Source organism: Oxyura jamaicensis, chromosome 1, assembly GCF_011077185.1.
Source record: "Oxyura jamaicensis isolate SHBP4307 breed ruddy duck chromosome 1, BPBGC_Ojam_1.0, whole genome shotgun sequence".
NCBI classification, from domain to species: domain Eukaryota; kingdom Metazoa; phylum Chordata; class Aves; order Anseriformes; family Anatidae; genus Oxyura; species Oxyura jamaicensis.
The window spans coordinates 20964097-21036185 of record NC_048893.1 but is presented as its reverse complement, the minus strand read 5'-3'; the positions used below and the strand labels follow the sequence as shown (position 1 = coordinate 21036185).

The following is a 72089-nucleotide window of genomic DNA, read 5'->3' as shown; positions in this document are numbered from 1 at the left end:
GGCTTGCTGCATTCTCCTTTTATAAAAATAGTCTTATGTTCCTGCTTTCACTGAGTTGTTTACATCAGGATTTTTAGTCACTTCAGAAATGCATCACCTGCAAGGCTAAACACAAGTCCAAGGGCTAAGGGATGGAGAAAGAAGCTTTCCAGAGCACAGCTGTCCCCTTATCTTGTGATCCCAAACTCTTCTCCCCTCCCCACAGCTGAATTTAATTCAGACATTTAAAACTGACATTGGGAGGTCTTTCTCAGCCTTACTAGCCTTTGGCCTTAGCTGACAAACAGAGTTGTGTTCCTGCCATCTTTCTGGTGTAGCATTTCCAGGCTTGGATGCATTACCATCAGGTAAAAAAATACTGCATGCTTTCTTCTGTAATGTACTCGCACAGGTAGTAATTCTTCCTCCTATTATTTATCAGATTTATATATATATATTTGGGATTACAGCTATGGGAAATGCTTAAAAATATTTACATAGAGCAGGAAGTATTAGGGGAAAAGGGGGTAGATGTCAGTTTTTGTCTATCTGGTAAGCTTTTGTCCATGCATTACAATCTCCTGAGCTTCTGCAGACTGCTATATTTTATTTTCTGAATGACAAAATTCACAACAAATATCAGAAAGGAGCTATGATAGCTGCACAAATAAAACAAAATGGAAAGTGAGATACCCTCTGAGCGGATTTTAAACTTTTTCTGCTATACTTTTTAATGTCCCATGTAGTTTGACTTTCCCAATCAATAAAAATCATTCTGCTCTCCATTTTGTTTCTCCAAAACATATCTTGTGTAAGTGTTCACCGTGAGCTCAACAGACAAAAAGTAAAGACATCTCAGGTCGGGTCCTTTGGGGCATGGTTTTGTGACAGGAACGTGAATCAAAGGCTCATCACTGCTGAAGGGTGGAAAGTGTTTCTTTTTTTTTTTTTTTTTTTTTTTTTTTTCCCCCTCTGCTTGCCTTCTGCTTTTTTCCTTCCCCCTCTCCTCTGCCTCCCTTCCTCAGTGGTGCAGCCCTGCTTCCTCCCTTGGTGCAGCTCTGGGGCTCATCGGAGTGCCGGGTTTTTGTGCCTTGTTTCCATGTCTTTAAATTGGGTGATAAGCTACTATCACCAGAAGGATCTTATTCTATGTTGGGCAATACTGTATCACTTACTTTATCTGTCACACCGTGCTCAATGCTGCATGTTAGGTAGGCAAATCAATCTGTCATCTTGAAATGACTCCTGCTTTATTTAATTTTCTTTCTGCTTAAATGTCATGTTGCTCGGGGTGCTTTCAGTGCATGCTTCAGTGCCTGCTTCAGAGCAGGGCTCACTCCACCAGTAGGACCCTAACCACTTTACCAGGGCAGCTAAATCAGGAACAAGGCTTCCTTTGCTAAAAATATAATCAACGGGCAAAACCAGGCGTACTCAAAGGGTGATTCAACCCACGTACTATCTGACTTGTCCTGCAAATATGGCGCTTCCTCTTTTGTCATAGCAGGAACCTGCACCAGCAATACTGTGAGGCATCTACATCAAGCTCCAAAGTTCAGCAGAATGAATCTCAGCATGTACATGAGGTGGGTAAAGGATGTTACTGACTTAGAAGTGAAGAGCTTGCAAGGTTGAAGATGCTTTTCTAACAGTGTGTGTTTGTCATTATTTTATTTCATTTTTAACTTGGAGCAGCACAGCAGAGTTGGTTAAATTCCTACCCGAAGAAGTTTTGTGTGCACTTAGGGACATGGTTTACTGATGGGACTCAGTAGGTCAGGTTGATGATTTCAGAGGTCTTTTCCAACCAAACTGATTCTATGATTTTATAACAGCACCCCAAAGCAGGCAACCTGTGGCAATGTAAGTTTTATCCCTGAAACTTCTATAAGTTTATCCCTGAAGTGTTCATGTTTCAGTTTCTGAGTAACTTTTTGAGCAGGAATATATTTCAAATGTCTGGAGCCTCAAATTGTATTAATAATGGAAGAGGATAAAGGAAGCAATCTTCACAAGATCAGAATGCTGTCTTCCAGGTGTTTTGATGGAGCACTGATTTCAGACCAGTTGACACTGCTCACAAAAACACCACCTAGATCCTCATATTCAAGGATTTTCTTGGGAGAGCAAAAGACCGTACACCTTGCAACATTGTTTAGATGCGTCTGCCAAGTTAGAGATGATAGAGCAGATGCAGAGATACAAGTCACAAAGTCCACAGGGTATGTGGTAGGGTGACGTGCAAAGCTCCGATAGCTGCTTTTGCACTGCAGATGAACTCTGAGTCATGAGCAGGTCAAATGTTGTGTCCCCACACAGCCTATGACATCTCATTGGTGGTTGGGATCGCAGAGCTGTACTTTCAAGTGCAAATTTAAACTTTTTTCCCAAAACAGAAAGGCAACTGCCAACAAGTTGGTTTTTTTTGTTTTTGTTTCATTTTTCAAGCTATGAACGCCAATTTGTGTATCTTTGTTTTTAAAGACCACTGTGAGGACAAGCAGAACTGGAACTGAAAGACATAACATCTCCCATGCTGGCCAGAGTGACCAGAAATTATCCAGGCATGCCAGTACAGAAATAGCTCCTTGTTAATCAAGCACGTGCATTTCATGAAATCTTCTGGGCCTAAAACAGGCCAGAAAGCAGCACTGTGTGTTGCTGCTGAATACCCTGACTACTTCCACGGCAGGAAGAACCATGTGGAAGAGGTACTGGCCAGAGCAAGAGCTGCCTCCCAGTCAGCATCTAATTATGCCTAATGGAAGCCAACAACGCTGCCTCTAATTACATTTACCTGGGAGGTACCACATGTCCCTTTTTTTGTCTTGGATGCAGGAAGGCAACAGGTGAAACGTTTGTTTTCCTTCTTTGTTGTGAGGATCCTCTGTGTCTGTGCTTCCAAAAGGCTGTCGGGAAAGGGCCCAGGGGAGGAAGAAGGATGGGGAGCGCTGAGCACCAACGGCTAGATTTACCACAGAAGCTGTCTGAGAGTTGTTGGGATCAGGAGCTGAAGGACTCCACACACAGCAGAAATTATATCATTAGTTTTCAAGCTGAGCAGAAAGCTTCAAGCTGATAAGCTCTCTGCTGTGTAAGTGTTGTCTAAGAAACTGTCCTTTCTTTGAGCAATTAAAGCACCTTTGCTGGTAGGAATATGTGGGTAGCTGTGCTGAGCTCAGCAGTGCCTCCTTTTCAGCTTCCAAAGAACTTTTTCTGGGTAGTCAAAACAAGGCCAGTGCCACAACTATTCTCCCATAGAAATGCTCTGTTCCTGAACAGCCACTTTTAGCAGGATTTCTGCAGCCGCTGTCTAAGAGGACACAGAACCAGGTAAGTAATTAGCAAGTACACCAGCAGCAATTGCCTTTTTTGGGCCAAGAGGATTGTGAATTCTTATGTTCTGGAGGATGTCAGCCCAAATTTTTCAAGGAAATAAAATGATAGCTATTAAGAGTACTCAACAGTTTGCTTTTATAGCAAAGGAGCAGAGCATGAGCAAGGAACTATTTCCCTTACTGAGTGCAAGAAGCAAATGCATAGAAAGTGCATTTCTATGCACTGAGTGCATAGAAAGTGCTAAGGGGCGGGGGGAACACCAAGCAGCTCGAACAGGAGAGACATAGTCCAGATCAGCCTGTAGCTCAGGCACTGGATCAGTTCCCTTCTCAAAGACAGGCAGATTTGAGTTCAGACTTCATTCTTTTCATGACCTAATGCCATTATGAGAACTGATATATGTATAAGGGACAGCACTATCACTTCTCCCACCTTGTGTCTCAGAACCTTTGATTTTTATCAAGCCTCTTCAGAAACAAATCAGGATAAGGTTATAATCTCCTTTCATGTTTTGTTTCAACAAAAATCTCTACTTGCTGGACAAACCTTTGCATGCAGTCTGGTTCTTTCACCTCACTGAAGGTAGAAGCTGAAAAACAGAGATGAAGGCAGCAAGGATGGACCAAGGTAGGGAACAGTTTCTGTAAGGGAATAATGAACAGATGAGAACACTTCAACCTAGAAAAAGGCAAATGAAGAAGGCTACAAACAATGAATGGTGTTGAAAAGGTGATGAGGTAATGATTATTCACTGCATCGCACCATACAAAAACTACAGGGCACCCATTGAAATTACCAGGTGCCAAATTAATGGGAGAGAGCAGGTATTTCTTTGCATAGTGCATAATTATGTTGTCACAGGCTGCTGTGCAGACCAAAAGTGTAGATAAACTCAAAGAGTCATTACTGAAATTCAGGGAGGGCTAGTCCTCTGGATAAAAAAAATATAAAATAGAAGAAAAGGCAGTCTCAATGCAACCTCTGGCTCAGGAAAGCAGTGATGGATATATCACTGTTGACATACTCTCCCTTGTGTTTTCTCTGAGCACTACTACTGAAGTGCCATTGTCACTGCAACAGACAAGCTACAGGGCTAACCCCTGTACGGCAACGTTAAGGTTCTTAGCCTGATGCTAATTGTCTTTTATGTTTTGGCTGAGAAAATAAGGTATTCACACAACTCACAACACAGGTATAGGATAGAAAGACACACAGGCACCCTGCCCACTCTCTCGTGTCACTGCTGGATAAACACTTTAATTTGGGTATTTTGAATATACATGCCCTACAACTATACCTATACATGCAAAAGTACTACATTATAGTCTATAAAGCTACCATGATACAATATTTATATTTGAAAAATGAATATACTAAGGCAATTGCCTTATCTAAAACAGAGCAATAATACTTCACACTTCCTCCTGCTAGGCTATATTTAGCTTTCCATCATTGTGCTACTTTTTCTCTGCCATTTTCTATAACTTTATATTGCCCCCAATATGTCCTTGTTTGAGAATTCCGCCTCACAGAGAGGCACAGCAGCTGTTTCTGACACATTAAGGAGCAAACTAAAACGTTTGTTTATTCAAGGATAAACACTGCAGTTCCTTTGCATAACATCCTTGTCTATCTTTGCATGAAATTTGATCACTTGCCTAGTACTGCCCAATATCATACAACCCATCGAGGGCTTCCACCAGAAAGCTAATGTTTAAAATCACCTAAAGGAACGTCTCAAACTTCTCTGACGTCTCAACTACTGGAGAAGTAATGAGCTGGGGTAAGTAATGTGGAGAACTGGCCTGTTATTGTAGGGAGTCATTTTCCTCTTCATGAAGGATCACTTCTTAGCTAATCCTCAAAATGGCTCAATTTTACCCTCCTGGACGTTATAGCTTCTCAGGCTGTCTACTACTGAATCTGTTGCTGAATATCAATGCCCTGGTGTAGCAACCCCTGCTCCTCCAAGCACTTGGTGATGCAGAGGCAGCACTGACATTTTTGCAGAAGGGAGGCCCACTACAGTGACCTATGCCAAAAGAAACCTCTTACTCTTGTAAAAAAGTTTGACATCTGGTGGCACAAGTTATGAGGAAATAAAATGCATTTCAGTTAACTTAGGAGTTTCTTGTACAGTTCTCCTTAACCTAACGAACTGTGGGAGATTTTTTGCATTGTGTCCGCTAAGCCCAGACTGCCTCCTATGGCAAAAGCTCTGAAATTGCTTCTGAGACAAAGGCTTCTCAAAAGGGCCTGCCTTTTTCTCCTGAGAACTCAGATTCTTGGACCTTTGAAAATCTGGGCCGCTCATTCAATCAGGCATCCAAAATGAAAGTAAACAGGGGTTAGACACTTGAGAAAAATTAAGCCAGCTAGAGCATCACAAAACCACTTCTGATAGCTAGAAAAATATTAGTAGGCTGGAGATGTACATCACATGCTTGTGATATTTCTGTCCAGCTATACTGAGGAAAAAATAAATAAATAGCAAAATGACACACATCAATTTAATTAGATTGACTAACAGGCTCGGTTTGAAACAAGCATTAAATATGGGACAGCATATCCGTTTAGGAAACAAAATCTCCTTCAAAAATTTCTGAGGAAAACAAATACTCCCTTGTCATCACTGTCTTCTGGAAAGCTAGGCAAGTCATAGGAAATCTTGTTTGATGCTCGTGCAAGCATTAGGTCTCATTCAGTAGCTAAAGAAAGTGGCAAACTTTTAACTTTTTGACCCTTTCTTTCGTTCTTTCTTTCCTTCTTTCTTTCAACATTTTCACATGATGTCTGTCACTGGCCTAATATAAAAATGGTCTGAACCATGGGAGTAGAACTAAAAGGACAAATGGGAAGCATTTCCTGGGAGGGAAGTGCAGCTGAAGGCAGCGGGTGCTTGGCTGGGTTCCCCAGGAGCAGAGGGTTCCCAGTGGATTTGCTTACCTGGAGATCACAGTGGTCATCCAGACCAGGAGTGAGGTGGTAACCTGTTGCTGAGTCAAGTTTCAAACCACAACGCAAATTAAGATCTTGTGAGCGTACGTGCCCTGGGGCAGCCGTTTCCTACCTCCCACAAACAAGCAGATGACCTTTCTCAGGCTGATTTTATTATTTGGCAGGAAGCTGCTCCCCTGTTTGTCCCCAGAACACATCTGATTGTTTGGGGAGTGTGACAGCATCTTTGCATCGGATAAATTCAGAGGACACTATGAATTTATTCATTTATCAATCCTAACCAATTCTGGATTTAAAATCAGAAAATCAGGTCAGCTGTGAAACAGTGCTACATTTCACATCTGGAATGTGTGTTGCAGCTGCACTTCAGTCTCAAGGTAATTATTTTGATCCCAAATCCAGTTGCTGTAAATAAATCTAATTAATTAGAATGTTTTCCTTTGCCTTCACAGAAAAAGCTCAGTATTTCAGAACCACAACCATCAGAAGTGGGTCCTTGCTTCCATTCTGCTCAGTTGTCCTAATTTATAAGAAATGTTCTTCATCTAAACCTCCATCTACTTCCCTCCCACACAAACCCCGTTTTATCGTATATTTCTGACATTAAATCACTCCTATCAGAAAAGCTGCGTCAGTTCCCTGAAGCCTTAGCTTAATGCTAGAAAAACTAAAATTACTAAATTTTGAAACATTTCAACACTATTTCGCTCCAGATTCTCCTTTTGACCTTGGTCACAAAAGCAAGCCAGTGCTAGTTTCTGTCCTTCTACTGCACTCGTTCAAACTGCTTTGGGGTTCATTTCGGTTTTGCTGTTTTCTCTAATGAGTAGCACACAGACTGTATAAATATTTTAAAAATGAATAAAATAAACTGTGCATACTCTCCAGACTCCCCTGGCTAGAATTCCCCTTCCAGCGGAGACAGCAAAAATGCTGCAAGCAGATAAGTATTACTGATGGCCACCCCCATAGACAAGTGGATCAATTAGCTTCTTTCTTTCCTCAGAAATGTTTCTCTCTCCTGCCAAACTGAAAAGCAGACAAACTAAGGCTGCATTGCTTGAGTGAAAAAAAAATAAAAATAAAAATAAGAAATCACAAGTTACTTAAAAGTTTCTGTAGCGGAAGGTCTGTCACACTCGGCCAGTAAGTTAAAAAAGCTTTTGTATTACAGCGAGTGACCGCCTATCAGAAAAATAAAATTTGGGGGTGCCGAGAGATTTCAAGGCGATGGCACCGTGTGTTTGTCTTTAGCTGCACGGTGACTCCTCGCCAGCGAACATCCATGCCAGTAATTCATTTGTTACGATATTTGCAGGAGGCCCAGGCGTGGGTCCAGACGAGTTTGTTCGAGCAGAGCCCGAAGCCCGAAGGAGAGCCCCGCTGCGCTCCTTGTGGCGGCGGCAGGCTTTCAGCGGGGTCAAACGCTGAAGGAGGAAACCCGGCGCTTGTGAACACGCTCCAGCACGCTCAGACGCCTTTCCATGTTCAGAACTAAAAATGCGTGTTTATAAATAAAAGCACAGAGCCCCCTCGGCCGGGTTTGAGGCGGTGGCGGAGGGAAACCCGTGCCCCGCTCGGGCCCCGCCGCGCAGCCATGGCGGCGCCGGCGGCCGAGGCCTTTCGTGGGCTCCGAGGGCCCCCTAGCGGCTCCCGGCCTCCGCACCGCCTCGTTTCGCCCCAAAATCACCTCCCGGTGCTCCGTGCCCCGGGGAAGGGCCCTGAGGGGAGACTGGTGGCAACTGGGGATGGGAGGAAGGCAGGAGAGGTGTCACACACACGGCGGGACAGGCAGAGGAAGGAAAACAAGTCTGTGGTGCTCCCGCTCTGGGCTGAGCAGCCCCGCACTTCCTGACCCCAAATCAGTCGATTGCGTAACAACAATGAAGATTTATAGTTAAAGGTCAGGGTTTCCAGCTCCCACAATTCCTCTAATTAGCTGGAGCCTCTCAGAGCAGGCTGCTTTGACCTTTTGTGTCCCCTCTTGCTCCAGCGCATGCAGAGGAAGAGCCTAAAATACATTGAGGCATTCATCAGCACGTCGAGCCGTCGGCCAGGAAGGGCTGCAGCTCTCAGAAACCCCCTTGAGCTGCTGTTAGGAAACAGCCAAGCACTATTTAATGAGGACGTGGCATGATTCGGATTTCTCCAGTGACACTCTCCACAAGCCTGCCCATCTCCCTTCACCGCTCCGTGTCCTCCCAGGCCGGGATGCTGCTAACAGAGAAGGGCCAGCCTTGCGACTATAAACAGATCTTGAGTTATAAACAAGCTCGTAAAGAATGAACGAATTCATTTATTTTTGCACCCTAAGGAAAGAAAAAGAGAGAGATAGAGAGAGAGATGAACTACTGTAACTATTTTATGAAACTATGTGTACCCCAGCATCAGCTGTGCTGTCACTAACTTCTAGCCTGACCATGGTCTGGCAGATGTGACTGTGAGGCCACGTTACCCGTTTTTGTATGTGACAGATAATTCACATACAGATAATTCACTTTTTTTTTTTTTTTTTTTTTTAAATTTTCATGAGCAATAAACTTCTCAAGTGATGCACTAAAATATTGGTTGTGTATTCACTTAAACAATATGGCCATTATATGTCAAGTGCTGATGAATCCTGCATCCTTATCCAGAGCTGCATCAGGGCTTGTGATCATTTCTGACAAACTTTTTAAAGCGCAATTGCAACCTCATTGCTGTGACCTATTTTAGACAGACAAGCCTTCCCTAGAAGCTATTTTACAACTCTTAAGTTCTGTGCTCTGAATAACAGACTTGAGTAGTTGTGAACATTTTACTGAAACAGCTTATATAGCACTGCATGGCTGGGGAGCAATTAGGTTATATAAACCCAGCATAATGAAGGAGCAAAAAATTGAAGATGTACATTAATGTCTTGGCAATTTCACCTCATTAAGCAACTTGTATGTTAAGAGCATTTTGGTCATATGATTTTTAAAGTGAGGACATGTTTCTTGGCAAAACCAGTTTTTCTTCAACTTACACGGGTAAAACATACATCACCTAGAGGTTTCAATTCACAGCTTAAAAGTCAATAGACCTACCTTTATTTAAGTATTACTAGAGAAATCACAATTTTTGTAGGTTAAAATTCAGCTCAGTGTGTTGAAGATATGAGTTTTCAAGACTTGACTTTTAAAGTACCATATCATTAATTTTCTTATTAACTTGCTGCTTCCTGAGTCATTGATTAAAACGGATTGGCTTGCATATTTTGTTGCTGGGCAAGTACAAGAAATGCCAGCAAACTTTGTAATAATGATGATGTACTAAAATTCTCCAGACAGCTCTTCTTCGCGTTCTTGAATGCAATCTAATGTGGCCAAGTACAGTACAATATGCCTTCTTGGGCACTGTTCAACCAAAAGAAATGCCTATAGTATTCAACTAAGACACTTGACCAAACTATAAAATATAGCATGGTTCATGCAGGGTGATTCAAAGTGACAATTAAGTAAGAGAATACTAGTGTTGACATAGTAACAGTACTTCTAAAACAAATATAATTACACTGTCTCTTGCAGTATTAACTGAAAATCACAAAAAGCTGTGCAAACAGTATCGGCGTACAAATAATAGGAGGAAAGAGCGTTTCTTACAGAAACAGGCAAACTGGAGAATGAAATGATTTGTCTAATTACTTTGCCTCTCTTGTAGAACAGACTGATACCTTTGTATCCTGTATATTTAATTCCTAATTCTATACCACACATAGTGCTATTCCACTTCAAAACTGCGCACTTAAAGGGATTAGTGTTGATGTCTTTCATGAGATAATATAGCCTTGTTCTCCTTTATGCTGTTTACCCATAATCTTTTATTTCCAATGAGAAAATTCTGATTAGCCTTATGCTTTGAATAGCAGAATTATTTCCTAGAATGTGACAATTGTGTAATCATTCAAATAAGCCAGTAAACAAGCCGGGACAAATTTATCCCTAGCATAACAATTGTGATTCAATTGAAATAAGAAGTCATAAATTCAGTCCACAATAAAAGAGTAAAATGCCTTTGGGGTTCAATGAGTGAAACCTCTCAGTCTGGAAATACCTGTTTTGGTTCCTTAACCAGGTTAATGCATCATCCTTAAAGAATATGCTGTATGTTAAAATACAGAGTCGTGGACACAGACCAATGAAACCTGTTCCTAAACAAGCTGAAATTGTCTTAGTGAATACAAAACAAAAATAACATTCTATCAAACGTAGGCATCTGGATTGGAAGTAAGTTATGAAAGATAAATTTCTAATAACCCTTTTTCAGAGATGAACTAACCCTCTTTACACAGAACAGGCATTTTAATGAAATAGAAAAGATGCAGGTGGCTTTTAGAGAGACATGGGGAGGCTTGTAGAAGATGGAAGTCTAAAGAAGCTGTGATAATACAGTTTGTGTTCCCCGGTGCTTTATGCAACCACAAATTCATGGCCAGTGTGGCTTAATGCATTGCATAGTTAGAAGCCCAAGAATTCCCAATGCACCCCAGAGCACACCTGTACCACAGTTGAAATTAAGACACTGTGTCCATACCTGGAATACTTCCCAGCATTTACAGGCACCTTCTTTGAAGAGCTCTGAAAAAATGTGAAAGGACTTCCAAAAGGATTTGGAAGAAAGATTTGAAGCCCGGGAAACCTAATTACAGGAAACAAAAGAACCTCAAACTATTTAGTTTGTTGAAGAGGAAGTTCAGAGTTGATTTGATTGAAGTATCTGTTTAGAAGTTTTCTAATAGTAGAAGCTGAAGGAAAAAGAAGATCCTTTAGCTGGAAGGTAAGCCAAATAAAACCAGAATAGAAATAAGGACCACATTTTTCACAGTGAGCACAATTAATTCCTGGAATCATGTACTCATGGAGCAGGTTTTTTGTCCATCAATCTAAGTCTATGTGGGTCAGGTATGAACTTTGCACATTAATATTTGGAAAGAGACACACTGAGATCTGCCTAAAAACATAACTGCAGCTTGTCCAGACATTGGAAGTGCCAGCTTGCCCAGATGAAGTAAGAAAATCTCATAATTCAGTAGTAAGCACCTGCTGCTGGGTACCAGCACTCAGAAAAGTAGATTGGACATTATTTAAATAAATAAATAAAAATAGCACTCAATATGCAATAAACTGATAGACAACATTTCTTCAGAGGAGTTAGGAATCTGTCACTGTATATGTGTGGTGCAGAACTCTTATGGTAAGAGTTAAAAAGACCTCAACTGCTTTATTTCTGGAAGTTAAACCTGCTTCTGAGAATTCAAAGCATTGCATGACAGTGGCCTAGCACTAAGCCTCAGTGCAGCCCACTTTGCTCAGTACAGCACAAAAAGGAAGGTGAGTATGAGCAAAGCAGCCTCAGAAGCCCCCCCGTTTCTGAGTTTGCAGGGGCCCAGGGCTTATAACAATGAAATCTTGCAACAGTGAAATCTTCCTGTGGCTGTTGCTGTCAGGGAGGGAATAAGAAAACAAATCTAATAAATCTAAAAATTTCACTGATCTGCCACAGGACCGAGCAGGATCCCAGGTGGTCTGAATCTAGCAGCCAACCTCAGCAGCCCCTCGTGATGCCCTTCCTCCCATCACAAAGGGTACAGACTCCTGACCACACTGTCTGCATACCTTACAGAGTCACCCTCTGACAGCCCTCTGACAGCCCTCTGTAGTGTAAGCCTACAGTGAAACCCCCTCCATGTGCCCCCTCAGAAAAGAAGAGGATGTCCTGAGAACACCTGGTGGGTCAAAAAGGTGACGTGTGGGAAGGGGGCATGGGAAAATGGGTTGTTTTGAGTATGTGGTGGTGTTATCCTTGAGAGATACTTCTGTCAGGAGTTCTGTATTAAGGTGGAGAACATCTGTAACTGCAGGAACGTATGGATGTATCAGCTGGTTAACTCTGTCTGCCCACGCCAGTGACTGTCATCCGGAACAGCAGGGTGCAAAGGCAAGAACCTGAAAAGGCCAGGAGGGCGGAAGACCTTGTGGAGGAATCTCCTGCCAGGTATGAGACATGAAAGGCTGTAGAAATCTCTCTCTTGAGCTCAGAAAGTATGGAGGGTGGTCAGATGTCACCTGTGAGGGGTGAGGGCATGTTTAGTTCCCAGGGTAACATAGGTTCCTGCAAGAGCTGAACCATGAGTGCTCAGGACAGTGGCTGACCGGGAAATGGGCACAGTTTCACAGCAGATCAAAAAGCAGCTGTAAGAAAGGAGTCGTGCCAATGGATTAAATGAGCTTAGCAAAGCCTTGCTGTGGAGCAACACTTAAAAATCTTAAAGCAGTGAATGAAGGTAACTGCAAGAGGAAGCAAATATATAGTTTAGCAGTTGATTCTCCAGAGGAAACTACAGTACATTGTTAATAGTACTCTTATGCTTTAATATTTAGATGCTATTACCCTGCTTATCTATCTTGTCAGTTTTCTTTTTCATTCCTTAATAAAAGCATTATCTGTAATCTGTTTGATTCATATTCACAAAGGGAGAAAATCAGCTCGTTGAACACCAGAAAGATTTCTCCGAGTCTTTGGGTAGGAGCTAAAACTGCTGATTTTTCTTTTTTTTTTCAGTGACTCTTCATATTTGAAGCCAATGCTAGCTCCTGCAAATTGTTTTGGCAATTGGGTCAAAATTGCTTGGGCAGATTCAAGATCAGATGTAAGTGAAGAGGCACAAGGACCATCATGCACTCTCTTCTTAAAGCCCTCTTTTAAGTCACAGAATACTAGAAATATTCACGGAAAAACTCAGACAAATTTAACTCAGTGAGAAAGATATAATTTCCCCAGTCCTGTTTCAGAAACAGATGAATTGTTTTGGATACATTTTTCTAATTAGAATTTCAGTGCAAAACAGATATTCAGAAAGGAATCATCAAAAAAACCATTAACATTTGGTAAGACTATAAATATGATGAAGTGTATGAGACCATATTAATAACAAGCTGTACAGCTTGTATGCTCTAAATAAAATAATCTCATTTATGCAGGGAGGGCACTTAACTTCTTGTTAACAAAAGGTTACAGTGGGATCCAGTATTAGTCATAAGCTTCCAAAAAAGAGCACTGCACTTGCAATCATCCCATGTAAATTCAATTCAGTGTTCACCTCTCCTGCCCTGTACTTTCAATCCATGATAGATACATTCTTTTACATGGCCTATTTTTTAAGCTTCAACTTTGAAGATCTTGTCTTTTAGATGTTGCTAATAATTCACTGTAGCTAAAATCCCAATGCCTGTGATAAAAAACGTCCTTCCATATTTTATACTGCCAGAAATGTCCATTAGTAAGAGGCATGAATCATATTGCCGTTTCATTTTTCTGAGGGAGAAAAAAAATGTTGTGTGTTCATTTCTCATAATTATTATGCTGTTTTCTTAGGAAACCTTGTCAGGGATTGGAGAAATCAGGTCTTATCTGGCTACACAAAGCAGAAGCATTTTTCATGATGACACTTTTCTAGTCCACTGAGAATTCATTGCTGAAGATACACTTTAGTGCCTTAGATTAAAACACAAAATAAAACTGAGAATGAGGAAACAAAACCATGTGCAGTGGGAAGTTCACAGGAGCCATTTGTCCCCAGGATCCTCAGGAAAGCAGACTGGATTAATTCCACTTTCAGCGTTCACAGGATGCACTCACCAATGTCCCAAAATGGCAAAAAAAAAATAAAAAAAATGTTACAATTAATAGAATTGGCAGAAGACTTTTCCAATTATATTGGCTTGGTTAGCATAAGTGACTGCACAAGGCATTTAAAAAACAACTTCCACCACTGGATTAAAGAAAGGGTTCTCTGCTTTAATTTAGTTTACCATAGTGGAAAATCAAAGAAGACAAAAGAGGAGGAAAAAAAAGATAAAGTGTCCTTTAAATCAATCAATTAATGAATCAATCTATTTATCTAACTTCAGCAAAGACCTTTTTATAGCATATTCCCTGCTCTGGGCCAGGCTTGCTCAGTGCTATCACATCATTATGCAGGAGGCTCTGTCCTTAGACTGTCTGATGTGGATGCGTGGGATCCAGTCGAGAATAGACTGGGTGATCACCAGATGGACCTGGTGTGTTAAAATCAGAGCATCTTAGCACAGAGATAACCAGCCTGGAGGAGTTGCCATGGCTTGGTTTCACCAGAAGCCAGCCCACGGCCACAGCGTGAAGCGTAGGTCCACCTGCAAAGGAAAGTAGTTTAACTACCATGGCCCATGTTTGAAGGGTTTGTTTTACTCTGCGTGGTTTCTCTAGGCTCTGCTCTTCTATAAGTCTGTTGGCGTGTGTATGTGTGTATTTTTACATACAACACAATTTTATATCTTCATGAAGGTTCTCACAATGATTTAATTTTTTTCCTTGGCATAAGCCTCCAAAGTGCACTCAGCAAGATCCATATATATATATATATACATATATACACACACATATATATTATTTTTTATTGTATTTAGTATCTCCAACTTCAAATTGAAAACCTAAATATTGCCAAGAAGCATCTAAGGATGCTCAAAAGAGCTGCACAAATTCCTCTCTAGCTGAGGTCAATGGCAGCAGCCCCAGTCTGTGCCCGAGCTAGCCCAGCTGTGGGATTGAGCCCTCTGAGTGCTGCCTCGGGCACGCCGTGCTCTGTCCAAGTTGCTCCCACATGCCTGTGGCCTCCCCAGCCTCCCTGTCCCGTGGGATCATCTGAGATTAGGGCAGCAGGCATCCATGGCTGGTCACAGAGATGCCTTTCCTTGCCCTGACCGTGCCAGGTGTGTGCCTTGCTGGGTGAGCAAGTGGGGTTTCACGTGTCCCTACAAAGGGAAGGTCCGTGTAACACCTTTTCATGGCTTAAAAGTTGTTTAATAAACATGCTTAGACAGCATGAGGCAGAGGTTTCCAAGTTCAACAGCATCTGTCTGAGATGGGTCCCAATATCTAAAATGTTGAGGCCTGCATAAGTTACTTCTGTTCCATACAAACATTTGATGTGATGTCAGTTTAAACATGAAAATCTGCAATTTACTTCAGCCACGTCATTGTGTAAATAATTACAAGCAAATTTCTTTGGAGAGCAGCTACGTTTTTCTAATGAGGGAAATTTTGCCAGGGGTTTATTTTTGTGAATGTACAAAATTTCACAGACTGGGCAAATGGAGCCAAGAAGAGACAACCCGAGGAGCAGCCAAGCCCATTAGGAACACCAGCAATTCAACATGAGCTGCCGAAAGGAACTCGGAGAAATCTCTTCTTACTGGAGAATATCAATATTTCATAAAGTGCTCCTAAATCCAAAGTGTTAGGGCAACTTTTTAGTTGCAAAAACCATTGCATCCTCCTGAAGAACCTGTAAGTACATAAATAAATAAATAAATAAATAAATATTAGATAATTAAATCATCCCATCTTTGCAGTGTTTCACTATCCTGCTGTTATCAGCTTAAGAACGCTTTTTATTCCTCACTAATCAGATGGAGGGATTAAAACCTGCCTACAGCAGGGAAACGCAAAACAGCCAGAGGGAGAAAAGCTAATTTGATGGGACAGATGGGCTGGGAGACTGTGACATGCAACACCTTACCATGGCTGGGAAGGAGAGCAGCAACTTCATCAGGAAAATGTATTGGCAGAAATATATCATCAACAGCACTTTGCGGGATCTGCTGTTCTTGCCTCCAGCTTTCCAGGGCACAGGTTTTCCAGGAAGTTTTGTATGAGGGTGCGTGTGTGTGACAAAGAAGATGAACTTCCTGATGAACTGTCACAACTTGGAGCAGTTATGATATATTCTGATGAGAGTGCTCCCAAACAGGGCCATTTGTGGTAGCGACTGCTACACCAGCTTAATGAATGCCTTCCCCTTGCAATGCATTTCAAGCATTGTTGTCATATGCATCTTTTTAACTGCCCTTGCTAAAACCATTGCCTACATTGAGCTCCACCAATGCCCAGTGGTGCCCAGTGGTATTGGGTGTGGTTCTGTGCCCCTTTAAAACCAACAGGAGCTTTGCAAGTGGCATCTGTATTCATAGGAGCTGCTAAGGACAGTTTCTGAATCACAAAGAATCAATATTAATTGCATTTCACCACTTCAATGCTGTACTGAAAAAAAAAAAAAAAAAAAAAAAAAAAAAAAAAAAAAGACTAAAAACATCTCCATTCTCCCCATTTATGTTCTTCCTCCTTTTCAGTCTTTTCATTCCATTTCTTTCTCAATTTCATTCCACTCTCTCTCAATTCCATTTCTCTCTCTCCACGATTCCAGTTGTATACATGGGACTAGCTGAGATATGTCCTAAACCACGTCAGAAAGAAAAATTGGCTTTGTGCAGCTTTCAGAAGTCTTTGATCCTCAACTAATCTGAGTGGGGTTCTGACCTCCCAGCATCCCTGGATCGCCAAGGAACCTCCTCATTACCAGCTGTATATCTGAACTATCATATTTTCTATCATGTTCTTTAGTTCCTTTCTTCACTGACAAGCCTGTTTTTCATGCATCCTTCCTCTTTCTTAGATGAATTTGCAGATCTGCTTTTTATCCTTTCCCCTTTCAATTTATATTTTTTCCTTCTTCTTCAGTTTCTTTCACTCAAGATGATCTTTTATTATTATTATGCACACGTAGTCATTCACTGCAAATTGTAGAAGTCTAATATTATATAACACGGGAAGTCTTTCACCAATGTCTTTGAGGTTTCCCCTGCATTCAAGCTGAAAAACTGCTTTCAGATTCATAAAGAAATGTTTTGGATATTAGCTTTTTATTTTTCTCATTTTTTCTGAACTTTTCATCATACGTAGATCCTTCACCCTGTCCATCTGTAATCTAAACCATATTAAGAGCTTATTTATGAGCCCTCAGAATTGTAATGAGGTGGACATTAAGATAGGCATTTTAAGATAGGACTTTCCACCTTTTAGTTTCCAAATCATAATTTTACACTGTGGTCGCTATTTCCTTACACACTCAAGTATGGCCAGAAGGATTATCTGGTATTTTCATGACTCTTTAGCATGAGAAGTCATTTCCTTTAAAACTGTTACTCGTACTCTGTTTCCTTGGTCTTTATTTCCCTTCTTGCTGATCTGTTCCTCATTCTTCCTTTGTGTTGCAATTTAATCCTCATTTGCACTGTTTCCAGCCACTGGCTTCTTTTCCCCCAGCTACTTAATTTCTGCTGGAGGGAACTACTTCCGCTGTAGCAATCCCTGAAGGTAACCCTTCTTCCCCATTAGAAGTAGTAGATTCTTTCAAAGACTTAATTAAACCGGAACATTTCCGCTAAACAGCACTTTAGTTTTCTGCAAGTGGACATATTGTGTCCCGCAAGTGATGGCTGCTAGAAAAACTGAATTTTAAAAAAGAGAGATCAAAACCGCAGAAGTGATTCTCCTCCTACTTCAGTTCAATTATTCTCAGTTAGCAGAAGAAATGGAAGATATGGTCCTAGACGTTCCAGTAGGTCCTTGTAAATAATGTGCACACACACGGGGACTCACTTGTTGAATACTGAAGTAGTAAGTAGTTTGAATTTCCCCCAAAATGAGAAAACTGTATGTTCCTGTTCCCCTCCATCCTCTTTCCTATTAGTACTAGCTAACAAATGCATTAAATCATGAATGCAGAAGCAGCTGCCAGTCCTTCCACTAACATGACGGCTACACTCAGTCATCAGAAAAACTTCAGCAATCAGGAGTCACTCTTTGTGTCAGAAATATTTCCTTGATTTTACAGAGCAGTTACTCTGCCTGGGGTGAATTCTGGTCTTTCATCAGTTTTATTTCCTTTCACTTAATTAATGTGAAAGGAGAAAAATCTATTTTGATAAAAGGCAATATCCTGGACAGGGCAAAATGACTTGTCAGAAACAACCAATTTGCAGTCAGACTGGGAGGGTCTCTAGGACTGTGCAGCAGCAGAGATTTTCCTCTGCAGCAGGCTGATTACACTAATTTCAATGCATGTTAATAATTTTCTATAATAATAGAATAACTGTTTAGAATTGGACATTGACTACAGGTTACATTGGCTTCCTTTGCAAAGGAGCAAAGTCTTGTTGGGCTATAGGTCTGGAACGGAAGACTGCAAATCCCCTCTCACCGTGACCTGCCATAACCGCGTGGCCACCACTACCACCACTATATGCCTCCCACATACTTGTGAAGGGGGTTGGTCTGATTCTGCACCTCACAGCAAAATTAATTTCTAGAACCTCAGTTCAGGACATGATCTTAAGTATGTTTATACGGTCCCTCACATAAGCATGGCAATTTCTGCTTAAAGGCCATCACAAATTGAGAGGCATCAAAGTCTAAAGCATCTACAAGATTAAGAACTATAGCTCTTGAAAAGTGCAAAGACACCTTCTGAATTAGGGCCAGAGGCAATGAATACATTACATATAACAACCTAGCAAGGTGTAAATTTAATGAACAGACCTTTGGATATCAGATCTCCAAAATGTTATGAAAACATCAGGCATGCTGACACTTGAGGTATAGAAATGCAAGCCCTTTAAACGTGTAGAGCTGTTTTGTTTTGTATTGTTTTCCTGAATGATTCTATCTGTCCTTTTTCATACAATGTTTAACTACACAGTTGCTTATTCAGTCTTACTGCTTTTACTTTTAAAAAACATGGTACATTTTGAATTTGCATACAGAACAGCAAACATCTATAATGGGTATGCGAAATGCAAACACGGTGTTCAATACCAATAGTTCAGGGAACAAATGAACACCTAAACTAATTTTAATGCCACATCTTTAATCTTACATGTTACTTAAAAATGAGTTTATCTTCGCTCCGCTAAAAATAACTGATGACATGGCATGTCTCCATATTTTGTGACCCGTGTTTCAGAATATTCTCCGGATAGCAACCTTGGCCTGGCTGCGAGCCAAACAAACCTCTTTGTGCTTTCTTTCTTTCATTCAGCCTTTTAAAAATGCTTTGTTTTTAAGTTTGTAGCCTAGAGCTGTAAAAAGGCAACCTGATACAATACAAATCTCAGGATATGATGTGGCTCGTGGGAGATACACCAAATTTTAAAAGCACCATTCAGTCTGGAGCTTTAACAGCTTCAATTAAGAGCTACATTCCAGCCCAAATAAATGGATCATCCTCAAAGATGAGTGAGCTCTAAAGCCAGAGAAGCAACTTTTTAGGAGCACATGCCAAACTGTATTTTCTTTCTCAATTTAGAGGTTGAGAGCTCTGGTAGGAATTCAGCAGGAGCTGAGGGATGCTGCCCCACAGAGATGCAAGGTGATGCAAATCTCCTCATTGGCAGTACCTTGCCTCTGAAGGGCAGGGATTGTCTGTGTCCTCTGGATTCAATGGATTCCACCAAATTTAGTGGAAAATGGAAACTTTTGCCTTCTTTAGATGAATTTTCAAGTTACGCAATTTCCCAGCATTACCTCAAACAGTGCTGTGGGATGTTCAGAATACGCTTATGTCTCACAAGTTGTTGTCTTTGGTATTATTGAAGGTAAATGAATTTTCACTGAGAGATTTTTTTTCAGCCCATAATCAATAAGACGGAATTTAAGTTTAATTCTTGACTTCAAATGTGAAAGTCAAGAAAGGCTTGTGAAACTGAAACCATGTGCCTTTTTTCAATTATATCAACAGACCTAACATAGGCCAATTCTTCTTCCTACCAACCTCAACTCTTACACCCTTAAAGCATCACAGCTGCTGCACTGCTGTTGCTCCAGCCCCATGGAGAACAGAGAACATGAACAGAAGAAGAAATGGTGGAGAAAAGAGTTGCACAGATATATGTAATATTCAAATCCGGGCCAATATTACTAGTGAGTTGTTTGTCTGGATCTGTGGTGATGTTGGTAGGAAAGCTAGTGTGATTGTAAACTTACTTCTCCTGCTCTTCAAATACATGTTGTTTCTTCAGGAACATTGCTTTTGTTTCATTGAGCTAAATTATCCCAACTTTTAGCTTTTAGGGAGGGAAAAAAAAAAAAAAAAAAAAAAAAAAAAACAGTAATGGAGATTTTATCCTTTCTTTGATTCTTCTGGTATCTTTCACAGATACCAGTTCAGCACTGGACAAGAGACCACGACCTACTAGCTCCAGCAATAACACCTATATCAACAGTTGAATATTGGAAAGTGGAGGGACAAAAGGGAAACAAGACAAGCTGTTGTAAAAATGGGGAATTTTTATACACCTTGTCTCTCCTCCAAAGTTTCTTCTTGGTCATTGATTGCCCTTTCCACAATGCTTCCACCATGCACTCTTCTCAAAAAGCTGTGGCAAGATGCAGCACATAGTTCTGTTGAAACTTGATAATGATACCTGCGAAGGTGTGAGGCCTCAGCATGGATTTTGGCTTAACAAGGACCTGGTGGGTTGAAGTAAAAAATGCCTCAAGGTAAGTGAATTGTCTACAGGGCAATTTTATTTCTTCTAAATCTTTTACTGTATGTCTGAATAAGAGCCTATACTGCTTATACAAACTTCTTAGGTTGTTCACGCTGACTGAACGTTTCAAAAAGCAAGATTGCTCCTAAACACTGGATTTTTATGCAGTGCTTGAAGTCCCAAATTGTTATTCAAGGACAGAAGATATATTTCCAGCAATAAAAACAACTCAGTGGGGAGTTTAACTATTTCATCCTTGCCTTTGCTGTCTCAAAAATGAGACAAGGTTTCTTCTTTTCAAAATAGTGCCCTAATTTAGCATTCCTGCAAACTGTTTGATAAAGTGTCTGTCTTTTAAAATGCTACGCAGATCTCAGTGCACCAGGAGTTTACATTGACAGGGGCATTAAAACACAAATAGTAATGTGGTACTCTTTAAAGATGTGGAAGAAGGGTAGTTTGGAACATCTTGGTAACAAAACCCCCAAAGTAATAGATTAGGGCTATGAAAGACATTAGGTAAAATAAACCTTGGCTACGGTATGGCAGGAATCACATGAAAAAATACGTGTGAAGAATGGTACCAATAGCAGAGGCTTGGCTCTCGCTTGCAGCTAACTGCCTTGCTGTCCTGGTGCATGTTCTTTCTTTCAGCTACAGTACTGATCTTCTGCTGGTGAACTGCAGTGTGCAGAATGACACAAATATCAGGTTTTGTCTGGCAGCCATGGCATGAGTGGTTGTACAATCATGGTGAGAGGATGCAGATCTTAAAAATTATGAAATTTTAAAACATGACAAGTCAACATTGGTGACACAGCGCGGTGAAAGACTTGACCCTTACTTATGTTAATCAGATTTCACAGCCCTCCTGGGAAGCTGAACTCGTCAGCAGTTGGTTTGTGGTAGCATTCCTGTGACAGCTGGCTTCTCAGCTGATGGTCAGGCTCATTCGATCATGATCACTTCAGTCAGTCCTATGTGCGATGTCCTACCAAGATGCACCTACTGACTTGCTACAAAATCCAACTCTTCATTCAGTTCTGCATCCAAAGGTTGCAGCACCTATTTGCTGTTTCCCCCGAAATGGGCACTGCCTACTCTGCCTGCTATGTGGCCGTGCTGGGTGAGTGAGGGGAGGCGATAGGTCTGCCTCAGTGGTTATCAACCTTCCTCTCTGGGCCCAGGTTCTGATTGCAGGGATAGGGAGCAGCAGCAGCAATCTCCTCCAGCAGCACCAGGGCTGTCCTTTCTTGCTCGGGGATCACTCCTTACCCGTGTATATTGTCCTTACTCCTGCTCACTCTGAACCTTTTTCCCACAGAACCAGCACTGAAGCCTTGCTTGAGCCTGGCTAATCCAGTTCAGAGCTTCTTGGTCATTTCTGCGCTCTCTCCCCATGCTCTGAGTAACAGAGGCACACAGTGAGAACTGCCAAGGCACCTTCAAGGGCCAGCATGACCCCACGAGCTCTCAGATGAGTGACTGCACTGTCCTTGCACCTCTCCATTGAGGTCTTCCTCACCTGTTTGGATCCCTTTGCAGGTTCAGCAAGACTGGCTGGACATGTAACATACATTCAGGTGTTACAATGATGGTGTGAGGTTTTTCTTGTCGGAGAAGCAAGTTAAAAGAGAAAAAAGAATGGACACAGCCATGGAATAAATTAGCTTCCAGACTCAGATGTGTAGCTTGACACAATTATGCAAAAACTTGTCAAAAGTGAGTACCAAAACATTTTGTTTAATCAAGAATAACATAGTGTACCATAATATTAGTCTTGGCTGTGCATATGTCAGAGTTCATATCACCATGAATCACATTATGTTTTGTTTAAAGAAAGACATTTTGTGGTCAGCTCAGAGTTAAAGATGTGCTCTTGTTAATTCAGGAATGCTCTCATTTTGATGATTTAGGCTCCAGAAGGGGAAGTCCCTGAAACTGATATGGAAGCTGGATGCCATGCCTTCATGCACCCCCCTCCCACAAGATGTTTGCTTGTTTGAAATTTTACTGTATATCAGAAGTCAGTGCAAAGCTAGATGGATTGCTGTAATAACAGTGACCTGTGGCTGGATTGGGGTTTATCTCCAAGCCCATTCATATGACTTATGCCAAGGTTACTGAAAATGAGACAGTACCAAAGGAGAGATTTCTGTCTACAGATTCCCATGGCCTCTTCTGCCATACATCTTTCTTTTCACACACACACACAGACAAAAATAAACAAAACATAAGGACCAAACCTACCAAGTCCAAGCAACCAATTAATAAAGAAAAGAAATCACAGAATCACAGAATCACAGAATCACAGAATTTCTAGGTTGGAAGAGACCTCAAGATCATCGAGTCCAACCTCTAACCTAACACTAACAGTCCCCACTAAACCATATCCCTAAGCTCTACATCTAAACATCTTTTGAAGACTTCCAGGGATGGTGACTCCACCACCTCCTGGGCAGCCTGTTCCAATGCCTCACAACCCTTTCAGTAAAGAGCTCTTCCTAACATCTGACCTAAAACTCCCCTGGCGCAACTTTAGCCCATTCCCCCTCGTCCTGTCACCAGGCACGTGGGAGAACAGGCCAACCCCCACCTCTCTACAGCCTCCTTTAAGGTATCTGTAGAGAGCGATAAGGTCGCCCCTGAGCCTCCTCTTCTCCAGGCTGAACAAGCCCAGCTCCCTCAGCCGCTCCTCGTAGGACTTGTTCTCCAGGCCCCTCACCAGCTTCGTCGCCCTTCTTTGGACCCGCTCAAGCACCTCCATGTCCTTCTTGTAGCGAGGGGCCCAAAACTGAACACAGTACTCAAGGTGCGGCCTCACCAGAGCCGAGTACAGGGGGACAATCACCTCCCTAGCCCTGCTGGTCACACTATTTCTGATACAAGCCAGGATGCCATTGGCCTTCTTGGCCACCTGAGCACACTGCTGGCTCATATTCAGCCGACTATCAACCATCACTCCCAGGTCCTTCTCGGCCTGGCAGCTCTCCAACCACTCATCTCCCAGCCTGTAGCTCTGCTTGGGGTTATTGCGCCCCAGGTGCAGGACCCGGCACTTGGCCTTGTTAAACTTCATGCAGTTGACCGCAGCCCATCGGTGCAGCCTATCCAGATCCTCCTGCAGAGCCTTCCTACCCTCGAGCAAATCGACACTCGCATACTTCAGGTCAAAGGAGATGAACAGACCTGCCTCCCCCAGTAGACTATTCAGCTGCCAGAATAGCTGCTATCGCAAAGCTTAGGCATGACCCAGTCACTTTTTGTTCTGAAAACATTTCCTGCTGCGATAGACTGTTTGGCCCTGGAGCCTCTGTTTTCCTGTGTTTCTCACTATCGGAAAGTGCACAGATTTGTAATACTTGTATCAACACAGCAGCAGTCAGCAATATTTAAAACATCATCAAAAGTGCAGGCAGCCAATGACATCAGTTCTGACTGATTATAATTTTCTGACTGAAAATTGAATATTTTTGTTAGCAGCTTTTGCCAAGTATATTTACTTGAAGCACATCACCCATTCCTGTACTGTGAATACCTGAGCTGCTTCTAAACAAGTCACAGAAGCGTGAAGTTGCACATCTGATTACTAGCTCTACCTTCTCTTTAATGTTGCCTCGGCCACCTTTACCCCACACACAGTGTGCAGCATGGATATGTCCCTCAGGATAAGATCACACAGCAAAATGAAGGTGCGATTTTATCACGGTGGTAACAGTACCTATGCTGCTTTAAGATTACAGTCCTTAGCACATGCTGGCAACAAAAGCAGGCACAGACAGATATACCAAGGCAATAAAAATGTGTTCAGTTTTACACTCTGAGCTGTTGGGTCCTTCCCTACAAGCCCCCATTTATTGCCCTCCCTGACAGCAAGAACATGCACCTTCCCAGGATGTGAGCAACTGAAGCCAGTCTGCATCACTGTGCAGAAGCCAGGAACTTAACATCGGGAGGACATACATGGCACAGGGTGAAGGGTGTATCCCTCTACACAAAGTAAGTTGAGGGTGTAAAGTCCCTAGGCATAAGTTGATGCAGGAATGGGGTTCATTTACCTGGTTACATTACTGTGGTGTTTGCTCTTGCACAGGAAGAAACCAAGGTCTCTTAGGCCAGTTTCTGGCCTGTTCTCTTGTTCCCAATCCCTATGCTTTATGTTCTGATGCTCTTAGTACTCCGCTGCATCTACCGATGCTCATTGGATGCTCCACTGGTCCTGTCACCCAGGCTGAAATTTGTGTGCTTGCATATCCTACCAGTCACACATTTCACACCAGTCACTCGTCCTGGTGACAGGACGAGGGGGAATGGGCTAAAGTTACACCAGGAGAGTTTTAGGTCAGATGTTAGGAAGAGCTTCTTTACTGAAAGGGTTGTGAGGCATTGGAACAGGCTGCCCAGGGAGGTGGTGGAGTCACCATCCCTGGAAGTCTTCAAAAGACGTTTAGATGTAGAGCTTAGGGATATGGTTTAGTGGGGACTGTTAGTGTTAGGTTAGAGGTTGGACTCGATGATCTTGAGGTCTCTTCCAACCTAGAAATTCTGTGATTCTGTGATTCTGTGATTCCTCCACTGGATGTGCAACCTTTTAGATATTCCTATAGACCCTCACTACCAAGCAAACCGAACACCTAGAATATTTTAGGGCTTTTACCCTCAGAAAAAAGGTAACAACTATTATTTTTTTATAAGAAGTGGAGGAAAATATAGAAGGTCGAATTCAGAAAGTCAGCTTTGATGGCTATGCCAGTTTGTAGACAACAGTTAGACACAAAAATCTAATATAATGGACTTCAAAACTCTGTCTTATACTCCTACTGCCTAAGTCCATAGATATTTAGGTTTTAATATCAAAGATCCCTTCTGTAAATAAATGGAACAGCCTCCTTCTCTTCAGGCCTAGCAACTCAAGTCTCTCGTACCTGACCTGACTAATCTAAAAATTAGTCTTTTTTGAAGTGCATGCATTGAGCTCCTTCTCTAAAAGGTGTGCTTCAGATGGTTATGGTACTTAGAAAAAGAGTGGCTGGATTCTGTGCTTATTTCTGCTTATGCAGCCTTTTTGCTTATGCTTGCCCTGCAGCTTGGTTGGTCTTTAAATTCTGCCTGTACAAAACCCTAGGCATTTTTTAGGAGGAATGGGTTCTCCCCCGCATCCATCTTGATCCATTTTGCACTTCCCTATGGGGTTCAGAACAGTACATTTGAAGGAAGAATTAAAATCATATTTCTCACTCAAAAATGAGTTTTCTAATTGCTGAAGTCTTGTATAGAAATGTATCTGTTTCTCCCAGTTTTAGAAGAAAGGAGTAACTCATTCTCTAACACTTGCTAGATACTGAATCCCTGTCTTGGCAATATGTTCTTCAGAGGATGAGCACTGGAAAGTTTTAGCCCTTAAAAAAAAAAAAAAAAAAAAAAAAAAAAAAAAAAAAGCCTTTTAAAGTGGACCAGACAAACTAAATGTTTTGCTTAAAATCTCATGGCATGTGTGTGAGACAAGAACTGAACACACATTTCTTAAGGTCTGGGCAACTGCCCGTGCCAGTGAACACCCTTCCCTTCCCCTCTCTGGCTGATAAGGGATGTGTCTGTTGCAGTCTGGAAGGCCTGGGGCAATGTGTGGCTTCTGGTAAACAAAAGCAAGAGACAGGATTCAAGTTGTGCTGAAGCCTGCCTGCTGACCTATAGTCATAGCTGAGGCTATAATTGTCTTCTCCTTATGGCTGCAAATGGGACAGCTGCTACTTTAACAGATTGCCAACCACTTGCATCAGTATGGAGCGTGTTACTTCCCAAAGCCACCTGGCCCATACTTTACCAAGTTACCTGCCAAAAAGAGAAACGGCAATGCTCTTGCTTGCTGTGTTTGTCCAAGATTTATTTATAATAAATATGTATTTCTATTCACAAAAATAGATTTCTCTTTAATTTTCTTTCCTGCTTCGAAGAGGAAAAAGAGAGAGAGGGAAAAAGCAATAACCTACCATTTGGGTTCCATCACTAGTTACTGGTATACAGCTCTTGTTTAAAGGCTTTAAAATCATGGAAAGCTATTCCCTGCATGCCTTTGCATTAGTTCAGAGGACTCATCATAATGACTTCTGATCACGGCATTTCCTGATAACAGGATTGCAGCTTACTCCTGTACAAGGGAGTGAAAAACCACAGTGTTTATGGTTGGGTTGACCAGGAAAGCTGCACATGCAGGGATAGGCATGAGGCATGTGATTGCTTTCTGGAACAGTAAAGCTATTAGCTCTGTGGCAAAAGCCTAGAGCTGGAAAGATTGTGTTTATTGTGTTGGGGAATTACTGGATCGACTGCTGGAGGTTACCATATGTGTGAAGCATTTGTGTGGTTTCCTTTCTGTGATTAGAGTTATTTCATTAAATAACAGGGAAAGCTACAGCATTTAAAGTCTAAGCATCCTCATCTGTTGCCACTTCCTCTCAAAGTATCACTTGTCACATTCCCTATGCTAAGGACCATCACATTCATCGAAATATCTAGTGAAACATATTTATCTCCAAGGTAGACATTTGTTAATTTATATCTGAGAAAGCAAGCTTAAAACCTTGACTATGCTTTCATAGTCCTTGATCACTTGTTGATTAAATATTATATAGATATTATTAGTTCAGTTTGAGTTATGCTTACTGCAGAACTCATGCATGGAAAAGCAGGTCAATGAGCCCAAACCCTGTGATTTTGTTACTCATGCTTGCTTAGCAGTGATCCTTTCGGGCTATTCACACACCCATAATGTCTGCAGCTTGCACTACCGAGGGAAAATTCCCTGCTAGGCAGATTCCTCCAACCGTGCAGCCTGGATCTATCAGCAGAAGGGCAAGAAGTAGACATAAGGGAAGAAAAAGAGCATGCAGAACCCAGTAGGTCAAACCACCTCCTTCTGCGTAAGATAACGAGAGAGTGCACTGCACGGCAGTGGGGGCTACAGCCCATCTGCCTTCAATTTCTTTTTGTCTTCTCTGCCATGTGAGACTATGGGAAATGTCTCCAGGGTTTGTCTTGGTCTAAGATAAATAGGAAAGAAAGAAAGGAAATGGCAAGAGAACTTGTTCACACTACTGGGGTGAACATCTAGGAAAGAAATGTCTAGGAATATTTAGAGAAAGTTCTCCTTAGTAAAGCAGAACTGCTGATAACAAGGCTTGTGTGACTATAGAATGAAATAATTGAAAATAGGGTTACACTTGAAGGAGAATCCTCACCTCTCATCTTAAATTTTAAACCAAAATTATTTTTTTTTCTGGTCTAACCATCTTTATTTGTACAGTCATGAAGATCTGAGCTCCATTGTAGTTAACTTCTGTAGTACAGTGTGGTTGTGAGGTACAGTGGGTCACTGGACAAAGGAAATTACCTGGGGGTCTGGGCCTTCCCAGAGAAGTCTTGTGCTGTTTCTTATCCATATGTTGTGATTCAGCTTTTTCTTCTCTTTGTCATTTTGTCTTTTTTTGGTGTGTGACTTGTAAGAGGAATGTCACAAGACTGAGAAGGAGTCTCACAGGTCAAGTCTAGGCTCCTGTTGCCATCAAATATTATAACAATCACAACTGATGCAAAACTGTGCCTTGATGTAGTCCACTATGAATACCTTGATGGGGTCCAATCTCAACAAGTTATTGTCTTTTGAGAGTCCTGCCAATTTGGAATAAGGCAGGAATCCTAAACTGGAAATGAGGAAAAAGGAGAATGAAACTATAAAACCTCATCATCTTTGCAGCTGTTGTAATGCAAGAAAACCACTTGTCCAGGAGGTAAAAAAGCTTAAAGTCTGGATGCTTGCAAAAAAACTCTACTGCCCTACCTGCAGGAAGAGGGTGAGTGTTTATAATAGCTAGTGACATAATTTATTGATCATCTGAGAATAAAGGAGTTGCTCCTGTGAGAAAAATCTCAAATTTTCTTCAGACAGGATCTTCTGTGAAGCTATTTTATTCACAATTGCAATGGCGGGTGTCCTGTCAATTAGGAGCACATTTTAGTAAAAAAATCATAACCTTTTATTCCCTATTACCCGACACCTGCTCACCTCCCGTTTCCTCATTGCCTGAGTACTACAGGTTCACAAGCTACTCGACGCTCCTCTATACCATATATGTATATTTTTTCTCTTTTTCAACACTTTAATTTCTCCTTTCTTATGTTTTGAGAACTTGTGATCTTTGTTTTACTGTTCTCACACTGCTCATCCTGTTTTTCTCAAGCTTCTACCTTATTTTGGAACAGTGAGACCTTCTACTGTCCACTTATCACCTTAGCATTTCTCTTGATTATGACTACACAACTACCTTGGAATACAGAAAAGTGATGCTGTACTGCAAAAACACAACTTAGTTTCTCACACTCCAATTTCTGTAAGTCAGCACACAAAATAGTGCTGAGATTGAATGACTTTGCATGATCACCAGTCCACAAAGCTGCTAGTGACTACAAAGCTCCTCTGCTCCCACAGCAGAGCCAAACAGGATGAACAATATTTTCCCAGCATGCGGCCGAATTAAGAGTTTGGTGGAACATCATGAATTTAGCAATTCATCACACCAAAGCAAAGGACAGCAAATTACAAGAAGAGTAACAGTGATGGCACATGTCCTGGTCTGAACGCTCATGGATTTGACTGGCACTTGGATATCACTGGGCTCAAAACCCAGTAGGATCACCAGCAGCCTCTATTAGCATACAGGCAAAATGCCACTTCTTCTCTGAGCTCCTGCTAACATGCTTGTTGTCTAAACTGGAGGAAAAAACACAGTCTGGAACAGGGCCTTTGAAATGTTGCTAACCCTTGTGTCTAAAAGATTTGTTAGTGTGGTATATGCAAACTGAGGCAACCCCAGACACTGATCTAGGCCTCAAAAATACCCTAATAATTGCTGAGTTAAAGAGAGAAGTCACCAGTTGAAGACACCAGAGAGATTCACCAGTATCACACAGAATAACAAGATATGGATCAATGGAAGGAGTAAATGGACACTCTTCCGACATTCTCTAAGTCTGAAAGACAGCAAACAACTAGAATTTTTGAATACATAAGAAACAATATTTCAAATGAAGCTTGATTCAAGGTTTACTGCTTCTGCATTTTTATACAAGAGTAATAGTGAAAACCTGTAAAAGAGGAAAAGATAAAGAAGCCTGTGTGCTTTTAAAATGTCTACTGGGGAAAGCCTTCTACAGAGCTCTAGAAGGAGGATTGCCTAAAACTGATACATTATTTGCTAAAGCTTTATGTTATCAAATGGAGGGATAAAGACTGGCAGAGAGAATTAGTTTAAATGGCAATGCTTACAATCAATCTGAGGTTTTTAAGAAAATATTGGGCGCTGTCCCAAAGCAAAAATTGTTGAAACTGCTGGACAAGGCAATTGGCTGATGTCTCTCTGGTGGAAATGAGGACAGATTGGAACAGATGAAATCAAAAATTATACTTGGAGAAGAAGCTGCTGGGGTGAGTTTGAGCATGTTACCATGGCTCTAATAAAGACAGGCTCACACCATCTCTGAGATGATTTCAAAAACACCACTATCATGGCATAAAAATCACTATCTGTTATCTACATGGAAGGATATACTTGACTCATTAGCTAGCGATAAGAATTTGCTTAAGCTATACTAAGTGTAATCATACATAAAATTGAGATCAAAGTGGTGTTAAGGAACATTAGCTTACCAAGATTTTTACTGTAAAATGGGCTGGTGTTTATAACAAACGTGCTGTCTGCCAGTTAAGGCATTCTGTATCAGTTCCCCTTTGTGTGGCAGAAACAGTAACTTCATGCACTGAAAAATTATATTGAAGTGCCTCTTGCCTTTGCTTGTAGGCCTCTTATCTCTGCCAAACATAATTATGCTCAAGATGAGAGATAAGATCCAAATGCACTCTGGGGATGTAAAAGGTTTTGCCACAGGTCATCGTCCTGTCACTGAAATGTTCACACAAAGAAGGCAGTGGACATGACCGTCACTTTTGAAAGCCCACTGCTACGCCATTCATGTACAAGTCAGTAAGAAAATGTGGCCTGTTGGTCATTAGCAGGAGAACGGTAAGCAAGCAGGAACAAGGACAGTGTAAGTTTTGCTACAGGGGGAGTAAAACCTTAAGAAAATTCAGAATGGTTAATTCTGGTTTAAATAATAGAATATAATACAAAAAAAAAAGGACTACTTCATAATCTCTCCTGTGGCCACAGGGAACCATGTCACAACTATTTTTTCATGAAACAGTCACCTCCACATGAGGAGCTGCTAGAGTTTTTGCTCACCCTTCTCAGAATCATAAAGGAAAGGGTCGGCCTGTCTTAGAAGAGGAGACATAAGGAGCTTGGCATACTTAACCTGAACATTGCCACAGACATGTCTGATGGCAAGAAATACATTGGGGGAAATAGAAACACCAGGGAATGGCCACTTTGGTAGTTTAGAGACTAGTATACATTTTCTGATAAGGGCAACAAAAATTAACTGCTTTTAAGTTGGCACAAAGTAGGTTTTGATGGTGAAGGTAGGAGCTGTAACTCAGTGAACTGGGAGGTTGCCCCCAGCCTCATATCTCCTGTTGACATCTTTGCCTTTCCTTGGGTGTTCTCTCCAACATAGTTCCCTTTGCCTTTTTGCTTGACTTGCTGCAGCTAGAATCTGCCTTGCTTATTTCTTGTAACTGCTAAGAACTCCACTCCTTTCCAGGCCTTCTGGTCTTCCACTGACTTAGTATTCCCTTTGTTAAGCTCCACTTTATAAGAGGGACTTTATTAAAGGACTTTAAGTCTGAAGTTCAGGCCCCCCAATTGATTGTCAAAAGGATCTTATCTGTCATTGCTTTTATTAATTGTTTTAACTGTGTACAGTCAGATACCATAGTATATAACAGCTAAACTGAGGCACCACCTGATATTTACTTCTGAAATATTAGTAGACATATGTCTATGCCTGTTTTAAGAGGACAGTACACATATAAGAAGGTTGTTTGATCTGTGGGCAGAGCTTATGCAGCTCCAGTTGTAGGAACTCCCATATGTACAAGAAAAGCTGAAGACTAATAAGCTGCTCTTTCACAGCAGTTTCGCACAGACTGTGTAGGTTCATTAAGGGAAGTATGATTAGACTGCAGTGGATGCATGGTCTACATAGCGTGAAGGATGCCATGAGTATCAAACACATCCTAAATGATGATGAAACTGTGAAAACTTTTGCCTTTATGAATGGCAGCTTTTGAACAGTGTGGACTACATGGATAACAGTTTTAACCCAAGTGGCTGTTTGAAATGATTTGAAACACATCACGTTATTGTCTTACCTTTCTGCCACAATAATATTAGCAGAAAGTTTGATGCAATTATTTAACAAGTAAAGTATGTTGTGGGTCCAAACGTGCCTGGTAAATGCAGTGTGCTAAACCATGCAACAGCGATTTCCTTGGGTTTATCAAGCCCCTGTGAAGCCTCAGCAGAGGGCATGCCTCCGTCAGGTCTGTCATTGTCTGCACTGCTCAACATCTGCAGTGTAATTTGTCACATTATAGCCGTTATTTGGAGCCTTGCTGACACACGTGCTTTGAGCAAACAAAAGGCTGTTCAGCAAGGTCCAAAGGCAGGACATAAAGTTGAAACTGAGAAGGTGACACTATAAAATCAGTGAGGAGGATCTTTTTGATATTGAAGTAGAAATTCCACTTTGCACCTTGGTGGAAAAGCACACTGCACAATGGAGTCATGCTGGTGGGAAGGAAAAAAAAAAAAAAAAAAAAAAAAGGAAAAAATCCACCTGCAGATAGATTGGAGAGGTTCATGGGTTCATATACAACAGAACAACTGAATTAGTACATTTTTTCTCCAGTAGCCTGAGAGTTGCATCCTCCACATTTATCAAACAATGACTGAAAAACACAGCATTGGAGAGAATGCCGTAGTTTTGGTATGAAAAGGGTGATGTAACCGCTTTATGGGAGATGAAAAGCACCAGATTGAAGCACAAAATTCTGTAGATGAGTAGCAGATGGTAAATGAAAACGTGAATACATGCATCCCATACTAAGCCAGACAGATACTTTACTAGCGATTTTTTTCCTGCTTTGACAAGTTTTAGCACCAGTAACTATTTCCTCTAGGTGCTCATAAAGAGTTAAAGCTGAATCGGAATTCATAAATTGTTCTCCCTTAACTGCAAATATTTGTGTATTTTTAAAGCATGCCATTAGTGCTTACCTTGTCTTACAGCATTGAAGCTCACAGGAACCAGCCAGAGCAGCTACAGATGCAGCTATTTCATGCAAGTTTGTACATATCTACAAGAATAGCTATTTAGAAGCCCTCTAAGTAACACATTCTCTTCATACTGACTTAGTGTGTAAAATTAACACAATTTTAGGCAAATGGATACAACTGTTCCAATTCATAAATATTTTTTGATTGTAATTAAAAGGATACATAATTAGGAATGCATAGCCATTTTAAGGGTCCCACAGTGCTTTCTTCAGAGCCAAATGAGACAACACAATAGCCAATTAAACAGCCTTCCTTGAGTGGGATTTCTTATATGTATTGGAAAAGCAGAGAGCTTGGTTTATGTCAGCTATTACATAAACATTTGTTTTTATCTTTGGAGACTCTTCAGAGTCAACCAGGTGAAATTTACAACTGATGTTTATCCAAGACACAAACCCAAATGAATGCATTTGGAACAATGTGTTCTTGCTCAATGAAATCTGTCTTTGACTTGAATGGGAGCAGTGCTGGGCTCTCTGCAACTGCTGATTATGCATGTCAATATTAGGCTGCGTTTGAATGATGCCATATTATGCATAAGAATAAAGTATGGAATTGTTGGGAGACACAAAGCAACGTAATTACATGGATGGCAAGAGAAATACAAAGCAAAATATAGCAGCATATACTAATAGCTTAACTCAGTCTTGCCTCATTATATATGGATCTTTGTTCACTTAATTAGGAATTATTTTAAAGTTAAATCTCCATTTTTTTCTAATTATAGCCTTGTTCTGAAAGTGCATACACTGAGAAGCCCTTGTTGTCATGACTGAGCAGGATATTGTATTTGATTAAATTCACTTTGGAGACTTGTGACACCAATCACTAACTTGTTTGCAGTTCCAATCGCTTTGAAAATCCAATATCAACATGAAGCTAGATTAACACCCATATGTTCCTGGATGAAGAAAACACGGCAACTGTGTACTGGTGGACTATAGGAGACTGAGATATGCTTCACTATTAACTCCAGGTAAAGGAGGCTGTTTCATTTTCTTCAGAGTTACATTCATTCAACAGGATATGAGAAAAATGTCCTACCCTGTGTCCACAGCTTTATGAAAGGAATATTTGAAGAATATTGTTGACAGTGTCTAAAAATAATCATAGATAGTATGAGTGCTATTGCTATCTGAGTTAATATCAATATTATATATGTTTATCCTTAAAGTAGGGAAACAATCCTAGTCTCAGTTTAAAAGTGTGGAAAGGTGGCAGAGGGATATCAAGCAACCAACCCAATTCAACACAGAAAATGTGGGAGACAGAAAGAAACAAAGCCCCAACACTGAACTCTAAATTAGAGTCCATCTTCTCAGAAATAATAAAAACCTGTTCTTGACATGTAATTATTCTGATATAATCTGAATTTTTAAAATCTTCAGCCAATAGCAGGATTCCTCAATGGGTTTCATATTTTTGCATGTGAGACTTGGATTTTTCTTGACTAAACTTGAGGTCTAAAAGGAGTAGCTAAATTTCAGTGGGTTTCTCCAAAGTGAGACCCTTACTGTTCCAGCAACATAAGTTTCTGCTGTTTAAATATCTAAGTTGTAACGTGACATAATAGTCTCAAATGGGAGCAGTTTATCTGAATCAACTTGGGTAGTATATAAGGTTACCAAACGGGTATTTGGTGGCAAAGGGCAAGTCAAAATGGTGCTGTTAATAGCAGAAATAAGAATGTCTCTACCTTGCAGGCAAATGCAACAAGCATCTTGTAACTCAATAACAAAGATATACAGTCTCTTGCAAAGCAATCTCATGCTAACTGATGTATTAAGACCAGCTAATGATTGACTTGCTATTTACTGAAGGTTCCATTAAGCCTTTCCTGTTGCCTGTATTTCGTCTTTTATGTCATTATAAACAGTGACAGCTATCCTATGTAATAATTACATATTCATAGACATGGTTTCAGAAATTCACAATAACCTGAAAATAAAACCAGCGCTACAGCTAATTACCACAATGTTTTATTGTTCACAGTAATGTATATAACATGCCAAGATCAATTTTTCTTTTATAAACTTGTCAAATATTCCTTACAACATTTTCAAAAGACAGCAGGATAGAAAACATCTTCATGGTATTCTCAGTTTTCTTTTACTGTTATTCATTTGAGGTGGTTATGGTGAAATCTGTTCATGGGCATCTCCGAGTTCACAATTAACTCTGTTGCAGATCTAGCAGCAGAACCAAGGTGGTTCGTTCTAAAACTTCACTGATATTTTGTAAAGCTTTGGTTAAAGCATCCCTCAGTTTACAGCAATTACATTGAGAACACTCAGAACTCTGCTCTACTGACATCTGATGTTTTCCACCTCCTGTTTTAAATCGGTCCTGGTTTTACAATACCATGAATCTATTTCCAACCAGGAAATGACATGTTTTCACTATTTAGGTGGCTCTCTTTCTTCCTCTGAGTTTCCATGTTTATTATTAGCAACAGCGTTGCAAAGAGTTATGCATCAGTCAGGGCAGGCAGGAAGGGGCACTTACCAACATAGCGGCCACTATCAGTTTTATGGCTTCCCCTGGCCCATGGTCAGCCCTAATGTGGCTTTAGGTGCAGCTTAATGTGGCACTCTCTCATGTACTGGAAATGAAAGTTCCTAAGAAGGCAAGTATATACAGAGGAAGCCATGACCTTATTACTTCCTTATTCCTTCACACCTCTTCAGAGTGCACTCACACTCTTCTCTCTGTTGTACATGTAAACAACTGGCCAGCCTGTAAAACAGGATCTAGCAGAAAAGAAGATGGCTCACTGAGAAAGCAGGCTCTTCCTTTTCATCATGCTGCCTTAGCTGAGTCAGCAAGGATGGATGAGCTGTTCCTCCCACAGCAGAAAAGGAGGAGCAGCTGGATAGGGCTTGCTTTACAGGAGGTGTTGGGAGACGTGTAACCTAACTAGCTCTGAAACAACTCAAATATGTTGTCCTCCAAGGTCTCTGGGTTCCTGGGGGTTAATTTTATTCCCTCCAGATTTATCATATATGGATTTTAGCTCGTGATCTTTCACAAAATCTTAGTTAAAAGAAACTAATCCTACTGAATAGAAATGTCAGTATAATTAATGCAGGAAGGTAAACAGGTGGTTATTGGGGTATAACGGGGATTCATTTGGTGACCACATTTTTTTATATCTCCCTCATTACATGAAGAAGAACATTGTATATGTCTTATCCAACAAAACATGGTATTCAAACACAATCTCACAGTAATGACTGCAACACAAATATCTGACAGAAGCTCACAGCGGACAGGAAATTGAGAGTGACTGTAAATATCAATGACAAAAAATGAACTCCTGTGGGAAGTGCATGATCAGAAGCTTGGGCAAATAGGGATAGATTTAACTTCCAAAAATCATTGCTGCAGTTAGCAAGAAACAATCTAGCGCTTGGTGAGTGGGTGAAGGTCCAGTGGCCAAAACGCTGAAAGACGCTAAGTACAGTAAGTCAGCAGGTAGCATTATTTGCTTCATTTTTGGCACTGTAAAACATTTTGGCCGTCTTACTTTAGGAGGGTAGGAAGGAAATATTTCTTCTTGGCTTGGTGACTGTACTGTTATTCTGATTTTAAAATCCATAATGGTAGTACTGACAAAAATAAGATACATAAATGAGTGATTAGATTTTTCACACTTGCCACTTACTTCATATACTGTGCCCAGAAATTAACAGCACAGAAACTGAAGTGGAACCAAGGAGTAGGTTCTGGAGGACCAGAGATGTTTGTTGCACTAGAGCAGTGTGAAAACAAAAACTTAAGTTGTGGCTTTAGGATTACTTAGTTCTCCTTGTGTGGATGGTTCTAAATGGCTATACTCGTGTCATTCATGAATTTTTTAACCTGAAATGCAATGAGCAAATGCCAAAGTTGCTGGTGCTGTTCACTCAGGTAGTCTTGGTATGGAAGTCTGAGATTTCAGAGCTGAACTTTAACTATACAGTGCTTGGAGCATCCATAAAACTTGCCTTCTGGCTCATTTTGCTTGGAATTATTCAAGTGTACAAGTTCTGTATACTCACAGTGATGTCCTACCATAAGGCTGAGCACCCCTTTGTCAAAATTAACTGCAATGCTTGGCAGATGCAGAACAATCTCCATACAGTGAATCTATGCAAGCAGGCTGCATACAAGTTATTTAGAGGTCCTCAAGGGAGTGTAAGAAGCTATCAAATGAAATTACACACAGGCAAATACAGGGGTAACGTTGCTGATTCCACAGGCAAATATAGTGGTAATGTTGCTGATTCCACAAGTCACTGAGATGCTGTATCAGTGTATTTTGAAAACAAACAAACAACAACAAAAAAGCCACCAACAAATAAACAAATCAGAGAACATTTTAATTTAGGTGGTGTGTTTGGAGGATTTAATGTTTTTCAAGACTCTTCCCATCTTTATCTTAAGGGCTTGAATCTTTAGTGAGGGGCCTGGAACACAAGTCCTGTGAGGAGCGGCTGAGGGAACTGGGGGTGTTTAGTCTGAAGAGGAGGCTCAGGGGAGACCTCATTGCTCTCTACAACTACCTGAAAGGAAGCTGTGGGGAGCTGGGGGTCGGCCTCTTCTCACAGGTAACTGGTGATAGGACGAGAGGGAATGGCCTCAAGTTGTGCCAGGGGAGGTTCAGGTTGGAAATGAGGAGACATTTCTGCTCAGAAAGAGCAGACAGGCATCGGGACGGGTTGGTGGTGGCATCACTGTCCCTGGGGGTGTTCAAGGATAGGTTGGACGTGGTGCTTAGGGACATGGTTCAGTGGGTGACACTGGTGGTAGGGGGATGGTTGGACCAGATGACCTCGGAGGTCTTTTCCAACCCTAACGATTCTGCGCGGGGCAAGGGGGTGGCCGAGAGGTGTGTTGGTGGCACCGCCACCTCCCCGGCCGCGACTCCGGTCCCTGCTGCTGCCACCCCTCGTCCTCCGCCTTCCCCTCCCCTTCCCCTCCCGGTCCCTCCTCCCCGGCGGCGCCGGCCGTGCCCGCCTCGCTCCCCGCCCCGGCTGAGGGGCGGCTGCCGCTGCTGCTGCTGCCGCTGCCGGCGGCGGCTCCGCCAAAATGTCCGAGCGCGGTGCCTTCTACCGGCAGGAGCTCAACAAGACGGTGTGGGAGGTGCCGCAGCGCTACCAGAACCTCACCCCCGTGGGCTCCGGCGCCTACGGCTCCGTGTGGTAGGTGCGGGGCGGCGGGAGAGGGGCCGGCAGCCGGCAGGTGCTGCCCGGGGGGCCCCGCTCCGCCCGCCCCGCCGCGCTGCCGTGCGAGAGCCGCCCGGCGCCGGGCACACAATGCCGGCCGGGGCCGCCAGGCCTGGCCGCGGACCTGCGTGCAGCCGAGCGGGGCTCGGGGCGGCTCGCCCGGGGGGGGACCGGGGCGCGGAGCGGGGCCGGGGTTCCCCGCCGGCAGCGGGGAGCGGCGGCGGGCGCTCTCCCTTCAGCACGCCGCAGCCGCCCCGCCCGCCCGCCCTCACGGCAGCCCGGGGCCGCCGGCCCTGCCTCGCCGTAACCCGGGCAACCGGGCAGCCGCGCCGGCCTTCCGTCAGGGAAAGTTGGGGGCCCCCCTTTCGGCCCGCTCGGGCTGGAGGTGGTTGCCCCAGAGCTGAAAATGTTGCACAGTCATGGCGTGCCCCAGTGGGAAACGGGCACCTGTCCCCTCACACGGTCGTGGTCCCCTCAGAGCGGGCGGGGAGGCACTTGTAGGGTTTGGGGAAGGGCTGTAGGGCTGCCTGTTGCTGGCCCCCTCAGCCCCGTGTCCTCGCCGTCTAAACCCTAACCCACGTGTGTCCGTGAGCTCCGCTCTTCCTGGCAAACAAGGCAATGGCAGGACCATTGAACAAAGAGTCGGGTTGAATTTTCCCCTCAGAAACAAGCGGGGTGGCTGGAGCCCCTTGGGGACCCCTCTCAGGCGAGGCAGGCTGCAGACCGCTGTGGGAGAGAGGGGTTTCGCTGGGGGGCTTCAGGGGTTGGGGCACAAATTGGGACAGAACGAGGCCCCAAGGATTTTGGAGTCTTATTGTTGCATAAGGGTTTATCACATCTCCTTATCATACAGCCATTTCCGTTTTTTTACTGAATTCCTATAGAGAGTTTGCGGTTTGGGGAGCTCCCGATGCAGATCAGGCTATTGCTTTCATGTTTGACGCACACTTTGCGCACAAAAGCTTTGAATCAATGTTTGGAAATAATAGTAATGTTTAAGGAGTTTCTGTAAAAGAAGCATGCCACTTTTATTAGCTAAGTGGAAGTATGTAGAAACAATCTATAGCGGGCCCTTAAGCAAATATACTATACAAAAAAGGTTTCTTTAGAACTTAACTTTTTGCCGTTGACTAAACTTGCGAGTAGTCTCACTCACTTTTTCCTCTTCACAGCCAGATACCGGAGAACATTTATGGAGTTTCTTATTTATTGCTTCCTTCTCTAGCTCCATGAAGTGCCTCAGTTACAAGTAAAATAGGAATATGTATTTAAAAGCCCTCCTACAACCAGCAGAAACACTCAGGACTAGTGAGGATTATCTTTTAATTCTTCTCTTCTTTATTATTTTAGTTCTGTGTTTGCACCAGGGAAATCTAGGCAAACTTTGTGTAAATATTGATACCTCTCATTGTAGTTAAGGGTATAGTCCTGTGACTATCTGATTGTTGTAAATAGTTTCACAAGGACATAGTTTATTTAAAAGACAAATTCTTACTTCTCTTTCTCTATGATTTTACAAAGTAGGAGCTGGTTATATAGTATGAGAAAAAACTACTGTCATATTCCAATGAAACCTGCATTTCTGATTATTTTTCCTGTTTATACTTCCCTAGTCTTAAGGGGAAGACCTACTCTGCTGAATTTTGTAATGACATGTCAAGACTTTTGAGAAATTGTGAAGGAAATGAAAACGTGGTGGTTCACTTGCAGCACAGCTGGTGTTTTGTTGTTGTTTTTGTGGTTTGTTTTTTTTTTTTTAAAAAAAAAAAAACTGTTAGTGTTAATTTATTGTACCTACTTCTTTGCTGTCTGTGAAGCAAATCCCAGTATTTTGTCAGTGGAGAAGCCTAGAACTGGCATATAAGATGAAGCCTGGAAGATGCTATAGGAAAGGTTTATTCTAAAATATATGTTTAGGAACTAAATAGAGTAATAAAATATTGCTCTACATTAATAGCCTTGTTAACATCGATGAACTATAAACCCAAACAGATCTTGAATGTGAGGAAAAGGTTCATGTCTCAGAAAAGCCATCTATTTTTAGTCTCTATTGAAATTGATTTTTTTCCCTCTATATGCACATGCTTTACTCAGGAGACCCACGAGACACAATCGTTCCCTTGAGTAATATGCTATATTGCTTTTGTGAATAATTGTACTCCTATTCAGTAAAATGTCTAAAATCATGTTTAAGTCTTACAGAAACCACTGGAATTAAACAAATTCTTAAGTGCTCTGCTGAATAGAAGCCAAAGTCCTGAACTCCAAACACTGGCTTTAAAACAGGAACAAAGTTGTTGTAACAAATATTTTTTTTTTTTACCTCAGGGAACCTCTTCTGTAGTCTCACCCTTTCCTTTTTTACAGTAAATTGTCAGCAACATCGGATAGACTTGTGCAACTAAAGTGATACTTGGTAATAAGAAGTATAAGGCAAATATTTGTGTTTACACTAACTTCTGATTGCCCTTTGCTTGCAGCTCAGAATCTGTAGAAGAGTTTGTGTCAGGAGGCCATGTTTTGGCCCAATTTATTGATGTTTCGTATGTTTAATACAGTTTTCATTTGGATTAATTTTTACATACCTCTCCAAAAGTGAATTCGTTGCAAAATGCTAATATTAATATCGAGCACAGTGCTTCCAGTATGCTTTTCTTCTTTTTTATTTAGATGCAGATATGTATAAAATATCTGCCTTGGTACCAGGAGCTTTACTGTTTTTCTCACTTCTAATGCCACATCAAACAGAAAAGTCCTTGGAAATCCTGGAAAGATCGCAGCCACGGTGCTGAAGGGAGTTGCACTTCAGCATCCACATGAGACAGAGAGAGAACTGTGAGCTTTTTCCTTCAAGTTCTTCGCTCCCTTTGCATGACTCATGTATCATAACTGCACAGAGGGCTTCCTACCGCAGCTCTCTGCTGTGGCCATTCAAGCTGGTGGATGTCTTTCCATTGGCTGCTCTCATATCTGATTTTGTTTTTAATTCAGGGGAAGAATTAAAGCCCTGTGAATGCATGGGATGTGTGTGGTAGTTTAATGACATTTAAAGTGACCAATGGATACATCACCCGTACATTTTTGTCAATTTTTCTTTTTTCAGAAGTTTTTGGCATATTGGCATGTACCAAAGTTACATGAATAACTGTGTCTTTGGGAGTCATCTTCTTTTTGTGTTATCGCTTTGTTTAGCAGGTAGATTTATATATATATATCTGAAAATGACTCTTCCTCAAACCCAACCTGCTAAACTGTTTAATTTGAAGTTTCCTTGCACAATGTCCACCCTCAGAGTTGGATTTGTCTCTCACTGAAATCAGAGAGCTGGTTGACTTTTACAGACCATACCCTGTCCCTGCTGATTTTGAGTTTTAAAAAGGTTTTTGGTTTTAAGTGCAGCATTTAGGCTGATAGCCATTTAGATGGAAAACAATCAAACTTTCACATGGCAATTTTCATCTACAGTCATTCTGTTGCAGTTCTAGAGAAAGAGACGGAGGTCAAGCTGTATCTTAAACTCTTGTCTCTTGTGACTCCATCTTTTAAATAATACTTCTGATTGTGTTCAAGTCTCATCGACTGTTCTGGTGATACTGCTTATAAGCAAGATCCCCAGCCTGCAGCATCTCTGCCTCTCAGCTGTATGTCCTTGTTGGATCCCATGTGCTCTGGCACCAGTCCACCTTTCCCTCTGGGACTTGGTGTTGCCACCTGTCTGAGGAACAGCTTCTTCATCTCTTCTATTTCAAAGCTTTTTTATTATACCCAAATTATGTAACATGGATAGCTCTTTGCTTTGCTGTTGTGTATTTTTTTTTAAAGCCTGTACGCCTCTTTTCATGCCAGCTTTTGTAAACTGTCTTCCAACCTACTTAATCCTACCTTTGCCTGGGAGGTATAGACAGCCTTCTGCAGCACACTCTCTGATCTCTCCAACGGGTGATTTCCCATTAGCATATTGAAAACTCTGTTTTCTGTCTTCCCTGGAAAGAAAAGACCTTGCAAGATTAACAGAAGTGAGTCAAGGACTTCTTCCCAAGCAGAAACTTATGTGCTGTTTCCTCAGAAGCCGTTGGTATCGGTACTGCTTTCCCTGCACTGATTTTTCCATACCTTTTGCCTTTCCTCAGGCAGTCACTCTCCTTTACTTTTAAGACTACGCAATGCCTAACACAAACTCAGGTTGCATAATACATTTTAAAAAGTAGCCTGCTAAGTCAGAGGGTAATGACACAGGCCTCGGTTTGGGAAGTGGGCAGGCACAGCCTGCCTTAAGCCATTTCCATGGTGTAGCACTTACACAGGTCAGTCCCTCCATCCCACTAACCTTAATAGCATGCTTAAGGTCCATTAAGTTTTTGTCCTGGCTTATCTTGTGTGAAAGATGGGGGGTGGCTTAGGCTTCTATTTTACTTTGAGGAAGTACAAGTGGAAAAACAAAAGCAGAAGACTTTAATCCTGAAGTTCAACCCCCCTCTTTCCCCCATCCACCCAGTCCTGTGATTTCTGGCTGGATTGTCACTCGCGATGTATGAAGGGCAGTAGTGTGCAAGACTGGAACGGGAGATTACCGAGGTTGTCCTTGATGCTGAGCCAACTGAGTAGTGTGAGTTTTTTAAAAAGATGATATAAATTGTCTTTGACTAATAAAGCAAAAAATTCCCCCATCCAAGATTGTACTTGGTGACTTTCGTATGATAATGTTTTTAAAGGGACATTTTACTTCACCTTAGTGATACTAAGTGTAAGATTTCAACTCTAAGATCACCTTACCGGAATTACAGTATGTGTCACTGTAACATTCCAGGCTTGTTTAAATAGTACATGCTTAGATAAGCTTTTGGAGTGGTGATAACGCACAGCTCCTGCGTGTAAATACAGCTGGAAACTGAAGACCATGTAGATCTTTACAAGCTAAAGGCAGGATCCCAGGCACATGTAGAGCCAGTTGACTTCAGTGGGCTCACTTTGGGCTGCTCTTCTTTTGGATTAGCTCTTTTGGTTCTGATGCACTTAACAGGGGTAGAACTCTGTCCTAAATATAATTAGATTTTACTGGAAAAATAGCAAACAATGTTGTTAACATAGCGCTGTCCAAGCTTCATTAGCAGTTGTCTGATTTTGGTATGCCTCATTCAGAAGGAGAGTTTTGAGGGCTTTCATTTGTTTTGCATATATTTACAAAGAGCCCTTCTGAGCTTGTTAAAACACTTGGGAGTGGTGTGGGGATAAATAAAAAGAGTTACATAGTCAATGTTACATGTTAGGAAAAGGATCTTTGCAACAGCATTGCTACAATGAATGGATGAAAAGAAGTTAAGCAAAAAAATGTTGCAGAGTATGAAAGACCATCAGAGGAAGATGATGAAATAGCTGTTAGGAATGAAGACACCATGGGGTTTGCAGCTACAAAGCCAGGGGAGGTCAAGAATTCAAGACGTTTCATGAAAAGAAAGATCAAGGGAAAAAGAAGACAGGAGAGTGTTTCTGAGCATTGGCAGGGAGGCAGCACTGGAGAGCCGGGTGAAGGTGGCTTTGCTGGCGTACCGGGATGGAGTGCAGCCCGCATGGGACTCCTTCCCTCCCCTTTTACTCTACGTGTTTTCCAGTTGTTAAAACAGCATAGTGACTGACTTTGGAAAGGAAAGGGAAGAGGGGTGGTAATCAGTAGAGTCCAGGTTTGTGTTTAAAATGAAAGTGTCTAAGAATGCTTTTAGTGAAAGATATTGAATCAGAAAGGAAGTGTTTGTGGAGAAGGATAAGAAGGGCTGAGAATAACTGTGGCAGAGATCTGTTGGTAGGGCGCCATCACGAAGCCAAAGGAGTAGTTAGAGAGCAGATGAGAAACACCCAAATGTGTGTGAGGAGTGTGGTGGAAGGACTTGCAGGAAGGGTGAAAAAAATGCAAGCTCCAGAACTGGGGAAGACTACTTGGTATTTTGCTGGTTTTATTTCATAAGGAATTAGTGAGACCTTTTTGAGAGAGCAGGGCGGGCATGAGGTGGCAAAGAGATATGGGGCACAAGAGCAGCCAGTCATGACAGAAAGACAGCAAGAAACATGGAGCTACAGCCTTCTGTGTGGACGTAGGAATATATGATTAAAATAAAAAAATCTTTGCAGAGGGTCTCCCCCGTCCCTCCTTCACTACAATTAGTTGTAATATGCGCCTTCCTGGCCGCATGGTATAGCAGTGGCATAGCTAACTGCTCTCCGGCCATCACACCTGATTGTGACTGCAATTGCCCAGGGTGCACAATCCCTTTTCAGAGTCTCAGAGCCTGGTCGCTTCAACAAAGCTTCCCAAAGAGCTGTTTGCAATTTTAGAGCCCTTAGCTAGTTGGTACCTAAAAGCCCGTGTCCTACTTCTGGGTGTAGGCTCAGGGGAGGCAGGGCGCTGCAGAACCCCTACGTGACCTGAGAACAAAGTGCTAACATTTAATATTTTGGCCAGCGTAGGGAGAGAAAACAGGAAATGTGAAGGAGAAGTGGGGGAGGAATAGGAAAAAGAAGGACAAGAATGCACGTCAGATTTTGTCTGTTTAGGTTTATGTAATATATTTGAAAGCACTAATGTTTTTCATATTAAACTTTATATCCAGATTACCTGCTAACATCTCTAGCTGTAGGTTCTGAGCCCGTAATTTGTAACTACCTGGCAGCCTTCCCTAATGAAATGCTGAATAGAATACAGTCGTCATTAGCATTAATCTGGCTTTGTGGCAGTTGACTGATTTTCTTGCTTAAATACTGGCACTGGGCTTATAGGCTATCTCAAATACATGATTATTTTAGTATCCATGAGTTGGCTACATGTGCTGAGGAAGCTGACAGCTTCTGACCCCAACCTTTTGTATGTTTTTCTCACAACGGTAATTTTATATTCATCACTCCCACTGCTATAAGCTATACTGCCGATAACTTCACCTAGAAAAGTGTGACTGCGCTTCCCTAAAGTTATTTGAATATTTAAGTCACTGTGGAGACACCAGAGACAGACCAGAAGACTAAAAAGAGCTTGTGGATTCGGAGGCTGATACAACCATCATTATTACTGTGTTGTAACATTAAGAAAAGATTGGCAATGCATGTAAACAAATGGATAGCAATTATTTTTTAGTACCGTTGCAATGTCTGCTTAAGAGTATGCACTTGTTTTTATGTTGGTTAATGAACAATTGTATCGCATATATAATAGATATTTCCGGCTTTTATAGTTAGATCTAGTGGTAAATTAATCTGAGATAATTGACAGTGATTGAACTAAAGCCAAAACAATTGATGGGAGTGCTCAGCATAGTGTGTTAGAATAATGTCCAAGTGATAGGATATAATTTTACAATGCAATAACCTGACACCATCAAGGAAGGTTTTCTTCTCTAATGGGAGATTAACGCGTTGTTTCAGAGATGCCCATTACTCATCCCCCCACCCTTTGTCTTGTTACTGTCTCAGTTTTTTCTCTATGGGTTCCTTCCGATGCACATAGGTGTTGTGATTTGTGTGGTTTAGTTAACAAATATAAACTCTGTACTGTAAGTCTGGCTCTTGGGGGTGGAAATCACCAATTTGAACTTGTAACAAAAAAGTAACAAAACATTTATAAAGAAGAAACAAATGAACCAGTTACTGGCTTTACTTTGCTGCTTAGCTTAAGCTTATTGTGGGTGGTCTTGTTCTGCTCTTCTCTTGCTGCACTGCCAGTAGCTGTTACGGTACATTTTCTGGTGCTGGGTAGATGCTGTGTGTACTTTTTTTTAAGACTACTGACAGGTTGGCACAGACCTCTGGAGGCCCCATGGTCCAACCCTCCATTCAAGCAGGGACACCCAGAGCAGGCTGCCCAGGACCATGTCCAGGCAGCTTTTCATCTCTAAGGAGAGGACTCCACCACCTCCCTGGGCAGCCTGTGCCAGTGCTCAGCCACCCACACAGCACAGAAATAATTTCTGGTGTTCAGAGGGAGCCTCCTGTGTGCCAGTTTGTGCCCATTGCCTCTCGTCCTGTCCCTGGGCACCACTGAAAACAGGCTGGCTCGGTCTCCATTGTATCCTCTGTTCAAGTATTTATATACACCTGAGGAGATATTCCATACTACAATAAAAGGTAGACCCATCAAAAAAAATATAAAAATAAAAATAAAAAAGAGGTTTATTTAAGCTTTATTTAGAATAAAGAAGAGCAAGATCCTGGAGAAGACCCATAAGACAAAGATCACAAAGTAAACCTTGCAAACAAAACCCTAAAGCCTTGTTATTCACATGATGGCTTTAATTAAGTGACATTTATGTGAGCTGTAAAAAGAGCTGTCATTCACTGCAGTTGTGAGGAACTGAGCAATAGAAAATGTCCAGGACAGGATTCCTTTTTGTCCCCTTTTTCCCAATTTACTTCCCGATGCATAGTGCAGTAAGGACTGTCTGTGTCAGTGCCTATGTGCTCTGTATGCTGACCTCTCTTCTGCTCCTTTCCCTCAATGCTTGCTCACATACACCCTTCTGCTCCTGTTACCCATTTTTATTAGGAAGTCTGGACATTTGGCCACAAGGAGGTTTGTGTCTCCTGTGCTGAAAGGAGTCAAAGAGTTTGTGAAACGGAGCTTAGGTCTGTGGATAAGAGCTCAAGGTTGTGGCTGTACCAAATATGTGGCAGATATTCTGTGTACTTCCATTTTATTTTCTGGATGATACCTTCTTTCTTAAGAAAATTCAAGTTCTGCTCACGTGAATCTGTGTTTTGAGCATGAATTATGTTTCATTTTCTTTTGTTTTTTTCCCCTTGTACTTACATGCAATGGGGAATCTTCACTTACTGGAGGAGTGTGGCCTCTGGGTTGACCAGTGAAGGAAAGAAACTCAGAATCACAGAATCACAGAATAGACTAGGTTGGAAGAGACCTCCAAGATCACCGAGTCCAACCTCTGACCTAATGCTAACAAATCTTCCACTAAACCATATCCCTAAGCTCTACATCTAAACGTCTTTTAAAGACCTCCAGGGATGGTGACTCCACCACTTCCCTGGGCAGCCTATTCCAGTGACTAACAACCCTTTCGGTAAATAAGTTCTTCCTAATACCAAACCTAAACCTCCCCTGGTGTAACTTTAGCCCATTACCCCTCATCCTGTCACCAGGCATGAGGGAGAATAGACCAACCCCCACCTCGCTACAGCCTCCCTTCAGGTACCTGTAGAGTGCAATAAGGTCGCCCCTGAGCCTCCTCTTTCCAGGCTAAACAGTCCCAGCTCCCTCAGCTGCTCCTCGTAAGACTTGTTCTCCAGACCCTTCACCAGCTTCATAGCCCTTCTCTGGACTCACTCGAGCACCTCCATGTCCTTCTTGTAGTGAGGGGCCCAAAACTGAACGCAGTACTCGAGGTGCGACCTCACCAGAGCTGAGTACAGGGGGACAATCACCTCCCCGGACCTGCTGGCCACGCTGTTTCTTATGCAAGCCAGGATGCTGCTGGCCTTCTTGGCCGCCTGAGCACACTGCTGGCTCATATTCAGCCGACTGTCAACCAGTACCCCCTCCTGTGTTGTGCTGCAGTGAAAGAAGTAAAAACAGTAACCTTGAACATATGTGAAAGAAACAGACATAGTGTCATCATGACATGGAACAAATTTAAGGATCAACTCATGCATAGTATTCCCTCCAAATTTTGTTTAGGGCATCCAACCAGTTGTCAAACTTGTGGTGATGTAGGGGTAACAGCCTCCCAAGCTGGGACACTGAATTGTAGAAAATAAGTCAGAAATGCTAGTATTCTCTGCATTTTTTTCCACTTAATCCAAAATTAATCTCTTAGCATAAGAATCTCTTAGAATAATTATTTGTACAGATACAATGCTTCCACAAACATAAAATCACACTCTGCAGGCTTATGGTTGTTTGGGGTGATGGGGTATTACGGACAATCAGCTGTTAGAAGCTGGGAGATCACTGCAGGGGTACCATCCTGGCACGACACATGATCAGCTTGGGTCCTGCCTTCGCTTTGCATCAGCTAGACCTGAGCTGGCTCCTGGAATGAAGAGAACTTACTGGACCAAACACTTCATTCAAGCTGAGCCTTTTACAGCTGTCTCGTATAGTATTGTGCCCAGCTAATGAGCCCTCCCAGAGCCCAAAGATTAGTAAGTTCAGGAGCGGGACCTGCTGATCCCGCAAGCAGTCCCTCCTGTATTGCCTACTGGAGTTTACTAGGGACAGGAGTTGGCTCCATGCGTGGCTCAATAGGTTGGGCTCCCACAAGCAGCCCTCCAGCTGCTGAAAGAAATCTGATCTAAAGGCTAAATAGCTGTAGCTGAATAGTGTGCTTCTAATCCTAAAGCCCCAAAGGATGTGACTGGGCTGCACACGAGTGGTTTGTCCAGTATTACCGGTCTGCAACCGCAGGGGATAAACTGACCATGGACACTAAGGAAATGACTATATGTACAGTCAATATTTATAAACATCAACTACGAAAATCCATGCCCAATCAAAGTCATGAAGTTAGTATGAAACCTGGGCATTTTGCCTTCTGAGTTTCTGGGCTGCATAAGCTTTGTTTGTTCAAACTTTTCTCTAAGAACAGGAAAAATGTACATATAAATAGAGATTCTTCTTTCATCTAGTGGAATGTCAACAGAAGTGTTAGACGCAGGAGCTGACAACGCTGGAAAGGTATGTCTAATTTAGGCACTGACTGAAATTTACATCAAGCAAAAGTCTCCAATCTGTGTCAAAACGATGCCGTCCCTGCAGGGAGAACATTGGCTCATTTATATCCTTGATCTTAGAAAGGACAGGCAGCAAAAATGCCTGGCATAACTGCCTGGGGTTCTGGGTCAAGAGCAATCATGTCTAAAAGGACTACTGCTAAGATTGATACAAAACTGTTCCTGGTAAAATAAAATATAGTTCAAATTGGGTTTCTTTTTGTGTTGTGATAGAATTTCTAACATGGTGTTCCCACATTCTGCTGAGGCATGAAGGCTCTATGGTAGTGTTAGAAATACCGACAATATGCAATTAAAAACTCACTTTCACTGTTTTCTATGAATGAAGTGTCGAGACAATATCCCTTTACAAGTATCAAAGTTTATCTCTATGGTATTATGCTGTACAGCTACATGAGATAATGTAACAATCAGCAGCAGGACTCCAAGGATAAGTAACCTGAAAGAAACTTGGGTAACAGTAGCTGAACCGCTGGGAGGATGCTTTGTGGCCAGGTGCAAGCATTTGTTAACACAGCTGGCTTGCCAAAGCTGAAGCCTGTGCTCCCAAGGACCCGCAACAGTAGAAAATGCCTTGCAAAAGAAAAAGGAGCTGTAAGTTTCTGGCAGTTGTGGGTGATATGCTGCAAAGGCCAAGAGCCTGACAGAGAAGTGCCCTCGGTTTAAAGGCAGAGGTGGGAAGGATGTGAGTGATTGTAGTACATGGTACAGGAAGGTGAGGGTCTCCAACCTTTTTTTAGTAACAGCACACCTTTGGCTTGTTTTGAAGGAGTTGTTTGGGCTCGTTTTCACCAGCAGCTTGTAACAGGCCCGGAGAAAGGGTTTCTGGTGGAGCCAGGCAGAGCCAGGCCCGCGGAGCTGCCGTGGCTGGCACCAGAGGCCTGCTGCCTGGGGAGCCAGTCTGGCAGCTGAATGCTCTGAGGAAAGTGGCACGGGCAGGGACACAGTTAGTCCTGCTGCCTAACAACTCACGCAGGGGGCCATGGGGGATTCAGGGGACAACTCAGATCGCAGCTGTGATGGTAGAATGGCGAGAGGGACAGACCGAGTCCAAACTCAGAGATGGAGAGAAATGAAGGCAGTGGCCTGCTGCCTCCAAGCAGAGGTCCCAGACACTAGTTGTCTGTGGATCCGATAAACAAAACAGTCTAACAAAGTGAAATCTATTGTTTTGAATGCTTCAGAATTAATAACTTGACTTATGATGACGGTAAATGAGGAAAAAGCTTGAAGGCATTAGCTCTGGTTGTCACTTGCTACAGTTCCTTGCCTGTGAGGGAACACGTTTAAACCAAGACCGCTCCTGGCCTGTTCAGCTGCAGTTCATCATTTCCCGTTGGAGGTTCAAAAATTCAAGTTTCTGTTTGCTTTTGTGTTTTTGTCATTGATGTTGTGGGTGTTTATGTTGGTGGTGGTCCTTATGTGCTTCCATCCTGGGTCTAAAAAGCTGCTCTCATAAGAATTACTGAACATGGAAAATGGTGCTTTGTACCATCTGAAAGCTTTGCAGCCTTGAGTCATACGGAGAGTAAAAAGCAATCTATCTTAAAGATCAGCAGTTTTTAAACTACTGAAAACCATGTTTGACATTAGAATTGGGAGGAAAGGGATGTTTATCATGATAATGGGATTTAAAACCTAATTCCTCCTAGTCTTGTATAATGCACACAGTATTTCACAAACCGGTACACGAGTGAGTGGGAAGGCTTGGGAATTGCCAGAATAGTTGAGATGTTAAGCACAGATTGCTGTTTTGGGCAATCTTATTTATTTATCTGTATAAACATTTCCTTTTTTACTGGAAAAAGTTAGAATGGATCTAGCAAGTGGTGCTGAGACTGTGGTGCTCTCCATTGGCTTCGTTGATCAGGATTACGCTCATGGCAATTATATCTCATCTTTGTTATACTTGCAGCGAAGCATTGACTTCCTTTTTATTTCTTCAGATTGACTTTTGCAATCTTCATGTTGTGTTTGTGGCCACTCGTGGTATTTATCATGTCTTTATTGTCAGTTCTTCTTGCACCATTCATTCCTTGAGCTGCTCCACATATTTGAGTAACACAGTGTCCTCATATCCTGAATAACTGTGTCCCTACCCTTCTGTCAGAACAAGTCTCTTATCATATCCCTTCTACCTCTCCTCAGAGTGATACGGGTCTTCTCCTACTTCCTATGCTTTCTTTCTTCTGCTCAGGGAAAGCCCTTCCTGAGGTGCTCTGCAAAGCCACAACCCTCTACACCTTTAAAACTTCCCTGAAGATCCACTTCTGAGATGCTTGCAAGAAACTAGCTAAGTAATCTGCTTATCTATTTCATTTATCTCATGAGTGACTCACTCCTTCCATGGTGCCTGCAAGAAACTTGTTGATTAAATCTACTTCCTCTTACTCTGTTTTTATTGAATAAAACATTACTGGATTGTGCTCTGCATTGGCCTTTTGAGAGATTCAGTGAAGTCTAAGATAGCTGGATCATGATCATCTTTTTGATGTCACTGTTCTTGCTACCCATTTGTTGTTTGTATCTGGTTTTGCTTCTCGTTAGAAACACTGCCTTGTCCTCTGCAAGTGAAGAGTTTCTGCTGCACTTGGCTCTTCCTCACTTTCTGGTGGACCAAATATGTGTAGGAGTCCACCACCTTGGAGCTGATTATAGGCTTGGTGTAATAGTTTGGGAGCCACTCCAGGCAAGACAGATCTTTTTGTCTCTAACAGGTGATCCTACTGCAATTCTCAGGAGTGTTTTAAACACTGACCATGAGGAGCTACTAGCATCTAGTGTGCCTGTTGACCATTGTCATCCTGTATTGCACATTTTTTCATGTTACTTAATTTTCAGTGGTTTGTAACTCAGAAATGTTCTGGAAGATGAATATGTAAAGGTTCTGTGCTTGCTAATGCTGTTGCTAGCAATAGCAGATAGTGCTATCTACAATTTAAACAGAATTTCAAGGCATTAGAATTGAAAAAAAAATAATTAAATGAATAAGAATAACAATTTAAAGCAATTCTTTTTGTAATATGAGAAAGCAGCAAACTGAAGAGCAAGTAGCAAACTAATATTTTTGTAATCATTCTGTTTAGTATCATGAAGTAAAATATAAAGAGATCGTTTCTATTCCTGTGCTACATTGCAGACCGTATTTGTGTGTGCCGTTTTGTACTTGTCATGCCTTGTAGTGCACAAAAAACACCAGTGGGTTTCCCTTTCCCACAAATGCTTACTTGTGTATTTAGTGTCCTCTTCAGTGGGACATCTCCATGTGTATAAAGTTAAGCACATGCTTTATGTCGGCAGGATTTGTGTGCTGCAGTTCAAGACGTGTACCTGTTGTTCATTTGTTACTGGCATTTCCCAAAGAAACATTATGGGAACTGTCTTTGAATGCTCATGGTTACTGCTGACTAGCTTCCCCCAGTTGCAGTCCATGACCAGAAGGAGAAGAGGGCAAAGGAAGGAGTAAGAATCCCCTGCAGAGCTTAAGTTTCTGCAGTGAACTACAGAGAACTAACGGAGAGCTTTGAAATAGAACGTGCCTTCAACATAGACTTTTTTTTTCTTGTAGTTCAGCTTATGATACCAAAACAAGACAGAAGGTGGCAGTAAAAAAGCTTTCAAGACCTTTCCAATCACTTATTCATGCAAGGAGGACCTACAGAGAGCTTAGGTTGCTGAAGCACATGAAGCATGAGAACGTAAGTGAAGAGTGAGTGCTTTCCCTTCTGATTTTTATGACAAAAGTTTGTAATATAGGCTTAATTTTAACTTGGTACAATCTTGTTAGAAAAGTATGTACAGCTCTCTTTCTGGCTACCCAAGATACCTGGACCTAGCTAACTCATCTGTAAAGAAGTCACTGACTTTAAAGTAGAGACTTTCTGTAAAAGGCTGTCTTTTTACTGTAAAATGATCCAATTTGATCTTGAAGATCCAGCTAACAAATTCTGAAACAAGTGGTCCTACTCTTCTGTAACTGAAGTAATAGAGTGTTCTGCTCACTGCTATTGGATGCTATTGAAACATCGGTCCAGGTAAAGAAGAGTATTTCAAACCTGCTGTTGCTGAATTTGGATTCTACTGAGAAATTAAGAAAGATACTCTCATTGAAATTAGGGACAGTGTAATACCTAGATGAAAGACAGTAGGATATCAGACCCCAAATAATTCAGTTCTTAGGCCTAAGTTTGAGACAGTTTATTTCAGTGAGAGTATCCACTTGCTTAAAAGTAACTTGATGAATGGAGGCCTGAATAAAATATAGTGGATTGAAAAGTATCATGCAAAAGGGATGCTAAAAGCGTTAATTAACAGAACAAGATAACTTGTGAAATTGTACATAATATTAAGTATAGTGAGTGTACAGCTTTTCTATAGTGAGACCTTTCCTGTCTTTATCTCTGATCATCTGAAGTCTTGTTATACTTGTAATTAACAGATTTTTAATTAGTTATGGAAATAGCTATGTCTCTACCTGCAGAAACCACCTATTGGGCAGGTTGCACTGAGTTTGCAAGATGAACGTGTGTCATGTATTTGTAAGCTTCCTGTCAAAAATTCTAAGCAGTGTCAATACTAATTAAATATTGCTTTATGTATTTATAAAAACAAAGTGTCAATTCCCTTGTCTTTCAGGTTATAGGATTGCTAGATGTTTTTACACCTGCAACATCAATTGAAAATTTTAATGAAGTGTAAGTAAAAATTTAAAAGAATTCTGACTAGTTAGTAATTAAGTACCACACTAGTTTTAAAAAGGAAGCACGTACTTTTCCAATAGACTTGAAGCCAAAGTTGGATCTGTGTGAAGAACGTTAATTTTCAATCTATTCACAATTTTTCCCTTAAAAGAAAAGCAGGAGAACAGGCCTCATTTTAGTACTTTTTTGAGTGATGATATATTATAGCTATCTCATAAATGGGTTGGTGTTGCATAAATGGCAGTAAACTTAAAACTTCTTTGGTTCAATTAGCTGTAGATTATTTTTTCAGTTACATGGGGTTGTTCAGGAATGCAGGAAAGTATTCTGTTGGCTAACTTAAGCAAGGTAAATTTAGATTTATCTTGCTAGATTCCTGACTAACCTAGGGCTAGTTGTATTTTGGTGGTACTCAAATATACTATTTATACTGAGGTGCTCTTGGTTTACATCTGGTATAAACAACTAGGCAAATAGCTTAGAAGAGAAAATAATAACTAACTTATTATTATTATTACTATTATTATTATTATAAACTATGAAAATTATTGTCCAAATTTTGTCTCTAGGGCAAAACTATACAAATGAAAACTGGGAATGGTAGATGCATACTTTTGTCCCAATGCTTTTTTGGAAGGCAATCAATGTTTCTGCAAAATTTGTCAAAAAATAAAACTTCCAGTGGAGGTGGGGAAAGGAGTTATACAAAATGCTGCTATTTCAACCAATCCAATGTTAATCTCCATCATCAGATATTCCAGGGCCTCACAGAAGCTGTAGTTTCGATGCCCCAAGCTCCCACTTTTATGTTGGGTGAGACTTCCTATTCATCTCAAGACATGAGGCTACACTGAACTGCTGTAGCACGTCATGGAGAAAACACAGATAAAAACTTTTAATGTACCATAAGGAATTTTCTTTTTCTTGACATTAAATCTCATGGCTGTGATTCCATTATTAGAGCTCATAGCTGACTGGTGGGACATAAACCCTGCATTAGCAGAGAATCTGCATGGGAGTGTGTAGTTACTCTTTAGATGTGCTGCTCTTACAAGGATTTCCATTCTGCCAATCTTAAATGAGGTGTTTTTTTTGTTGTTTTCTTATATAGGGTCTGTTTTGTTTTCACAGGTATCTTGTGACAAATTTAATGGGTGCTGACCTCAATAACATTGTGAAATGCCAGAAGTTAACAGATGACCACATACAGTTTCTCATTTATCAGTTACTTCGAGGTCTTAAGGTACTGGTTGAATATAAGGATATTAGAGGCAACAACCAAAATGTTGTAGTAATGACTGGTTCATTGCAGTGACCATACTTAAAACACTTTTGTTTGTGTTAAAAGTGTACAGATAGCAGCAATCATTTCAGAAATTATTGTTTTGCTAACCAAAAATAAAACCCCAAGCCTGCAAGTGCTGACATGCACAATGCATGTGAATATTTCCCTTGAACATTAACTGTAGATCAGTGTCTATTTAGGCTATTATTGAAGGAGGTTCACTTGTCTTATGGTCTCTCAGGTGAGCAGTGTGTTTTAGACATTTCCTCTTTCAAGAGAAAGTAGTGAAAAATTTTCTGAAGAATGTGAAATTGATAAAGCACACTATGCTAAGTAATTCACATTCATGAAAGACATGAGACAGCTGGAAAAGCTACAGCCATGATTTTTGTAGAGATCAATACCGGTGAAGAGATAACCAAGTTACTTGGGTTTGTTAGGAAACTTTTGAAAGTAATAGTTTATCCTAGCCATGTACGATGTTACAAAGAATCACATTGGATTTATTTTGCCTGTGAAGTCATTGTTTCCTTTAATCATAGCTGTTAAAATGTATACAACTCAGTAACATATGCAATGGCAATGACATTGTAGCAAAATTTTCTTCCTAAAGAACTAAAATGTTACCATCTTCCTGACATTAAACATGAAATAGGAGAAGATTTAGAAAATGCTTTCCAGTACTAGGTGATAAACACTTTTTTAGACCAACACTGAGGGTTTTTGCCCAGGCATATGTAAAAAGAAAATGGAAGTGTCTGCTGCTTTAGTACTTAAATTTGTAATATTTGATATTTTTGACATGGAAAATTAACTGCATGTTTGAAAGCAAGCTGGGATAAAAGGCTCTGAGATATAGTTACTGTGTGGTTTTGAGCAAGTCATCCGGTGCCTGAGAGGGTAATTGTTATTCATGCACGTGGGTTCTGTCAATTTAAGTGCAGATTTTAGTGAATAAGAATTGCAGAGCTGAGCCCTTAATTGCTTTGTCACATTTACTTAAGTTAATAGCTTAACTAGGAAGATGGATTCCAGAGTTAATTATCCAGCATGCGGTTTTGAATGTAAGACTCCGTTGCACCAGAGCTAAATAGCAGTAAGAGTTGTGCTGCAAAGTGAATTATGAATTTCAGAAATGCACTAGCTTGTTTCCAAGGGGAGGGGTTGTTTGTGGTTTGTCTTTAATGGAATTGAAAGTCTCACGTCTCAGTGGCTGAACACTTGATCAGAGATAAGTCCTTGTTTACATCTAAGATGGGGTCATTACAACTTGTATTCTTATATCCGAGTGTGCTCTGGACTCGCTGGTACGTCTGTCCAGCAGTACTCGTTATAGGCTTCAAGCCCTGCAGAAGCCATCTGAACATCGGGAGCACTAGCGTGGGATGGAGCAGTTTGGCAGACCGCTGAGCTGGCTGCTTGGTGTTACCTACAGCAGCTGTTGTCTCAGCAGAACCTGCACACGGTTAATTCTGTTACAAGAGGTGTTCTAGTTTCCTCTGCATTCAGCTGTTCATAGCTATTGTGAACAGCATTTAAGTGTGTCCCTGCCCTGTTCATAAACAGTGCATAGGTTTGGAACAAAAAGAATGCCTTTCTGTTTTCTTTGGGTTTTTCTCCGATTGATATACCCATTTTACAGGTAATCTCTGCTCCTAAGAAAAAGACAAACTCTTCTTTAGAGAATGGAAGAGAATGTTTTAGAGCACTTACTGATCCTTGTAAGATTATATACATAAAGTGGCTGTTAATCCTAACAACTGAATTATGGGCAGTTACAGAGTAAGGTTTTCTCAATCTTTGAGGTTTTATATTTTAAGTAAAATAGCAAAAATGCAGAACAGACATTGAAACATTGCTTCATGACCCTGCTGGAAGTGGATCTGAAGCAACACTGTGTCCTAGGTGGTTTTTCTGGCCACTAACCTGTCCATGGGTACACCTGCAGTCATGTATGGATTTATACAATCTAGGAGTCAGTTATGCTGCTCCATAGGCAACTGACTTCACTGAGATACCAGCTGATCAAAATGGACATCTAGATAAGACTGGAGTAAATTTCAAGTAGGTCAGAAACTTTTGATAAAGGAATTATAGAGGGTGTTATTTTTTTTAATAGAATCTAGCGTTCATGGCTACCTTTTTTGAAATATCTAGCTCTGGGTAAGATAAAGCATGTAGGTTTTGAAGTTAGTCATATCTCCATTTGCCCTGAAAATGTAGTGTGATATAAATCTTTGCTGTGTATAAAGCCATCAGTCCCAGTAGCAAAAAGATAAATCAAGTGACTTACACCTTCCTTCACCTCTGACTTCAAACCTTACCTTCTATTTTCCATTTGTGTTGCAGTATATTCACTCAGCTGGAATCATCCACCGGGTAAGTTCATTCATTGCTATAATAAACATGAATGGAGCGTGTCCCTCCATGCATCAAACATGTTACTAAGACGTAGAATATACCTTGAAAGGTTAGAATGGTATCTGACTAACTGTCTCTGTTCTGGCACAGGACCTGAAGCCCAGTAACCTGGCTGTAAATGAAGACTGTGAGCTGAGGGTAGGAATCATGCTGTTGTGATGAAGAATGTTGTATTACCTTTCAATATGACAATTTCCCGAGGAAACATTAGCTGCCATTTTTCCTTCTGATTCCAGTAATTTTGTGTGTTTGTTACTGCTGCTCCCCTGCCATACAAAGATGTTTCCACGAACACGTGTTTTCTTCCAAATGTTAATTTATTATCAACATAAGGATCTTTGCAAAATGTTCATCCCTAGTTTGTCACAGATAGTACATAGGCTAATAATTTGGCCCATGAGACAGTACTTAATTGAGTACATCTTGAAATGTTGACCTATGATATCTACATCTGCCATATTTAGATGAAGCCATGCAGCAACTTTCATTTTTATGTCCGCAAATTGCACAAGCTGAATTAAATAAAAATGGTATGAAAAGATACCAGTATTACTGGTTGAATTACCAGTTACAGGCTAAAAATAAAAAATAAAAAAAGCAAAATACTACAATCCACACTTCTCAAGTACTATTTTAATGTGTATGCCTATAGCCTATATGAATACATAGCATTCTGTATCTGTATGATACACTATCACATAATAAGCATGAGACTCTAGAGAAAAGAAGGGATGTCTTCCAGCTTTCTAAGCCTTTAAGCTTAAAAATTAGTAGGTTAGCATTTTTCTGTGACAGCCAGAAACGTCTTTCTCTCTGTCTGAGATTCTGATGTAATCACTTTATTCTAGTTGCAAGGGATTTAAGAAAAGATTCCAAATATTATGAGAACATAAAAAAAAAAAATCTGAGTACTGAATAAGAGCAATGCACTTAGGTTCATGTGCTAATCCTAATCTGTTGTAACAAACTGCAGTTCCTGTTTGGTTTAGTGAGAGATGCAGATGCTCAGCAAATTTCATGATTATCCCTTTAATGTTTTCGTGGATATATGTTCCACATCTGTGAAATTTTATGGTTCATCTGGTTCTGATCAATCCCTTCTAAAATGTGTGCTGTGCTTTTGTCCTGTAAGAGACTTTTAATCTTTTTTTTTTCTATTATTTTATTTGTGCACATCCCTTCCTAGCATTATTTACAATGTTATTTGCTTTGTTTATATTTATAGCTTTGCTTCCTCTGATACCAAATTATTTTCTAATAGAGTAAACTAGTGGATATTTTCCAAGTACAGGCAAGAAGGAAATAGAGTCACAAAGAAGGAAACTGTGTGTGTGCGTACACATTTGGTAGAATGCATCAGCCATTAAAGAGAAATATTGCTGAAACTTAATAAAGGCATTAGTACTCAAGTTTCAAGCCTTTATTCATGCCTTATTTACCCCATGCATTTTTTCAAGAAAGGTATAATGCCTTAAATGTTTATTAAAAATAAAGATTATTTATACCTTAATATTTTTCTTTAGGCTTTTTATATCTTTAAATTGGATTATAACAGCAGAATTTTGATAGATACTTTTAAAATTTTCATGCTCCCCGTGAAAAGGATTTGCCGTCAGCTTAATAAATAGAACTGGATCTCATCATGGGAGGTTGTGACTGATCTTAGTTCATATTTCTATTTGAAGAGATACTAAATAGCTCACATGACTGACTTAAGCTTAAGCTCAAACGGTACTCTTTCACAACCATATCAATTAGAACTAGGAATACTGTTTTGCTCCATAATTAGTGCTGCACAGACAAATCAAAAATTGGAAAGCAAAAAAATGAGCAGAAAAAAATTAATTGAAGTAACTTCCTGTCAGTGTAAACTTAGCAAGGGAGAGCATATGGAGGGTAACATTTTGCCTTCATGCCTATGAGTAATATGTGTACCTAAACAGAGCTCTGTTGTTGTTTCAGTGGGGGAGTTCTACCGAAAACAGATGGTATGTGATTTAAATGTACCTCGTTATGCAGGATATATGTTTCCCTTCTAGTGCCATCAGAACACTGCGTGATGTGAGCGAATGCTACCTGCATGCAACAATGCTTAGACAGACATGAGAGGGAAACAACAGAACTTCTGGGGGCTGGTGATTAGCCTGCATGGTCTTTAAATGTTATGGCTAGTGGCATTTGCTGTTGGCATTTTATACAAATGTTCCTGGTTGACAATGGTTCATTTTTATAGCAGCGGTGCTTATTTTTATCAAATGAATGCTGGAGAAAAATTGAACTTGAGGCAAAATGCAAAGTTTTTCTTAGAAGACAAAGGGCCAGATTCATCATAATGGTGGTATCTTTATATAGATCCATAGACTGCACACAGCAGGGAGAGCAGATGAGTTCATCCACAGTGTTATGGTTTTACCTCACTGACAGTGAGGTGCTTGGACTGCTGGATAAACTCAAAAATAGCTAATGGGGAAATCAGCACCTATAACAAAAGTAACAAGGGATTTATTTATATATTTTTATTCTGTAGATTTTAGACTTTGGTTTAGCTCGACAAACTGATGATGAGATGACTGGATATGTTGCAACAAGATGGTACAGAGCTCCAGAAATTATGTTAAACTGGATGCACTACAATCAAACAGGTAACCTGTGAAGACTTTCATTTCCCTACAGCTGTATATAGTTATAGATTTAAACTTAGAGTCAATTCTACTTAATGATCTCTTTGATTCATCATACACATTCCTCTCTCCAATTTTTGGCAGTTGACATCTGGTCTGTTGGATGCATCATGGCAGAACTATTGAAAGGGAAGGCCCTATTTCCAGGAAATGATTGTATCCTTAACACAAAACATAAAATACAGCTACAGAAATACTCTAGTTCTTAATTTCTTCTAATAGCTGAAGATCTTCATTAGTCCCTGTTTCAACCACATTAAAACCACAGTCATTGTTCAGATGTTCAGCTAGATGGTAGCTGTGCTTCAGACTGTTCAATTGCCTGACAAGTGGTATTTGGAAAAATCAGTACATCTATTTTTCAAGAAACAAGATATTTTTGCTGTTAAAAAATACTGTCTACAATTATATGATTACGTTGACTTTAAAAGTTGTAAAATAATCTTGATTCTCTAGGGAAAATGTAATATGCTTTACAGGTCATATATGACAATGAAAAAGCACATTTGAAAGTTTTTAATCTTGAGAGTAATATAAAACAGATTTTTAAAGCTACCAAATGAAGCTTTTCCTTTTACTCGCTCTCAGATTAGTAATCTAGCCCAATTTTTTATAATGTGCTGTTTTCAGAAATCCTTCACATCACTGAAACATAAACACACGATTAAGTCTAACTTTAAGAATATGTTCAGTTGGGAGCTAGGACAGGCAAAAAATATTCTGCATGCAATGTTCTCACATAGTTCTCACACCTAACAGAGATTCACATAGAGCAATAGAGACAATAAAGAATTTGATACACCTGGATTAGGTTTACACAGGTATGAATTGATATCATTCAATGAACTAAAATGGAATTGTCTTGCTTAGTAGTTTTAAACGTCTTAACCACCTACATGAAAATTCATGAACTGTTTATACCCCAGTAGGATTGTGCTGTTGTTTAATTTTATTACACTGCCTTTAGTTTTCCTGAAATAATGTAGATATCGATCAACTAAAGAGAATAATGGAGGTTGTGGGTACACCCAGTTCTGAACTTTTGAAGAAGATATCATCAGAACATGTGAGTTTACAGCTTCATTCAGCTAACTAACTTTTTATCATTCCTCTGTCTAATTGGCATTGTACATCACTGGTTATGTTACAGAGATACCTGATTTGGAAATGAGCAAACACTTTAAGGTGATCTCTCTTTTTTTACTACTAGAATAGCACCATTAAAAATGTTCTTTGCAGAGGTATCCAAAAGCCTTGACTGTCAGCTGGATTAATTTTAATAACTGTTCGCATGCATTCAGTTTTTCAAAGGCGTTTTGCAGTTGAACCTGATGATCTTTTATTTTTCTGCTGTACTTATAAGAAAAAAAAATCAAACTGATGTTCAGCTCTATTACATCTCCAGTGATAACTCTAGTGTCTTACAACTGCGTTGTAAGGAATGAGATGTGGTGTTGATTGACAAAGGCAGGTAATGGGCACAGTGTAAAAATTCAGATAATCAACACAGAAACCTCCTGAGCTGAAGCTGTTTTCTTAAATGTTCTTTATATAGACCTCAGTCTAATACTGAAGGATACTTTTCAGCTCATGTGTGTATTGATGGGTTTCCTTTGAACTTAATGAAGATTATGTTAGTTGTTTAAGTAAGCAGACAGAGAAGGCAAGCCAAACCAACACCGTATTTCTTGAATATCCAAGCATAATGAAACCTTCATCAGCACTGGCCAATACGCAGCCCTAGAATTTGTGAGTACTGAGCACTTGAGAATAGCTGGGGCAGGAAGAGGATCAGTCCTTGTGCCAGGGTTCAACTGGCAAGTCTTTAACTGTGCTGATCTAAGCACAGGACCTTGTATAGCCTTTATATGTTATTAAGATTCTATGACTTCTGCAGTAATGCATGCAGAATAGTGTAAACAAATGTGTGATTTGCCCATAAGCAGTCAGTTTGTGAGATTTTTGATTATGAGATTAAACACCTTAAATACTTACTGGAGACAGTATCTGGTTTTGTCTTTGATTTCTTGTTTAAGCAGACCTTAGGGATCCGTAGGGATTCTGAAACTGCTTCACTGGGGCTATTTATACCTTTAGAGTATATGGAGAACCCAAAAGCCAAGTTAATGAATGGGAGTGCTGCTGGGTCACCTCCGGGCTGCTGCTACCTATTTAGAGGAGAAATGTCAAAGAAGATTCATACCTTGCTTGGAAGTACTTGTCTCGTGTATGGGAGTTTCTGTTCCGTTCCTTCAGTCTCATTCTTCTTTACCTTGTAGTTTGTCCTTATAGTTAAGATATTACTTAATGCTGCATGTAGTCCTGGATGATTTTGTTCTATTCCTTTAACAGTAAGATGAGAAGTTTTCTGAAATGTTAAGCCTTAAGACATTTTCAGTTACCAATAGAAGACTAAAGAAATGGGAACTTCATGGGATGTTTCAGCACAAGTTACTGGGCTGTTTTGTTAGTTTTTCATGTTAATACAGGTTTAAACTGTTCGCAGTTCATTATTTTCAGATAAATTTAAACATCTAGATTCTATTAGTTGAGTTTCTGTGACGAGTATATAGGCACAGTTGACAGGTTGGTAGGTATACTTTAGCAAGTCTGTGTTGTTTTCAAAGAACTTCTGGACAAGCGTGGAGTTAATTTTGACCATATCTTGTTCAGTCAGGGTTGGATTAGTGATGTTAATTGATGTCAGCACAGAAAAAACTAATCTGCAAATTCACAGGTGTTTGCCATCAGATAAATTTACTTCTTATTTCTACCCAGTCTGTACCTGCCTTGCAAGAATGCGTGAAAGCTCTCTTTTGCTCTGCTGTTTGTACATATACAGAAACCAGTGCCTGAGAAACTGACTTTCTAGCATGCGTCTGCTACCTTTATGAACTTCAGGGGCATAAAATAGGTGGAGTGAGTCTTGTGTTTGACTAGTCTTTAAACATCATTCTCTACATGACTGGCTACAGATACTAAGAAAAAAAAATCATCCTTTTACAAAGCTTTGTCATCAGCCCCTGTAGTAAAAAGGGAAAATGCTAACATAGGTTTAACAGGTTGGAGACACAAAGCATGACGTTTTACTTCCATTAGGACAGGACCCTTATTAAGATTCTGAAATATGTCACTAACAGTAGTCTACAACTATATTAGAATATGCTTTTATCTTCTAAAAAGCAGAAAAAAAATATAAATAGATCTGCCTTGTTAAATTAGAAAAAATTAAAAACAGAATGTGCTATGTAATAATTTAAAATATCTTTATATCTTTTCATAGTAGCTGCAGAAATTAAGATGATGGCAGAGAGAGCTGTGTGGGGAACAGGATCTGTTTCCTAAATGTGGCTATAGATTGCACAGATTATGTGTCAGAGTAACCTCATAACGTTCAGAAAGGAGAAGTGCAAAGCCCTGCACCTGGGGAGGAACAACCCCAGGCACCAGGACATGCTGGGGGCCACCCAGCTGGAAAGGAGCTTTGCAGAAAAGGACCTGGGGTCCTGGTGGACACCAAGTTTGAACATGGGCCAGCAAAGTGCCTTTGCCACAGAGGAAGCTAATGGTATCCTGGGCTACATTAGGCACAGTATTGCCAGCAGGTCAAGAGACATAATCCTTCCCCTCTACTCAGCTCTGATGAGGCCACACCTGGAGTACTGTGCCCCTCAGTATAAGAGAGACCTGTACATACTGGAGAGAGTCCAACAAAGGGCCATGAAGATGATGAAGGAGCTGGAGCACCTCTCCTATAAGGAAAGTCTGAGAGAGCTGGGGCTGTCCGGTCTGGAGAAGAGGAGGCTCAGGGGGGATCTCACCAATGTGTATATATAAATACCTGCAGGGAGGGAGCAAAGAGGACAGAGCCATGCTCTTTTCAGTAGCGTCCAGTGCCAGGACAAGAGGCAATGGGCACAAACTGGAACACAGGAGGTTCCCTCTGAACATCAGGAAACACTTCTGTGCTATGTGGGTGACTGAGCACTGGCAGAGGCTGCCCACAGAGGCTGTGGAGTCTGCCTTGATGGAGATATTCAAAAGCTACTTGGATGTGGTCCAGAGCAACCTGCTGTAGGTGGTCCTGCTTGATCAAGGGTGGTAGGATCAGGTGGCCTCCAGAGGTCCCTTTCAACCTCAACCTGTGGTTCTGTGAGTACATTGTAGTAGCTTTATAATGCACTGAGCTGAATGCTGAAGATACTTGTACACTTCTCAATCTGGTATCTAACTTAAAGCTCAGTCCAAACAGCTGGATTTTCTTTGCTGTCTTCAGTAGGCCAAGGATGATTAGTAAGCCTCCTGAAGATAGTCTCTTTCTAACAGGCTTGCTAAATGTGCTGGGAGACTGTCGCTGTTACAAAAACATGTTTTAAAAAGACTAAAGTTTGTTCGAAGACCAGCTGTTTTTGTTTGTGTTGTTTCCTTGGTGGGGGTCTTTTTGGTTGGTTGGTTTGGTTTTACTGATTTGGGGACAGTCATTTGCCTCTTTAACTGTTCTGTTTTCAAAACTCCTATTTGTGTCTGTAGCCCTTAGGATCAGCATTCAGCCTCTTCACTTGCTGATAAACATTTATTTATTTACCGCATCCCAGAAATTCTTTGTTTACGTAACGTCAGGCTTCACGCTAACATTTGTGGGTCAGACAGGAGTGTAGGCCTTTCCTAGTGAAGTTTGGATGAGCCTTCCACAGCCATGGAGACAAGGCAAGCTATAAACTCTGTTAAACATCCGAAGATCTAGGATATCAAGCTTCGTTCATTGGTTAGTGAAACTACTGTTCAACAGAGGAGGGAGAGAAGGGAAGGAAGCAGACTGAATTATACCACTTTGCTGAGGGCAACTGAAAGATGATTTAGGTTGCAATTTTTGGCTGAAAGCTACAGGTGTTTCCAGGGGATACACAGCAATGAACCTGTATGAACAGGTAAAAACAGAAGTGCTAACCTGTAACCCTTACAGGAAGGTACACCTGTTTGAAACTCTGGCCTAGTGAATATATACATGAGTAACTGGTTAGAAGGTTCCCCATGTATAAGAAATATAATGAGTGTTACTTCTGATTTTTTAGAGTTGACGTTGTTATTCTTGGGCAAAATTTAACCTCTGTGTATGGTATGTGTATTGATTTATTCTTAGGCAAGAAAGTACATTGAATCTCTTCCACATATGCCTCAACAAGACTTGAAAGCAGTATTTCGTGGTGCCAATCCATTAGGTAAGAAAGACAGACTGATACAGTTTAAATCTTTCACTAACATAGGAACTCAAGTCCACATTTGCTATGTAATCCAATATGATCAACACCGTGAGAAAAGCATTGTTTAACTTTTGTCCTGCAACTGTTTTCTCTTTTTCTCTTCATGAAGCCTGTGTCTTTTTTTTTCTTTCTTTCTTTTTTTTTTTTTTTGGTGGAGATTACAGGAAACTCCTAATGGAAATGTCTGTGGATGAAAACAGCCAGTGGATGAAAAGCAAAAGCAGGCTATATATAGCAGGAATAAATTAAAAAAAGAAAAAAAGAAAAAAAAAAAAAGTCAGAGGGTCTAGACTAGAGGCATCACTTCTGGCTCAGGAAGGCCATGAGCTGTTAATTGCTGGCAAGGAGTAGAATATACCAGGAAATATAGCTGTTTGAATGCCTTTTTTATGTGTTGTTTCTTATGAATTTATTAGCCATTGTTGGACACAGGATGTTGGGCTAGACAGACCATTGGTCTGATCCTGCACTATTGTTTTTATGTCTAGCCAATGGGATCTGTCTGTGCAAAAGAGGTTTTTCTATGAACCACTTCTTGTGACAAGGCAAAGACGATGCTTGAGTCACTTGTGTTATCTTACTACAGTGCCCGGTCTGTTCCATCAAGTGTATATTAAAACATCGTATGGGGGGAAGTATTTTGAGTTAAGGTATTTTGAATTCGTTTTGTTTATTAAAAGACAATGTCATTTTTACAAATACAAGAAGTTGTGAATGCTTTCTTATCACAAATTGAGTTTATTTGCATGAGGTCCATGAGCACATGCTACATACTAATATCATAAAGGCCAATTGATGACAATCCTTATATGAAAGCACTAAAATATTTTTATATATCTTTAAATACGATAAACTATCAATATAAAACCAAATTCAGAGTTAAAGATCTCTCTTATATCTAATAGTCTGCAATTGTTGATCTTAAATCTATTTACTTGATCCTAAGCTTTGGAGCATTCATCTGATGATTTCATTGGTGCAGCTAATTGAAAGTGTAGTCGTACATTCACCATTTTATGTTACTTGAGCTGGCGCTGGTCAGGCTAAGCACCTGCTGCACAATGCAGGATATTTAAGCACACAAAGGTGTTTTCAAGATCAAAGCCTTGGATGTCTGAAGAGGTGAATCAGATTTCAAATAGACTATAGTGAACCAATGTGGATACCACAAGCAAACCAGAAGCTTCTTTCAGCTATGAAAGTTCTTCTCACAGTATAAAATCCCCAAAACTTGTTTGTTATATTGTCTACGTTTTTTTGTTTGTTTGTTTGTTTTTCCCAGTAATGCTAAATGATTTTAAGGTGAGACTAGATTTTGTGCAAACAGTTGCCTTCTCTTTTAGTTCTAGACAGTGTCATGACATTAATCTAAGTTTCTCTTTTTCCCTTAGCTGTAGACCTTCTTGAGAAGATGCTTATATTAGACAGCGATAAAAGAATTACTGCCTCAGAAGCGCTTGCACATCCATACTTTGTACAGTATCATGATCCAGATGATGAACCCGAGGCTGAGCTGTATGATGAGTCAATAGAGAATAAAGAGCGAACAATAGATGAATGGAAAGGTAACAGAGAACTACACACAGGAGTTAATATGTACAGCAGAACAAAACCTTACTTAAGTGACAGTTTTTCTCTGTTTCTAACCAGAGCAATTTGAACTCTTAAACCTCAGGAATACAAAATAAGTCCACATGTGTGTTTGTGGGAGTTGAGGTGGAAGAAGTTGTGGTTTCTCTCAGGATTTTGCTCCCTTCCCCCAGTGTTCCTCTATCAACTCCTCGCTACCATTTTTGTGGCAAGTTTAATGGTATCTAAAAGCTGATGGTAGTTACCATGTAATGACTCATTCTATCTGGCTTTTAATTTTCTAGGCCAGATCCTCAGCTGAAGTAACAGTCCTAGGGCAACTGACAACATTCGGGATTCTGGCCTAGCTTTCTTCAGCACCAGAAATTAAAATTGTCCACATACTTGTATTTTACTAATCATTTGCCAACTCACTGAGAATAGTTAAATCATACTCTTGATCTTGTTTGAGATGAGAGCTGATGATTTTACTTTGGAGTGACACCCCAAAACCCATCCTTGGGAAATAATGCAATGACCTTTTTTATTAGTTAATTCCATGCTTGCATCATAATCATATTGCACTATAGTGTCACGGAAATAACATGGCTGTACACTAAGTTTGCAAGTATACTTGAAAGTACAGTCCAATTTCATCATGGTCTAACAAGGACATACTGTGCTAAAATATCCTTACTAGACATTATAAATTAAATGAGTAATGTTCTGGAAAACTAATTATTCCTGTTTATTAATAAAGCCCTTTCTTTGGCTTAAGATAAAATACGTATACATTCACAGAATCATAGAAACATTAAGGTTGGAAAAGACCTCCAAGACCATCTGGTCCAACCTACCACCAATATTACCCAATAAACTGTCCCTAAGCACCACGTCCAACCTTTCCTTAAACACCTCCAGGGACGGTGACTTCACCACCTCCCTTGGCAACCCATTCCAATGCCTGACCGCTCTTTCTGAGAAGAAATCTCTCTTAGGAGAAATTTCCATAGTCTCTAAAATAAATGTTCTTCTGTTTCTGTGTGTATATTCTATAACTTTTACTCCACAAAGGTTTGATAAAAATATGTTACCACAGTGAGAAGGTTTCTGGTGACAATTATTGACCTCCTGTACCTTCCTCATGCCCTTCCACCTGTGCTACATTTTATCCTGAGCGTTCTGGAGGAGACTAGCAGACTGACTTCTACTGCAAATACACCTTAATGAAATAAGGAAATGGGTCATGGGTGTCTCTATAATAAAACAGCCTCCCAGAACTCTGTAAAGGGTTTTCTAGAATCCTACTGGGTCTGTACAAACAAGGCACTGATTACTCTTTACATGTGCTCTCCTCTTCAGAATCTGGCAGCATATGACACCTCACATATATCTTGTTCATGAAGAGGCATATTCAATTTGCTTTTGTACTTAGCAGTGGATGATTTGTTTTCTGCTACTTTTTCAGTTGACTGAGTCTTTAACAGGAAAGTTTAACAATTTCCGATTCATAAAGACGATTTCTGTTTGTGATGAAACTCTGCTAAAATTATTTCAGGAACAATCTTAGCTTAACACTTTCTTAACTGAAGTGACGAACTGGAGGTGAGTTATCTAGGAAGGGCAGCGTATCCTGCTGCAGTATCATGGTTTTCTATATCATTGTCCTTTTTGGAAGTACAGGTGAAATTCCTTCTTTATGCAGGACAAAAACAGGCCTGAAACAAAAATCTAAAAACTGTGCTCATGCATGCAAGACATGCAGCTCTTCCTCCTGGCCATAATTTCAGCTTGGGAAAGTAACTTTTTATTTTCAAGTAGAACATGTGCCACATTTAAGTAAGATGACATTAAAGGTCACAATTTGCATAAAAAGTTTGTATTGTTAATGAAATATTGACCCATTTTCTGAAGACATCAGTGGCATATTTCTCCTCTTCTGTTCGAATTAAAAGTGGTGCTTGATCCCAAGAGGCACTGAGCAGCCAAAGTAAAATGAGATTTCAGGCACTTTGTCTCACAAATTACGCACTTTGGAGTTTCCTTGACCTCCGTTGCACACTGCTGAGGTTTGTAGCCTAAGCTCATACATTTTTTCTGACATGTTTAATCAGTTAGATAATACTTCAAGATGCAGAGGCCAAGAGAATGCCATTCAGAGTTGAATTCTCTGCACTGTCTCTCCTTAGCTGCTGGTTCCAGTTCTATGTATCTCAGCATAACATCTGTACGGTTAGCTAACTAGGTGGCATGAGAAAGAGTGAAGAGCTTCATGAACACACAATACACAGCCACCAGGAATAATTTATAACACAGTCCCAGGCATCTGATTTGTGAGGGCACAGGCTTACTCAGAGTTCAGCCAGGACCGCTCTAACATACCTGGCTGCCTGTGACTAGATGCTATTTTAATAGCTGCAGATCGATCACAGAGTCACCTAACAATTCCTTCAGCCTCAGGGACCCAGACATGGAATTTCTTACAGGGAAATTCTTCAATTGTTAGTGAAGCTGGCACACTGGTCGTAGTACACATTGCAAAAGCATAACACAACCAAAGTGTAATCAAGATCCAGCCCTAAGATTTGTACATGCTTCCCTGAGCAGAGCTAGATCCACTTTTATGTTTATTAGCTGTCTCTGACAGATCTTTTTAATAAAAGAGCTAATAAACACAAGTTTGATATGATTTAAAGATCAGCGTTTGAAAAACAGAATGAAGTAATGCATTGTTGGCCATTTATTTATGTGTGGATGGGGTTTGGTCCTTAAAATATACTTTTTAACTTGAGAAAACTCCATGTTTCTAGTTAAGCCTTTCTTGATGAAAATAGAACTGCTACGTGCTTGTAAGACAAAAGAACATTTTGTCAGAGGACCTTAAAATTAAGCTAGTTACAATAAAATACAAAAAAAAAAAAACTAGATACAAGGCATTAGTACAGAATTGCACATGATTTATGTAGACGACAATTGACTGAGTGATGATAAAGAACATTCTCTGCAGTTAAACATGCACATTTTAAAACCTGTTTGGGTGCTTTTAAAGATGCCACTTTACATTACATTTTATCTCCTATCACGTCATTTTGGCAGGTCATCTGACAGCATAATTGATGTTTCCATTTCAGGGCCGATGTGTTTTAGTAATTGGGTGAAGGGGACAGGCATGTTTTACAATAATAGTGAGTCTAATTTATAATCTGAACTTAACAGAAAGATTCTTAGTGAATTCAGTCTGGATTTGGATCTAGACTCTAATATGGCTGGAAATAAAAACTACAAGTCACATGCATGCATTTAACAGTTTTGTCTGGAATATTTTTCTTTTAAAGAGAAATATCACATAACTCTTTTCTCTCTCTTACCCCCTCCCTACAGAACTTACCTATGAAGAAGTGATTAGCTTTAAACCACCTGACCTAAAAATGGATAGCCTGGAAATAGAACAGTAAACACAGGCAGCTGTGTTTTGCCTTGCTGCACTATGAAGACTGTTAAAATATAACCATACAATTTAACCTGTGTTCAGACGTAGATTTTACTATCCAAAGATGTTGAGAAGATGTGGAAAAGCAGATGCATTATACAGAAGCCAGATGTTGTCTGTTTTGGGGTTTTCTTGCCTTGTAATATGAATGTATTCCCAATTCATAAAGGGTGATAAAGAACTGCTTCGTTCTGACAAAATTATGCACTGAGTTCTGTTCAACTGTGTTTTCTGCATGTTTCATCTTATCAGTTGTATTGCCAAAATGAAGGTGACGTTTTAAATTAATTTTAAAATTGTACATTTAACGCATGAATGTATACAGACATAAACATAGAATTCCATACAAGCGATCCATTTTTTTCTGGTATTAGCCTAATTTTATCTGTCCGTTTTCATTTTATTTATAGTTAGTGCCTTTATGAAGAGAGGGCGTGGTAGTGAGATAGACAGAATATGCATATGTAGTCATATCTGTGGTGGTCTTACAAAATTACTGGATGTCTCTCAATCTAATACAGTTCAAAGTCAGTAAAAAATAAATCCCTGTCTCCTGTTGCCATTAAAGCGTCTGTCCTCATTCTTTTCCCTATACATATTTTTATTCTGCACAATACCAGTTTGTGAGACTATTTTAATTCTTGCTGGTACCCCTAACCATGCTGTTGGTGGAGAGCTGGTGAACTTGCACAAGTTTCCAGGAGAGTGCCCTGAAGGCACCCCAGGATGTCTCTAGTTTTCTGCAAACTTCAGCAAAAGCTGTCACAGATCACAATGCAGGGATACTCAGTCAAGTTCACAACTTTGAACTCAATATTATTCATTATCTTATTTCCCTTAATTTAGTCCTTAAGAAAATTGTCTAAAAATTGCCATTGGAAAACAAGACAAAACAAGATTTAAGAATAGTTTGCAAATTTGTGAAACACAAAATATCCATCTTGACAGATTTTCTTTTCAAGCAAAATTTTAAAGGCTTTACAGCTCCGAACAGCTGGAAAATTAAATCTTAATTAATAAATTGCAGGATAGACCACATACCGAGCCGTATTAAATTTCATTTATTATCTCAGTTCCCCACTGAAAGCATAATACTACAACAGGAATATCCTTTGGCATGAGGCGTCTTGTGGTTTCATTGCTTTGTCTTTCTCACATACTAGTGAATCATAGTTGCACAAACTAGTCAAGTTGTTCATTTTTGTGTCTTGTTCTCACTGTCAAAGTCTCATTTTGTAGGTGTTTTTTTATATTATTTAGGTTTTCTTCAACTTTTGTCATTAAGATCCAGTTGTACAGGTATTATAGGGCCTAATGAATTCTACTGCATTTATTTACCTTCCTCTGTATCTTTTCTATGTAAAAACAAAATCTTTTTCTTAATAAACAGATTAAAAAAATCAAGTCCAAGAACTTTTATTTTCCAAAGACACTAGATATGGTATTGCTTGTCTTCTTGAAAAGTAGAACTAATCATTCTATCTAAAACATTTGCTCCTCATGAGTGTTCTAACTGGGGGACTTTTGTTGATAATGTTTGCCAGTTACCTAATACTCACCTTCTGCAGAGTGCAGCTGTTTGGATTCAACGTTCTTCAAGGCTTATTAACCTGAAAGGAAATGCTTGCATGGATTTATTGGGAGTCCTTTGAATTGCAGTCTGGCTGTCGTTACATCAACGTCCTTCGAAGCTGGATGAAGCCTGTAATGGTCATTCAGTGATTGTCTGAATTTCATGCTAAATAGGTGAAAAGATTATAAATCTTTAAATGATTTGTCTGACTATGCAATGAAAAA

General features: G+C 40.6%; 1 protein-coding gene across 2 annotated transcripts; it reads left to right on the top strand.

The window, feature by feature from the left end:
• The first annotated feature begins 37955 nt into the window (after positions 1-37955).
• On the top strand, positions 37956-71685 carry MAPK11 (mitogen-activated protein kinase 11). 2 transcript variants are annotated; one of them, XM_035309306.1, is made up of 12 exons: positions 37956-38136; positions 52454-52583; positions 53521-53579; positions 54717-54828; positions 57220-57249; positions 57382-57429; positions 59819-59933; positions 60057-60128; positions 60959-61038; positions 65113-65191; positions 66625-66798; positions 70184-71685. In XM_035309306.1, exons 1-12 carry the CDS (start codon positions 38024-38026, stop codon positions 70255-70257), a joined length of 1086 nt encoding a protein of 361 aa, XP_035165197.1. In that variant the 5' UTR covers positions 37956-38023; the 3' UTR covers positions 70258-71685. The 2 variants fall into 2 exon arrangements, with proteins under 2 accessions (XP_035165197.1, XP_035165206.1); XM_035309315.1 differs by lacking the exon at positions 37956-38136 and adding an exon at positions 51083-51182.
• Positions 71686-72089: the final 404 nt, after the last annotated feature.

Excerpts from the sequence above, each read along its gene's own strand:
- MAPK11 (XM_035309306.1), top strand. The coding sequence starts at position 38,024 with ATGTCCGAGCGCGGTGCCTTCTACCGGCAGGAGCTCAACAAGACGGTG. Across the intron at positions 57,250-57,381 it reads CAGCTGGAATCATCCACCGG|GACCTGAAGCCCAGTAACCT; the intron begins GTAAGTTCATTC and ends GTTCTGGCACAG. Across the intron at positions 59,934-60,056 it reads GATGCACTACAATCAAACAG|TTGACATCTGGTCTGTTGGA; the intron begins GTAACCTGTGAA and ends AATTTTTGGCAG.